Genomic DNA, 72,089 nt, shown 5'->3' on the forward strand with positions numbered 1-72,089 from the left:
TGGGCAAAAGAGCTAAGTAGGCATTTCTCTAAGGAAGATATCCAAATGGCCAACAGACATATGAAAAAATGCTCAACATCACTCAGCATCCGGGAAATGCAAATCAAAACCACATTGAGATACCATCTAACCCCAGTTAGGATGGCTAAAATCCAAAAGACTATGAACGATAAATGCTGGCGAGGCTGCGGAAAAAAAGGAACTCTCATACATTGTTGGTGGGACTGCAAAATGGTGCAGCCTCTATGGAAATTGGTATGGAGGTTCCTTAAACAATTGCAGATAGATCTACCATACGACCCAGCCATCCCACTGTTGGGAATATACCCAGAGGAATGGAAATCATCAAGTCGAAGGTATACCTGTTCCCCAATGTTCATCGCAGCACTCTTTACAATAGCCAAGAGTTGGAACCAGCCCAAATGCCCATCATCAGATGAGTGGATACGGAAAATGTGGTACATCTACACAATGGAATACTACTCAGCTATAAAAACGAATGAAATACTGCCATTTGCAACAACATGGATGGACCTTGAGAGAATTATATTAAGTGAAACAAGTCAGGCACAGAAAGAGAAATACCACATGTTCTCACTTATTGGTGGGAGCTAAAAATTAATATATAAATTCACACACACACATACACACATACACTCACAAACCGGGGGGGGGGAAGAAGATATAACAACCACAATTATTTGAAGTTGATACAACAAACAAACAGAAAGGACATGGTTGGGGGGGAGGGGGGGAGGGAGAAGGGAGGGAGGTTTTGGTGATGGGGAGCATTAATCAGCTACAATGTATATCGACAAAATAAAATTAAAAAAAAAAAAAAAAAAAAAAAAAAAAAAAAAAAAAAAAAAATAAATTGGGAAATTAGTACAATAAAAAGGACCAAATAGGTTTATATGATGCCATAATTTTGATGTTCCTTGCTGTTAAATCTTTATTAGGATTAGGTTGTCTTTTTTTTAAAAGTCTTTTGTCATTACTATAGATTTTATTTTCCCAGAGACTAAATCTCTCATGCATCAAAAATATTAGAGAAACATAAAAAATAAGTGAGTGTTGTTCTACACGGTGCAAATTCAATGTGTTTGATTGTTTGGATTCTGTTTGATACAGACTGAGTTCTTAAATAGCATCCTATGCTGTTCCTTAGTACTAGTTACACATTTGCTGGTTTTAGTTTTAAATATTATGGTGTTTCTAGGTTTTCCACCACTCAGAATAAGAAAAACAAAAACAAACAAACAAAAAAGACTGTCCATAGCGACCAAATGTCCTCATTAGAAAGAATATAATTATGATATAACCCTCACATGAAAGTGTCCACCAGAAGAATAATGTCCTTTAAATAACTCCATCATACTGCATCTCGGTCATGAGAGAACTTCGTGAGTTTATTATTTCCTTCCCATAGAAAGTTCCATCCACATCCTTTCATATAATGTCTCTGAGGTTGAAATTAATCAGGCTAGATGACTGCAACATGATTTGTGAGGAATCAAAGTTGAAATTTATTCTACAACAATTAATTCCTGAACTAATCATTCACCAAGATACTTTGAAGAAAAAAAAAGTCATATTTTGAAGATCCAGGTCTGCAAATGATCAAAATAGTTCCCAGTGATGAAACAGAGATGATACTAACTCAATGAATGCAGAAGGTTAGCATCTTGTTGACGAATGTTGAACTGATTATTGAGAATATATGCTTTTCATGACCAGAGAGAGGCCAGGATATTATTTTTACCATGTCTTCCAAAGTCCTCATCTCCACAGCCAAATGACATTGGTGATCTAAATGACTGAGGTCACAGTACTCATTCCAAAGCTCTGGTAGGAATCTAGATTTTCAATGACTACAGCTTACTCTCTATTAGAGGAGTAAATTCAATTGTATAGTAAAAGCTGTGTTACTTGACCTTAAATGTCACTATGTACAATGAATTTATAAGCCCTCAGAAGTGGAGCTCATTAAGCCTGTAGCCTTTACATCTCAAATAGCACCCTAGCCCCCTTGATTCCAGTAAGGAAGGGCCTCTTTCATATTAAAATGTTTTAATTTAGTATTCCTTTAATCAACTTTGTGCCTATTAGAGGTAATTTTTTCATCCTCAAAGCCTTGGCTTTTGCCTGACCCTGGTTAAGATTCCCATAAATTTACTCCATGACATGAGGTAATACCTCAACTGCATTTCAAAAGATTATTTTGCTTCACTAATTACACATGACTGCTTCTGAAATTCTCTGTAAGAAGATACTTTATGTAAACATCATGGTCCGTCCACCATTATTTAAAACCAACCTCTATTAAAGGGTTAACCACTTCAACTGAGTCCCTGGGACAAACACCTCTCAAGCCGGCAATGGCAATAGTAAAAATAGTAAATGTTTATTAATTCTTATTATGTGCCAGGAGCTTTAGATGTATGAATTCATTTAAAACAATCACCCTATGAGGTAGATACTATTAGTACCCTCATTTAATAGATGGCTCAAAGAGCTTAAGTAATGACATACTTAAAGTCATCAAGGCTATTAAGTCTACAAGTGGGATCTGAACTTAGGTAAGCAGACTGCAGAGCCTACGTTTTTCCATTTCACTGCACTGCTGATTTAGAGAGCCCTCCAGAAGAGGAATAAAATAGACACCTCAATGGCATTACCTCTAACACTCAGATCACCTAAAACCTTGGGGCACAATTTTTGTAGTGGTGGTCTATCTTTGTTGACTTCTTATCCATGTCATTTTGGTCTCCACCTTTCACCTCTGTCACATCTATCCTCAAGAAGTCAATCACCACATGCCATTTCCTGGGGACCAGGTTTCTCATGGTGCCACTCTGTGTAAGCTTGTCCTCATGACACTACATCTCTGGCTCCAGATATGTCCGTCTCCTTTCTCCTTCTCCTCTCTCCTTTCCTTCCCAACTTTTGTGCTCCTAGTCTTCCAGAGATAAAGGGAAATAATGAAGAGCACTGTTTTCTTTCCAAACCCTCAGGAAATGGATTTAGAGTTCTCACTATGACCATATGTCTTAACTTTAAATGCTAGGCAAAGATTTGATTCAGGGTATTTTATTCACTCCAGAAACCTTGAGAAATTGCTTAGGGGGTATAGTTGAGAAGTAGATCAGCTTTCAGTAGCACACTTATCACATAGCTAAGAGGACAATGTACTTCTACTGTGGGCTGAATCTGGTATAGAAGAAAACACGGACGTTCACTTTAAATTAGCTCTGTGGCACTGACATTTATGAATTTTTTGTGGGGCTACTCAGTTTCTAAACCTAGTTCCTGTTTTAAAAGGGGGAGTGAGTATCATGCCTCTCAGTGAAGACCCTGAAGAGGATGAGATAATTCCTTTCATTAATACCAGAGGTGAGGTCTTGGGCATATGACTTAGGTTTGGCTGATCAAGTGCCCCGCCTGGTCTTGAATTTTTGACAGTGACCCAAAACCAAAGGATAATTCAGAATTCATATAGAATAGTGGTATCCAGAAGCAGAAGAGATGGGACCAGCAGTGTCCAGCAGTAGTAGCCACCCACCCTGGTGGTGGCTAAAAGAAAAAATGGCAGTATTGACCGAAATAATATCCTAATAAGACTATTGCTATGTTACTGTCTTGGTTGCCATAGCAGCTGTCTTGACAACCCTGAGTCCTGTGCAGTTCATCAATCTAATCTCCCAGATTTACCATAGGTTCTTCAGATGATCCATATTCTCACTAAAGTTCTTTTTGGCTAGTGATATCCATCTCTTTCAATCAAGAATGCTGCCTAATACATCCTATTTCTCCTTACATTCATTACTTCTAGGACAAAAATGGACTAAGAAGACAGTTATGATGTCTTTGTAATCTTCCCTTTAGCTACTTTCATGCTTATTTAACAGTAGCCCATAAGAAAGAGCTTGGGTTTGGGCTTCTTCATACAGTACAAATGACTGTTGGAGTGAGGGTTCCAATAATTTATTGTGCTTGTATTTTGCATTTACTGTTTGCCTAGGAAGCAAGCCAGGTATTTCATATGAGCTGTTTAAATCTTTTTTACAAACTATTTCAGTTATCATTTTAACATGAAAATATAGCATAAAAGAAATACAACTTAAAATGGAAACATATCAAGTTGACCAACCATCTAGTATTACAACCATGAGTAAAATAAGAAAGTAAGAAAGACATATAACTATGAGAGTCTGTAATGAATTTCAATTTAGATGAATTAGAGTTCAGTAAATCTACACTTCAGTGAAGAAACTTAGAATGGGGCAGGAGAGAATGATGAGCAAACATCACATTACAAGACAAAAGTGGTGGTGTCAGAGTAGTTTTTAGGTGCTAAGCCTTGCAGGAGTAAGAGATGTTTCTATGGAACAAGATAGGAGAAATAAAAGAGGTACTATAAGGAAATAAAAGTATTGGGGTTTTAATAATAATTATTAAAGCTGATGTCTGTTGTTTACTCTGTGTCTGGCTGCTCTTTTTGTATTGCAAACATAAGATCATTTAATTCTCACCACACTACTGGGAAAACAATGGCATTACTTTCAACTTGCAGAAAACAAAAATGAGACTTAACAAGGTAAAATAAATTGCCCAACATCATTGAGCTAATCGAGCAGTCAAGATGATACTGGAATCTAAGCAGTTTGACTTAAACGTTGGGTTTCTAACCAATATGATGGATATGAAGGAGACTGGTGTCTTAAGATGGAAATGTGGTAAAAGTTGAGTTAGGAAACTATTAGAGAGCATTGTGATGAAGAGATGAGAAGACCTGAAACGGGGAAGGGGAACCAGTGATGGAAGATGGGAGCTCTTTGCAGAACATGTAAATAAAAGGTTTAAGCAGAATTAGCAGCCAATAAATAAGGAGAGAGAGATAAATGGAAAATTATTTTTCTTAAGTCTGAAATTTCAATTTTGGAGGTTGAAATGCTGGAAAGTAGGGCAGGGAAGCAAACAGGGTACACCTGTGAGAAGAATAATTTATTGGTTAGAACATGTCAAGGTTCAGTTATATATGCTGGTACATTTGGAAACATTCATTAAGCAGATAAACGGCAGGAGAAAGACCAGATTGAGAGAGATGCCATACTCTGCAAATAAAACTATAGGGTGCCCAGTTAAATTTGCATCTTACATAAACAACATTTTTTTTTTTTTTTTTTTTTTTTTAGTGTAAGCATGTTTCATGTAATATTGTGGGCATATTAATACTAAAATGTTTTTGTCATTATCTGAAATTCTAATTTCACAAGGTGTCCTTTATTGTGTCTGGCATCCCTATAGACTGGAAATTCAATTTGAACATCACCAATTTGCAGAAAGTAAACCATTGATGGCTGAGAGTGAATGAAATTGCCTTAAAAAAAATGGAGAAGTTAGAACAGTGGGGTCTGTGGTGGAACACAAAGCTTCACTTTTCCCCTCATCTACTCTCTCTGCCTTGTAACTGTGTAATGTTCCCTGCTCTGATTCCTGGCTCATATAACATGCTGTGACCAATGAAGAGGCAGACTCGATGATGTGCCAGTTCTGAGTATGCATGTCCTCGCAGGAATCTCTTCTGCTCTCATACCTCTGCCATCTTCATGAGAACATACCTGGTCTAGCCTAACTGGAGCATGAAAGTCATACGGAGCACAGGCAAGTCCCCCATTAACCTCAGCCGACAGTCAGCCAACCTCATTCATGAGAGGGAACCCAGCGAGATTATTGCACTTTCCCCAGCTGTTGGATGGGTGAACATGAATCTTCTCATTGTACAGCACCGAGGCTTATGGTTGTGTGTTTCACAGCAGTATGATGGCAATAGAAGATGGTCACAAAGCCTTGGTAAAATTGATAAAGAATTGGAAGCCCATATTGGGCTTACATTCTCTGGGGAAGACACATAATATGTGTCATACACAAGCAAGTGTATGACATCCACTGGTGATAAGTGCTGTGAAGAAAAAGTCATGAGGGACTAGTGGTCAATTAGGGTATCAGGGAAGGCCTCTATGAGAAAAGCATATTTGTACATATTACTGTGAGGTTACTGCTGGAATCAGGAAAAGCATCCAAATGAAGATAGTACTCAAGTGGATTTCGGAAGACAAATAGAAACTCATTATGAGAAGGGAAGAGCAGACTTCTGGGGTGAAGGACAAGCTAGTATAAAGGCAAATATTTGACAAAGATTATAGATCACTTAGATAAATACACATATTAGCTCAGTCAATGTTTATTAAATATATGACTGGTGGGCCAACTCTATGGCTCATGCACTTCTGTAATTTGCTTTTTAACTGAATCATCTTAGATTTCTTTCTATATCAGCACAATGAGAGCTGCATGTTTTTCATTATAAAAGCAGCATTATGTGTCCTCTCAGGAATAGACATAAAGAGCTGTTTTAAATAAAGAACTTTTAACAAAGAGTGGCAGGCTTTGAGTTCAGAAACCAGGTAGGAATAGATGAGAAGGATAACCATGGTCCAATGACAAATAATGACTATAGGCATTAGAAAAAAGGCTAAAATAAAATTATGTACATATATGTAAATGATTATATATATTTTTATATATATTGGGGTACTTCAAAAAGTTCATGGAAAGAATAGTATTATCTTTCAATTCTATTTTTCCACAAAATTTTTAAGGGAGGTGGCACAAAAGAGTTACCACTTGAATATGGAGATAAGAGAAGACAAATTCTGACCTGAGTGGCTGTATGGATCATGGTGCCATTACCAACAAATTGGACAACAGAATACACAGGGTCTCTATAGCCCATAGTAAGGTGCTTGAAAGAAACATAACTAAATATATAACAAGATTAAGCCTCAAAATATCCAAATTCATAGAAAGAATCATAGATGGACCTATAACTTCAACTTAGTCTTTGAAATTTCAGAGGTCAGTAATGATGTATGAAATGCCCTTTCATATTAATAGAACATTTTTCATCAAAGAGTTTTTATATTTAATTTTATTATTACATTGCCTGTGATCAATTTCAGATCAGCAGTAAGATGTGATGATTCTAATTATGTCTCTAAAACCCTTTCCAATAGAGGTAAGAAATTTTACTTTTTGAATCCATGTTTCAAGAAATTATTCGCCCTCAATTTTATTTTTTTATCATTAATCCTGGATCCTAAATTATGCAATCACTATTCACTAGCTTGCTGAGATACACATAACATTATTACACCTTCTTCAAAATTAGGGCCTCTATTTTTCATCAGCTGACAGTTTCTTTTGCTCTCTACCTGCATTCAGAAGAAATGTATGTTTTAATGTCTTACTGATATAATAGATATAAACAAAAGGTCATTTATTCCAACAGAAATACTTAGTGAATGCAATTTAGAAATGTTTCATGTTCCCAGCTTCCAATTCTTTAACAATCTCACCAAGAGCATAAACATAGCTTTTGCAATATGCTTTTAAAAGCCATGACACTCAGGAAAAACACTAGTTATGTTTGGGTACAAATCAAATTTAATAACATCCGGATAGTTCAGATTAGAAATCAAAAAGACCTTCAAATAAGGCCAGCACTTAAACCTAATGTGCCTGGTGTATAAAGTCATCCTTAGTGGGATGTGATGTCTGTCTGGAGAAAATTATGTTGAGCAGTCTCATATCATACATTCCAAATAATCATTCTCTAAAAGCACCAACATATGTTTATCAGGGCAAGCTTTATATATACTTACAGCACTTATAGAGAAAATATAAGTATGCATACTATTTCACATATTGTCAAATTTTAGAGTTGATAATAGAAAATGAAAAACTAAAGATATAAATTATATAGAATAGTAACTACAGTTATTATTAATCTACAGGGATCATTTTACTGTACTTTTTGTTTAAAACATAAAATAATTGAAAAATTCCTCTATTTTGTCCAAGACATTTAGAGCACACTAAGCTTTAGATTTAAAAATCTCACCAACAAAATTAAATAACTTGTAAAGGGGATCTGATGGAAAGTCTTTGCACTGATGCCGTCTAATTTAACAACACTTGGCCATGTATTATCTCTGGTTTTCATTTCATCCTCACAAAGAACAGGGAAGGTATTCTGTGTAAGAGACTGGGCTCTTCACATAAACTTTTCTTTCTTTCTTTTCCTTTCTTTTTCTCTTTCTCTCTTTCTCCCTTTCTCCCTTTCCTTCCCTTGTTTGCTTTTAAAAGGTAATAGTTTTTTTCATGAAAGGTTACTTATATACTAATGTTCCATCTTTAGGTTTTATAGAAGGATAAGAGGAATTTCTCAGAACTAAGTAGAGGGGGACCAATTTCAATATAAGTGGATTCAGACATGTCTGGTCATGTCAGATAAACTGGTGGAACAGGCTTCTCTGGCCACTTTAAAAGCTGGCTAACAACCCTAGTAGAGGAGAGTTCAACCTTTATTCACAGTTGATGTTCCAAGATGCATGGCCAGGAGTGATGAATTTGTGGAACAAGTCTGAAAGAAAGTTGCTGTGGAGGGAATGAGGAATTTTCTGGAAGAGAACAAATTGCTAGGGAAGAAAGAGCCAGATTTCTCGACCTTAACTGAGTAATGGAGCAGGAGTTGACAGCCAAGGAAGGAACTTAGTAAAGCATCTTGTGTGTTACTAACATTTGATTTTGTGTCATCATCCATTCATGAGAAAGTCTATAGACTATCAAGAACTCTCTAATATAAAATTAAAAAAAATAAATAACCAAAAAACAAACAGAGAAACCCCTTACTCCTCCCCCCAGTTTTTCATAGAATACTTACTGTACCAATGGGTTTTATCACATCACGGCAATGGCAGGTAAATCAGCTTTATAGGGATAATGGGCCTCGGCAGATACCAAATATAGAGTGTAGTTTCTGCCCAGGAAATCAATGAAACCTCCAAAGCTCCTCCTTCTTTCCTGGACAAAGTTTGGAAAAAAGTAAAGGCATGCCTGACCAGAACAATAGTACCAAGAAGATATTCAGGTAACAGACATGTTGCATAGCAGAATATGAGCATGACACTGTCTTTAGTAATTCCAAGAACACTTGAGAGACATTTGAGAGGACCTGATATTTTAAGTGAGTAGACAGGGGCAAGTTGTTTCATTTACTGTTAATATGATACCTTATATGTTCTCAAGCTTTTGTAGCATAGTGAATTAGAAACATTTCCATCATAATGTACTATGTAGCCACAGACCTCACTGCTTCCTAAGTACATTTTACATTAGTTGCAAAAAAAGATGATAAAATAATAAAAATAAAAACATTAAAAAGTTCCAAAATATTTATATTTTAAGTAATTGATTTGTTAGATATAAGCAAAATATAAGTGTTCTCTAGCATCTGGCTAGAAAGATAACATCATGGTAAGGGTGGATAGAAAAATAAACCAAAATTGGAGCTCAGACTAGGATATTTATACATGTTTAATATGTATTTAGATGATAGGTTCTGGAGGTAAAAAAGGACACCAAATATTCATAGAAGTAGCTTAATCACTGATAATTATCTATTAATTTGTGCTAGAGAACATAGAATAGTTGTTTCTGGAATGAAAACCCAGGACAGAACCAAACATATTGGGAGGGTTTCCCGCTGTTTCCAATTGCAGCAATTCATTCAGTAGAAGCTAGAGAATCTGTATCCTCCACAGCAAGATGGGCGGCAGCAGCCATATCCGTAGCTTCCATAGCCAGAGCCATATCCATAGCCACAGCCATACCCCAGTCTATGGGAGCTTCCACAGCTGCAGCCACAACCATAGCCCAGTCTATGGAAGCTGCCACATCCAGAGCCATAGCCATAGCCCAGGCCACCGAAGCCTCCACAGCCACAGCGCAGGCCTCTGTAGTAGCTGCCATAGTAGCTCATGGTGTCGGGGTGGTATGTTAGGTTTGCTGTTCAAGGCAAGACTCGAAGTATGAACGTCAGCATGCGTAGAGGGATGCTTATATACCGTGGTCGGAGAATGTGATGAAACATGTGCCCCCTCCTTGTGTGTCATTCTACGAATTACACTTGCCTGAGGCAACTCATTTTTTATTGTCCTCTGATAACACTCATTAAAATGTCTGAGCTTGTTTGGCTGCTTAGTTAGGCTGTCTCTGAGCTTGTTGCTTGAATTTTATAAAGAGGAATTGCTGTTTCTTCAAAATATATGCACGGAAAACCCGAAATAGATTCCTATATTACCAATCACTTGACATCATCCTCATTAAGTATTCTTGAATTTCTAATTAAATATATTCTTATCACAATCATTTGAGGGTGGTTGTTATTAATGATCCTACAAAATTTCAAGAAATAGCTAATGTTAACACTCATAAGTTTATCAGTTTTTTCAAAAGGCACATGTATTTTGTAGAATGGAAAGCAAGAAAGGTTTTGATTCACCTGCTGTATGTGCCACAAAAAACCAAAAAAGACACCTGATATCTAGAGATTTAGAACTTGACCATGCACAGATGTTATATTTATTTTTGGCTGGTATATTTATTTTGGCATTCAAAATATTCCTTTTGGCTTAACAACATAGCACAATTGGAGTCACAAGTGGAGAGATAATTACAGTGATCAAAAATTCATCTAATTAGAAGTCTTGCCAGAATTCTGGGTCCTTTATCCATAATAAGTTCTAGCCTCAGTGCTACCACAAATGAAGTTTGTGCCTGCCTCCATACACCATTTTACTCTTTCTGTCTGCCTATTGTCATTATACATGTACCTTGTATCTTTTTCAAATCTCACCTCAAAATCTCCCAACTTCCCTTCCTCCACTATTAATCATTCTATCCAGGTAAGAGTGAGAAGCGGGTAAAATGGTCTTGGCTACAACCAATTTACTCAGATCAACACTGTATCCCTTCTATTTAGATCTCCACACACAGTATAAGTATAATACATTTGCCCTTGTCTTCTCTTTGTCTATATTCTGTGTCCATTTTTTATTTTCAGGTAATTTTTAACTAGTTTTCTAAGACACCAACCAGAGCTTTCTCAGCTATTGATAATGGTTTTTCTTCTTTAAAACATATTTTAACTTTTAAAGTCATCTGAAATTTTGAAAGGACCTGTACAATTTAGAATAACTTTAAAAATCCTCTAAATGTAAGGCACAGTAGTGAAAAAGACAGCGGACAAGGGGAAGCTCTTTAGAGAAGAGTTGGCCTGGTATTCAGTCCCTCAGCTCAGCCCAGAGAGTTGGTAAGCAACATCTAAGGCTGACCTTGTAGCTGATTAAGCCTCACCTAGATGTGCCTGTACCTTGAAACTTCTTACTTCAAAAACATTTGTTTTATATGACTATAATAATACGCTCAGATTTTGTTGAGATTTATGAGTAATATTTTGATGACACTTTTTTTCCCCAATGGGTTTGTTCTCTAACCTGCCTAGTGTCAAAACAAAGCCTAGCATTTAGTTGGTACTCAAAAGTATTTTTTGAGTGAATTATATGACTTTAGGTGACTTTAAAGCAAAAGCCACACATAGCATATCATGAGCAACTCTGATTATTCTAGGGAATGTTTTAAGGCTGGACATGAGTTTCAACATGATTTCTGGTGTCAGAATAGCGTTTAATCCAATGCTAGTTTTCCTCTTTAATGTCTGCGCTCTTATAATCCAACTTTATTCCACTTTTATTCACTATTTCAGAAAAACCAGTCAATTGATAAAATGAATATTTTCATTTTAATGGATCATTCAGAATTATGAATAAATTACGTACCATGCAGGATTTCACACTCTTCTTTTGAAGCCCTGTCAGAGCATATGACTGTGACTAAAGGCTATTTTTTGTTTCTGAAGCCTAAGATTGTCTCTATATATAGAAATAATATGGAATACAAATGAGAAACTTCAATAAATACTAAATATATTTTCAAAAAAGAAAACGTGACTTTAATATGCATAACTTACTTGTTCATTAACTGTAAAAACATGAAAAATTAGTTTGAAGAATATAACAAATCTGTTTGTTTCTTTTTTTTTATGCACAAGTGGAAAAAGTCACATTGGAATTATTTTTGAGGGGTTATTATTTTTCTGTTCATTTATTGAATCAAAAGCAGATTTGGATCATTATTATTTAAGAGGTTCCAACTTACAACCTCATGTTCCAACTTCTACTCATGCTGAGGGAGGAAAGGATGAAAACTGTTCTCATATTTTCCCTGTAAGTAAAGAATGCTTTTGTCATATATTCAAAACATTTTTCTCTCACCTCATACATTGAAGATTCCAGTCTTAGAGAGAGAGAAATTATATAATAGTGATTATACTAAGACGGTCAATAGCAGTGATAATTATATTGATTAGTACTTTTAAGCCCATGGAAACTATCCCTGGAGATATTATCCAAATGAGAGGAAAATACTTTCAGTGAAATCCCATTCTGCTAGATCAGACTCCACAGCTTGGCCATCGATAAAATTACTTAGTTCTATTCCCCCTGCCTATTTTCCCTGCTTATCAAGCTATGGGTAAATACAATGCCCCAATAATGTTTACTGAAAGAAGTAGTAATGGTTCAAATTTTTTTATCTGAGTTAAATTTTAACATTGCTCATTGGTTAGAAACATTCAGAAGCATATAAACTAAAAATTTATTGGTTTAATTCTCTAATACTAGGACAGTAAAAATGTTAACATAGTTGTTAACCTAAAAGAGACCAATCTCTACAAAATCAGCTATGATAATTTAGCTCTCCTTATAACTGTGACTAGAACTTTCAGAGTGATTCTTTGACAATATTCAAGAAGAAAATAGGTTAAAAAAAAAGAGTCAGCATATTATAGTTGATTACCGGGAACTCAGGACAGCATGATTCTGAGCCTAGTCTTGTTAGTAACTGCCAGGAAAAGCCACATATTCTGAGTTTCCCTGCTTGCAAAATGCTGTCCTGTAGGGCAGCAATGCAGAGTTTTAATGTCCCTTTCTGGTCTTTAATTCTGTAATTCCACTTTTGTCCCCATTTTATTGCATTTGTCCAGCTTATAATAATCATCTTTAGGTTCATATCATTACCTGGACATATTATTTAGTTTTAGAAGAACAATTATTTTTGGTCATTTTTTGAAGGGATGGTGTTTTTCGGAAATTCATTTTTATATGTATATATACTAATTTACTGAATGGTAATTTTGGTCAGTTGAAGCCACGCAATATTTTGCCTCATGATGATATTTCTGTTTGTTTGTTTTCCCTATTGAATCACAAATCCTTCAGTGTAATAATCGTGATGATGAAGAACAGTGTTCCCATAAGAGAACATGTGAAATGAATTGAATGACTGAAGTTCAAAATTATTATCCAGTTTATCAAGGACTTTTCAGTCAGGCTTATTTTACATGCATCACAAACTAGATGAAAGCAGAAGATTATGAATAAAGGAAGAAGATTCATAGAAAAAGAGAGTTTATTTTCCCTAAAAGTTTTAGGGATATGGCATATAAGATTTATGAAAAGAAAGTCTGTGCTCTGATTAGTTTTAATGATGTACATTGTGTTGGTTAATTTTAAGTATCAACATAACTGGATTAAAGGATGTCAAGATAGTTTGTAAAGGGTGTTTTAGGAAGAGATTAGCATTTGAATCAGCAGACTGAATAGAGAAGATATCCCTCACCAATGTGGCATCATCCAATCTGTAGAGGGCCTAAATAGAATAAAAAGGGGAAGGAAGGGTTAATTTGCTGTCTTCTTGAACTGGGCCATTCATTTTCTCTTGCCCTCTGACATCAGTGCTCCTGGTTAAGGTCCTGGAAAACACACTGAGACTTAGACTATTTGATCCTCTGGTTCTCAGGCCCTCAGGTTTGGACTGAAACTACACCAGCAGCTTTCCTGGGCCTCCAGTTTGCAGACCCCAGACCATGGGACTTTTCAGTCTTTGTAATCTCATGAGCCAATCCCTTATAGTAAATGTCTTTCTTATCTATGAATATCAAGTTGGTTCTGTTTCTCTGGAGAACACTGACTAATACATATGTCTGGCATCCATAAATAGCCATATCTAACACCTCTTGGTTTTATTTTATTTTTTAAAAATACATTTTTGTGTATATTTCAGGTTTGCAACATGATGTTTTGAGGTACATACAGATATATAAACACATACTGATACATATATATAGTACAATAGTTACTATAGTGAGCAGATTGACATACCTATCACCTCACAGTTATTTTTGTGATGAGAGCAGCTAAAATCTATTTAACAAAATTTTCTAATGTAAAGCAATTTTATCAGTTTTAGTTGTCATGTTATACATTAGCTCTCTAGACTTATTCATTCTACATATCTTACATATCTGCTTGTTCATCCTACATATCTGCTATTTTGTACCCTTTGACTTAATCTCCCTATTTTCTCTCCCCCACCCCAGGCTAACCACTGTTTCATGCTCTGTTGCAGTACATTTGTAATATATATGGGTGATAGAGTTTGGATCTACTGTCCACCTAAAATTCATGTGGAAATCTGATCCCCAACGGGGCAGTGCTGGAATATGTTTGAGTCGTGAGGGCAGATCCCTCATGAATGGATTAATGCTCTCCCAGGGGCAGGAGGGGTAGTGAGTGAGATCTCACTCTATTAGTCCCCACAAGAGCTGGTTGTTTAAAAGACCCTGGCACCTCCTCTCTCTCTCTTGCTTCCTCTCACCATATGATCTGCTTGTACCTGCCAGCTGCCTGCCACTTTCCACCATGAGTAGAAGCTGCCTGAGGCCCGTGCCAGATGCAGCTATTCCAGAATCATAAGCCAAATAAACGTCTGTTCTTTATAAATTACCCAGTCTCAGGTATTTCTGATATATATACATACACACACACACACACACACACACACACACACACCCATTGCTTTAGTCCATTTTGTATATATCACATTTTTATTTATGCATTTGTCCATCGATGGGCATTGAGGTAGTTTACATATCTTGGCTATTGAGCAGAATATTGCAATGAATATGGGAGTGCAGATATCTTTAGGAAATTATGATTTCATCTCCTTTTGGTATATACCCAGAAGAGGGATTGCTAGGTCATATGTGATTGAAAAAAAAAAAAAAATTAGAAACCTTCATTCTGTTTTCTGTAATAGCTGTAACAATCTATATTCCAACTAATAGGGAATTAAGGGACCCTTTACTCTACACCATAGCCAACATTTGTTATCTCTTGTCTTTTTAATAATATCCATCCTCACAGATGTGAGATGATATGTCATAACGGTTTTAATTTGCATTTATTTTTCTTATACTTAGTGATGCCGAGTACCTTCTATTTACCTGTTCACAATTTTTATGTCTTCTTCTGAGAAATCTGTTCAGATCTTTTGCCAATTTTTTAATCAAATTTATTTGTTTTTCTGCTATTGAGTTGTAAGTGTTCTTTATACATTTTGGATATTAACCCTTTATCAGATATGCAGTTTGCATTTTTTCCCTGTCTGTACATTGCCTTTTTATTTTGTTGATTGTTTTCTTTTCTGTGCAGAGATTTTTTAGTTTGATGTATTCCAACTTATTTATTTTTGTTTTTGTAGCCTAGGCTTTTTGTGCAAGATTAAAAAATTCATTGCCAAGGCCAGTGTCGAGGCACTTTTTCCCTTATGTTCTTATCTAGTAATAATATGCTCTTAGATCTTACATTCAGATCCTTTATCTATATGATTCTATTTTTGTTTATGGTATAAGATAAGGGTCCAGTTTAATTTTTTTTCCATGTAGAAATCCAGATTGTCTATCACCATTTTTTTTTTTTTTTTTTTTTTTTTATAAAGATGACCGGTAAGGGGATCTTAACCCTTGACTTGGTGTGGTCAGCACCACGCTCACCCAGTGAGCGAACCAGCCATCTGTATATGGGATCCGAACCCGGGGCCTTGGTGTTATCAGCACCGCACTCTCCCGAGTGAGCCACGGGCCGGCCCGTCTATCACCATTTTTTGAAGAGACTATAACTTCCCTATTTTGTCCTCTTGATACACATGTCAAATGTTAGTTGTCTTTTTTTTTTTTTTTTTCGTGACCGGTACTCAGCCAGTGAGTGTACCAGCCATTCCTATATAGGATCCGAACCTGCGGCGGGAGCGTCGCTGTGCTCCCAGCGTCGCACTCTCCTGAGTGCACCACGGGCTCGGCCCAAATGTTAGTTGTCTTTACATGTTTGAACTTATTTCTGGGCTGTCTATTCTGTTCCACTGGTCCAATAAATAAATAAATAAAAGGAGACAATCAAAATTTTTGAAGGAGTTGGCGGATCAATTTACAGTTTTGAACTCCATTGAGATATTGAGTTAATTAACATATGAAAAATATAAAAATAATATGTTTCTTCAAATGTGTATAGATTTCAAACTTTGTAGTCAATATTTTGCTGTAAAATTCAATTCCTAAACTTATCTACCTAAAAGATAATATTCTATTGCTTTCAATGACCAGTTCTCAAGCTAGAGCTATTTTCTATATGCCACATCTGTACACACATATTTACATGCATGTGTGTGTAAACTTCTACTTAACAATTAGTAAAACCTACATGTAAGTATGTACACAGAATTGAGTTAAATAAACCAAACAAAAGCCATTTGTATATTTCAAATTAATTCATTTATTGAGAATTGAACACATACCAGCTATTAGTCCTCAAGCTGAGGATGCAAGAAGACATGATGTAGACACACTTATAAATAAAAAACTGTCTGAAATTCTTAGATTTCACTTATTCAACAAGCCTAGGGTAATCTCAGTCCATTGACTAATTTTAGCCTGTTTTACCAAATCTGCTCACAGTAATAGATGGTGGGCTACTAGACTAGTAATTCAGTAGAAGCCATAAGATGAGTATCTTCCACAGCAGCCATACCTGTAGCCTCCATAGCCAGAGCCATAGCCCAGTCTACGGAAGCTGCCACATCCACAGCCATAGCCATAGCCCAGGCCACCGAAGCCTCCATAGCCATAGCCCAGGCCTCCATAGTAGCTGCTGTAGTAGGTCATGGTGTCAGGGGTGGTGAGTTTAGTTTGCTGTTTGAGACGAGATTCAGAATATGAATACCATTCTTTGTAGGGGGTCTCTTATATACCCTGAATAGAACATGTGATAAAACCTGTGACCATTCTTTTATGTCATTCTAAGTCATTCATTTACTTAAGACAACTCATTAATCTGTTTGCTAACAGAAGGAGAGACACATACTCATTAAAATTTTTCAGCTTGTGTAGTTGCCCTTGGACTCATTACCTTTTATTTAATGAGAAAAAAATCTGAATCTGTCTTCAAAGTTATACAATAAAAATTTTTCTATATAGCTCCATTTAAATACAAATGATGCAATATGCTTGGTAATGTTATATATGCTTGGTAGTGTTTTCTCATTAAGTATACTCTAATTTCTCATTTTTATGTCATTCTTTCAATTGTTAAATCTTACCTCCATCTGGATTCAAATACATTGATCAAATTTAAAACTCTTAAATCTAGCAAATTCTTTAATGTCAAATTTATATCTCAGGTTGAAAAATCAAGAATATGCCCTCCTTTAAAAGAATAAGTGCCATTATGAAACAATAAATTTTCTGATTATCTGTGTTACATACAAAGTAATGGAAAACATGTATATTTATAGGCACAACAGACACCTATTTTGATTTTATCTAGCAATGTGCAAAGCATTCTTTTGGCTTATCAACATGGTAAAATGTATTTCAGAAACTGAGAAACTATCCAAGAGAACAAACTCACTTTTTGTTTGTTTGTTTTGATATTTTAATTAAGATTTTTTTATTTCAATTTCTCAGCATACATTGTAGTTGATTTTCCTGACCCTTCACCCATTCCTCTTCCCCCCTCCCTTTCTCCTCTTCCCCTCCTACATCGTATCTGTTCACTTGTCTTAACAAGTTCAAGGAATTGTTGTGATTGTTGTGTCTTCTCCCCCCCCCACATCCTTTATTTGTCTGTCTGTTTATTTATTTATTTATTTAAACAAGTGAGAACATGGGGTATTTATCTTTCTGTGCCTGACTTGCTTCACTTAACATAATTCTGTCTAAGTCCATCCATGTTGTTGCAAATGGTAGTATTTCATTCCTTTTTATAGCAGAGTAGTATTTCGTTGTGTAGATATAACAAAGTTTCCTTACCCACTTATCTGATGATGGACATTTTGGGCTGCTTCCAACTCTCGGCTATTGTAAATATTGCTGAAATAAACACTGGAGTACAGGTATCCCTTCGGCATGATGGTTTCCATTCTTCTGGGTATATTCCCAGTCATGGAATAGCTGGGTCATATGGTAGATCTATCTGTCATTGTTTAAAGAACCTCTATGCCATTTTCCATAAAGTCTGCACCATTTTGTAGTCCCACCAACAGTGTATGAGAGTTCCCTTTTCTCTGCAACCTCTCCAGCACTTATCATTCTCAGTCTTTTAGATATTAGCCATCCTGACTGGAATGAGGTGGTATCTCAAAGTGGTTTTGATTTGTGTTTCCCAGATGCTGAGTGATGTTGAGCATTTTTTCTTGTGTCTGTCATTCGTATATTTTCCTTTGAGAAATGCCTACTCAGCTCCTTTCCCCATTTTTTATTTGGGTTATTTGGGTTTTTTTTCTGTAAAGTTGTTTGAGTTTCCTTGTATATTCTGGATATTAATCCTTTGTCAGATGTATATTTTGCAAATATTTTCTCCTGCTCTGTTGGTTGTATTTTCACTCTGTTGATTGTTTCTTTTGCTGTGCAGAAGCTTTTTAGTTTGATATATTCCCATTTATTTATTTTTCCTTTGGTTGCCTGTGCTTTTAGGCTTATATTCATGACGTCTGTACCCACTCCTTCTTCCTGGAGTGTTTCCTCTATGTTTTCTTTAAGGAGTTTTATTGTTTCAGGAAGTATATTTAATTCTTTAATCCATTTTGAGTTGATTTTGGTATATGGTGAGAGATATGGGTCTAGTTTCATTCTCCTACATATGTATATCCAGTTTCCCCAGCACTATTTGCTGAAGAGGCAGTCTCTTCCCCAGTGTGTAGACTTGGTGCCTTTTTTAAAGATCAGATGGCTGTAGGTGTGTGGGTTGATTTCTGGGTTCTCTATTCTATTCCATTGATCCATGTGTCTGTTTTTATGCCAGTACCATGCTGTTTTGGTTATTATAGCTTTGTAAAATAGTTTAAAGTCAGGTAGTGTTATACCTCCAGCTTTATTTTTCTTTTGCTCAGGATTTCTTTGGCAAACTCACTTTTATAACAGCCTGAACAGCTGTTCAAAAATATTATCTTTATGCCATTATCCACTTTTCAAGAATGCACTTTATTTACCTAGGGTATTTTCTAAAATGCAGATGATAATGGCTTCATGCTTTACCGACACCACCATTCTTCCTTTCCCAGTTCTTCATAATCCATACATCCATTCCATTTATTAAACCTTGCTTTAAATCTTATTCCAAATCCACTCCCAATATTTACTAGCACCAGCTAGGTATTTTGTTTTCATCCATTTTTTTTTCCAATCAGTATTTCATCCTTCTACTCATACACCTAATTTTATCACAATATATTTGCCCTTATATATTTTTCTTTCTAATTCTGTGTGCCTCACCCCCTTACTTTCTCTTGGACCATCTGCAAACATTTTTTAATAAAATGTCACTTACTCATTAAGGTTTTATAGCTTTAAACAACATTTCTGTACACTTAGAGTCATATAATATTTTTAACAGGATCTCTTTGAGTCCTGGTGAGTTGAAAATCTCCAGATATAAAAGTGCAGTGATGAATGACTAGAACAGGAAACAAGGATGGAAAGGAAGCTGGCCGGTCTTTGAAGATTTTCTTACTTCACTCTGTGAATACAGTAAATCAAGGCCAAGTTTTAGACATAACAAAATGTTACCATATGTTGGGCTTGGGTCCATAAAAATTATTTTGCTTTACATGACTTTAAACTTGATGCTGAGGGTATTTTTATTGTTTTATTTTTTGTTTTGTTTTGAGGTCTATAGGTAACATTTTTGATTGAATTCATTTCCTCAATTGGATTTGTTTAGTGTTCTTGCAAACAAAAAATATCTGTTAGGTGAGTGGAAAAAATGAAATCTGTCTGCCACAACTTGTAAGTCAGTCTCTAAGGTGGAATATGAATTTAAAACTACTTTCAGGTTTTTAAAGTAATGTTTAAACACTATTTGCCTTGGTCGTTAAGTCCCTTTTTCTCCTTTATCAAAATTTATTTCATCTTTACTTTTCATTCTGAAAAACATAACTTCTGGCAAGGTTTTTCATTCTCAGTGAGTCATTTTGAAACCAAGCACTAACAAACAAATCGAGCAAGTTAAGAATCTCATGAATGCTTAGGCAAATCTGCTAAACTGTGTGACCATGACTAAGGGCCAATTTATGTTGTTGTTTCTGTTGCATAGAGCTATGCCCATGTGAAATAAAAACCAACAGAGTTTACAAATTTTAAAAAAAACATAAACAAAAACCAAAAAAAAGTAATTAAATATGCCCTGATTTATCTGTGTATTTTTAAAGAAAATGATAGTGAGATACACACACACACACACACACACACAGCTATATATATATATATATAAACACACACACATAGCTCACTGTTTTATACATATAAACACACACACACACACATATACATACACACACACGTACACAAATATGTTTGTATATGTATGGTCAAAAACAGGTTGTGAAATAGTTCAATGAAACATATGAACCAAAATAACCAAATGTTTATTATTGATATTTTTCAAGGTTGGGAAAAATAGAACATTGACAATGTCCTTTGGATATTGATTATCTTTGGAAACTAAGAAATGCATACTTCTTTAGAGATATTTTTTGTTAATCTTTTAATTGAGTTGACTTAAAGATTTACTTGGAATATTATTTCTTTTTTATTTTCTTTTTGGGATATTTCTACCAGAACACGATGCGTTGATTGTGAAGTTCAGATCCTGTGTTGATATGTGAAATGATAAAAATATAGTCTTCTGTTGGACAAATGATAGCATTTACTTTGAAGTTAAAGAAATGTTTCCCATAAATTCAAAATATTTTTTCTTTACTCAAATAAAATTAACTGAATCACAAAATAAAATGTAATAAAATATGATGTATTTTACTAGGAGTGTCATACACAATGCTTCTCAATATAATGATATTATTGTTTTGTTTTGTTTTTATTTTTAGCACTGTGGGGCATGTCCATGAACTTTAGAACTGTTATCCTGAGTGGTTAAGTGTGAAATTATGAAACCACACAACTATATCTCACTTCTTTGTACATTGTGACCCTATAACACCCAAATTGGATTGACTGGATTGATAGATGACACCTGAAGCCTGAGCAAATTTAAGTCTGTGCCTTTAAAGTGAAGATTGTAATCTTTTGATATACGTATACATACGCAGATAAATATAGGTATACCTGTACGTGTGTGTGTGTGTATATATATGTATATATACACACATATCCAGTCTATTTTTATCAAAGGAGCGGTTTAACTGAAATTCATCTTTATAAGAAAGATCTTTGAATTGAACTGTGCTTTTTCTCAGCCTAAACTAAAAAAAAAAAAAAAAAAAAACCTCAATAAAATCTTCTTCCTTTCTCTTATTGTAGTGCAAAATCTTCAATATGGTGATGGTGGTGAAGAAGAATGACATATCATGCCATGAAGATCAAGAAAGATAATAGGAAACCTCATACGAAAAAATTTTACCCCAATTCATTACTGACTCAGGTGCTCAATAAAAATGTCAAATGAAATAATGTGCAGAAGCATATGAGAATATGATAGTGTGAAATTACGCAAAGTACAAAAATTATTGGAAAGGTGGTTTACTTTCATGGTTAGCCTGGTGATATGCTCTGATCTGTTACCATTTGCCTGCTCTTCCAATAAAAAAAGCCAAACGAACAAACATTGAATGTATGGAAATATTCATTATGAATTTGAAACGAATTGAGAAATGTGAATTAAATAAAATATGCATGTTTGATATATAAATATATAGATAGGTTAATTTGATATTGCTTTTAGTAGTTGACTTAAATATAAATATTATCTAAATAAAAGCAAAAAATTAAAAAATATCAAATTACTAAGCATTTTGAAACTTTCTTTTTCATATTAGTCAAGAATTATTATTCTTTGGAGCTATATATTTATCTGCATGCATATTTGTGAAGTATATGGAAAAATAGATTCTTTGACAATGAGATAGCTTCCTTCTCGACAACTGAGTAGATTGTAACCATAGTCACTTATACATAATTGAATTTTATGAAAAAAACAGAAATCATATTTTGTTTTCAAATTGGAATGTTTTATTGGAAGATGAATAGATAATCCAATTAGTTATAGAAGCAAAAGTAGAGAATACTAGAGTCATGATAGAGATATGGGTATAAACTGAAAAATTGCCTTAAAATTCTAAATTTTATGCTAAATATTTTTGTACAAATAACCCTAGCATAATCTTGGCTGTTCAATGACTGAAGTCAGCTTTGGAAATTCCCCTAATTAATTCAAACATTGGGTTCTCAGGGGCAGGATTTTAGTAGCAGCCATAACAGGAGTATTTTCCGTAGCAAGATGGGCAGTAGAAGTATCTGTAGCCTCCACAGCCACGACCATAGCCCAGTCTACACAAGCTGCCACATCCACAACCATAGCCGAAGCCCAGGCCACTGAAGCCTCCATAGCCATAGCGCAGGCCTCCATAGTAGCTGCCATAGTAGCTCATGGTGTCAGGAGTAGTGATTCTGGATTACAGTTCAAGGCAAGATTCTAAGAGTGAATGTCCACTTCTGTACAGGCAGTCTTATATACCCTGAAAGGTCATGTGATAAAACACTTGCCACCCGTTTTTGTGTCATTGTATGTGTTACACTTAACTGCATGCAATCCTGACATATGATGAGGCCTTCAAACTCATTAAAGTGCTTGAGCTTGCATTTTTGTCTTGTCGTGGTGTCCCTTAAGCATATTGCATCACTTTCATGAAAAAAAATTGCTGTATCTTCAAACCCTGGATATACTAGACCCTAAACAAAATTCTTCATAGGCGTATTACATAGCACAGCTGATAGTGTTATGTTTTTGAAATTAAGGACCATTTTGTCTCTGGTTTTCTTTGAATGATTATGCTTTACTTATGATTAAATGAAAACATTTGGGTAAATTAAAGTCTCAACAATTTATCATATCTTTTCTAAGACATCTTATATCTCATAGTGACATATCTTTTCAAAGGGAAGGAAAAATTTGAAAGTCTGGAGGCATCAGATCACCTGCTGTGTATATCAGTAAAAACTTTAGGAAATTTTTATTATTTAAATAGAGCCACTCTTCTTCTTTTGTTTTTAGAACATTTGCCATCATAACCAATATTTTCTTTTTTGGCTTTACAAGTTTGAAAAATAAAACCATTTTGATTTAACAAAATGGAAAAATATTGTTAAAACATAAAAGTTGGATCACAACAATCAAAAATCTAATTCATAAGCAGCCATACAAACTGTTCAAAATTTCCCTTTTCACGTCCATTTTGGCATGTCACCTATCCAAAGTGCTACCAAAAATACAAATTATATCTGCCCCTCTGTAATTATACACATCTTTCCCTCTCTTTTTCAGATCCATACATTTGCCCTCTTATCAACATATCCTCCCAGTTTCCATTAGAGTCTGAGACTAGGTGAAACAGTGAAATACATACACTTCTCTTTGGCTTCTATCCATTTCCATCCAATCCTTACGTAAATTCTTTCATAGACATCGTCATTTTTACTATAGTATTTTTTGCCTTTTATTCCCTTAGCTAACCTGTCTCTGCCAAGATATTAAATATTTATTAAGGCCTTAGTTGTTGACAATATACGCCATCTCCAAAGACATTGTAATATTCTGTAAGAGACCGTTAACACTTAAATGTCTTCAAAATCTCCAAAAAATATGAGCATATGAAAAGACAGAATGTAGAAAGTAATAAATGTATACAAAATGTCCCTCAGCTGACTCTAAGTCACTACATCCAAGTCTGATCCAAAATATGGTTAAGCACCACCCAGATATGCCCTTAACATGAAACTTAAACACGTAAGTTCTTGATAGCTTTATGTGACTTCAAATGTACTGTTCAGCTTTCAGTGAATTTATAATCAATTTTCAAGTGATGCATTTTTCCAACTGGACCTGTTAACTTTTGTTCAATGATTAGCATGCAGTAGAAGCTCAATAAGTAAGTGTTGAATGGATGAATGCATTCTAAGGTCTTTACGGGTAAGAATCATGTCTCTCATAGACATGGACAGCTCTATGAATGCATCTGCACAATACAAAATTAAAAGATAAATTAGCTCAATTACCTTTTTTGCTTTATGACCCATAATTTTATTTCCTTTTTTTTTTTTTGCTTTAGTTGTTCTTTAAGGCATATTTTAAAATACACAGATCTTAATTGTACTCATTGATGATATTTTGCTTGTATTCACTGATGGCCTAGATCAAGCATACTCTAATTCCCAAAATCTCTTTGTTGGCTTTACTAGTCAGTATTACTGCCTAGAAATAAACATTTTTCTAACTATTAACATCCTAGATTAAGTTTGCTTGGCCTGGGCTTTACATAAATGGACTCACAGAATGCTGACACATCTGCAACCCCCATGCTCACCCCCTAAATTATTCTGTGCACCACTGTCTGTGAGATAGATCTTTGTTACTGCACGTAGCATTAGACTTGTTGTTTAAATTGCTGTGAAGTAGTATGTTAAATGAATATAGCCAAATTTATTTATGATTTTGCTTTGATAAATCTATATTTGAGCAGTTTTATTTTGTTTTGTTTTGCTATCATGGATAAAGCTTCTATATGCCTTTTTATAGAGATCTTTTTTTTGAAAATCTAAGCATTCCTTTACCTTGTGTTTACATAGGACAGGAATTGCTAACATATATATATTTATATTATATATTATATATTATATATGACTATATATTAAAAAAATATGTATTTAGCTTCCATAGACCCTGCTAATCTCAGGATACTGCTGTCATATGAGTTTTTATAGTAGTTAAATTTGCAGTACCACCAGTAGTGTATGAGAGTTCCAGTTGCTCCACGTCCTCATCCACATTGAGTATTTTCAAGCTCTTTGATTTGACCATTCTTGTAGGTAGGTAGTGATATCTGAGTATTGTTTTAATTCGGTTTTGCTAAAACAGCTGACCGGTTAGCTCACTTGAGAGAGTGCGCTGCTGGTTACAGCTAAGTCACTGGCTTTGGATCTCTGTACCAGCCAGCCACCAAAAAAAAAAAAAAAAAATGAGAAAGAAAGAAAGAAAGAGAAAGAAAGAAAGAAACAAAGAAACAAAGAAAGAAACAAAGAAAGAAACAAAGAAAGAAAGAAAGAAAATGATATACAGCACCTTTACATATGATTATAGATCACTTAGGTATTCATTATTTTCAAGTGCCCATTCAAGTATTTTGTTCATTTTTAATTGGGGTTGGAATATTTTATTACTGATTAGCAGTGGCTCTTTACATATTTCAGTATGGGTGTTTTTATCAGATTTCAGATTTGAAAATATTTCTATCCTGTAAGTACCTAGTTTTTTCACTTTAAAATGATATCCATATATGAATGGAATATCATAATATAATGAATTCTAATTTATTAATCCTTTTGTTTTATATTTAATTCTTTTTGGTCATAATTAAGTCATTTTTGACTACCTCTCACATTGGTATTTAATATTTCTGCTTTTCTCAGAACTTGTTTCATTTTAATTATTCTAAAAGAAGAAAGTTGATGACTTGAATATTTCATTCTCATTAACTCAAACTGAAGCCATAAAACACAAATAGATCAAGCAGGTTTCAGGTTGTCACATTCTGCCTGTTTAACTCTGCCAAATATTTATTAGTTTGGGGGCTAATAATCCTGTTGTGATGTTTTATCCATAAGGTAAGCAAAGTTTTCCCCCGAAACTAAAGATATTATGGAGTATTTCCCTTAAAATCCTGTAAAGATCCATGAAAGCAATAAATTAATTTCTAATAATATAATAACGTTGTACTACATTGTGCCAAAAGTGTCAAAAACTTTCTCCAAGAGTTATATTGATGATTATTCTTATTCATAGCTATAGAGAGCCTTTACTCATGACGTGAAGAACTATTAACTATCAAGAAAACAGAATAGCTATTGCTATGTTCTGTCAAACTAAGAAGTGTAGTCCTCCAGTGAAATCACTGAGCTATTGCCACTCTGGTCTAGTCAATGTAACACTAACGTACTGTCACTAGATGAATTAAAAGGGTAGGACTTTCCAGTTGGCTGAATTAATCTATTCTTATGTTTAGTAAACAAAACTGAGTCTTTCTAATCCATCTTCATATATTTAGTACCATTTGAATTTACCATTGTTTACCAGTAATTTTTATTAAGATCCAGATAAACTAAAAATAATAGGTTCAAGGTTCATGAGAACCAAAGGTCTTAAATAAAAACAAGTGTTTAATTTAGGAAGTGGACTATTGCTCACAAATTCAGCTGTAATAATTGCACGAACATATGAACAGAATTTCAAGACTATTTATTTGCAGGCTCTCAAGAAGAGAAATACGCAATGAAAAGGAGAGTCACCATTTCAACGAATGAATGAATGAATGAATGAATGAATAAATGCCATGTATGCCATTTCAAATCCGGATAATTTATTACAAAGGGAATTGAGAAATTCCACAGTTACAAAAGTACACATAGGGAACTTCAGGAGACATGAAGCAGATAATTATTATAAGGCGATAAACATTCTTTAAAAATTAGATTCTAAATGCTCTTGATCTTGTCTCAGTCCATAGTAACCTTGCCCGATTCAATATTTGGTTAATGTGGGTAATCTTCTAATGGCCTCTGATGTTGGGTTCTCAGGGCAGGATTTCAGTAGAAGCCATAGGATGAGTATCCTCCATAGCAAGATGGGCGACAGCAGCCATATCTAAAGCCTCCGTAGCCAGAGCCGTATCCATAGCCTCCACAGCCACAACCGTAGCCCAGTCTACGGAAGCTGCCACATCCACAGCCATAGCCGTAGCCCAGGCCACCGAAGCCTCCATAGCCATAGCCCAGGCCTCCATAGTAGCTGCTGTAGTAGGTCATGCTGTCAGTGGGGTGAGTTAGGTTTGCTGTTCAAGGCAAGATCCTGTGTGTGAATGTCAGCATGTGCAGAGGGATGCTTATATACCGTGGTCAGAGCTGTGATAAATCATGTGTATACCCTTCTTTTGCATCACTTGTTTCATTACAGTTACGTAACATGATTCATCAATTCATTGTCTGCTGACACAGGGAGAGGGGGTTACATTCATTAAATTGTTGGAGCTTGCTTTGTTGCCTAGTTAGGGTGGCCCTAAAAGTTATTGCATGACGTAATGAGAAGAAATTGCTGTATATTCAAATTCTGGACATACCAGACCCCAAATAGAATTCTTCCTAGCTAGGCATATTGCATCAATCATGTTTAATAGTGCCGTGGTTCCTCAATTAAGTATTACTTCATCCTCAGTATTGCTTGGATTGATAGGCTTCACTTACAAACTAAATTTAAAAATGGGTCCAATTTAAACCTCTACGATCGCACATATTCTTTTAAAGACATTTATTTCTCAGTCTAAAAAGTGAATTACCTATTTCCTTTGAATATGACAAAATAAAAATCTGGAAGCCAGGAGGTATCAACTCAACTGTTATGAAGACCAGTAAAGAACTCTAGAAAACAAAAAAAGGACTATTCTTTAATTTTAGAGCGTTGACTATCATAACTACTATTTTGTTTTGCATACTACTTTGAAATTTTTTTAAGAAAATCATTTTTTATAATTGATTCAATATTGATACATAATTATGAATTAACATGCATAGTTTACATTAGAGTTCGCTCTTTGTGTTGTACAGTTCTATGGGATTAGACAAATTTATAAAGTCATATAATAACTATCACAGTATCATACGGAAAACGTATACTGCCGTAAAAATCCCCTGTACTCCATCTACTCCTTCCCCATTTTTCCCAAACTCCTGGAAAATACTAATCTTTTTTTTTTTTTTTTGTCTACATATAGTTTTCCTCCTCCGGAATGTCACATACTCAGAATCACACAGTATTGTGGACTTTCAACACTGAATTCTTTCATCTAGCAATATGCTTTTAAAGATTCCTTTCTTCATAGCTCATTTCTTTTTATCACTGTATACTGTCTTATTGTGTAGATGTACCACAGTTTGTTTATCCATTTACCTATTGAAGGACATATTGGTTACTTCCAAGTTTTGGCAATTATGAATAAAACTATAAACCTTTGTGTTTAGGTTTTCGTGTGGACATTATTTCATCTCATTTGGATAAATACTGAGGAGTGCAATTGCTGAATTGTATGGCTTGGTAAGAAACTGCCAGATTGTCTTCCAAGGTTACTATACCATTTTGCATTCCCATCAGCAATGAGTGAGAGTCCTTTTGCTCCACCAGCATTAGTCGTTGTCAGTATTTTAAATTTAGGCCATTCTAATAGCTATTTTAAAATCTTTTTAAAATTCTACCCAGCCTCTGCGCTCCCATTAGCCATAAGGCTACGGTGGGCTAGATGGCATTGTGAAATTTGTAAAAGGTATTTTTGCATGTTTCATTCAATTTAAAGTTTCGTTCAATCTGAACTTAATTGCTTCCTGTTCATTCCTCTTATAGGTTCGATTTCACCACGACAGTTTGCCTTTGCGTTCTCTTCGCCGATTCTATGATTGTGTTGTTTTTTGTTTTGTTTTGTTTTGTTTTGTTTTTTTCTTCTTCTTCTCAGGAAATATCATTCTAGTCTACAAAGCTGTTACATGTTTAGGAAGGTATTAGATGTTAAACGTTAATTCAAATCCATGGGCTTTATGAAATTTAGTAAGATATCTTTAATATTCGAAATATCTTCAGAATCTCCAAAATGTAGGTATAATATTAAAAGACAAGGGGTGTAAAAACGATGCCCGAGGGCAAAATTTCCTCAGCTGACCCTAAGAAGTTAGTCACAGCCAGAGCTGTAGTTAAATTTCTTCGATTATACCCTTAACTTTAACCTTGAGCCTTTAAGTTCTTATTAACTTGACATGACCTCAAATACAGTGGTCATTTGTTGTTGTTGTTGTTGCTTAGGCTTATAAGTAATTTTTGAACGGTGCATTTTTACAGATGGATTTGTTTATCTATCTGCAATAACTACCTTGTAGTAGTAACACAGTAAATAACTGCTGAATGGATGAATGAATTCTGAAGTACTTAAAGGTAAGCATCATGCCTCTCACAGGCACGAGTAATTCTCTGACTGCATCTGAACAAAAAAAGGATTTAAAGGAGGAATGAGTTCCTTAAATGGCTCCTGAATTTAGAGCTTGAATGGCTTCTAAATTTAGAAGAACATATAATCTTCATTTCATTGCATTTTCACTAGTTCCTTTCTTTGAAGTGTAATGTATACTGTAATGAATAATACCATAATATAAATTTAAATATAAGATGGGTGAATTTTTATATCTATGTGTACACTGCCTACTCTGAGCATACCCTAGTCCCCAAAATGTTTCTATTGCCCCTTTTTGGTCAGATAACTCCCTAGAGATAACTATTCTTCTAGCTTTTAATAATGGCTTCATTAGATCTTGTCAATAGTTTTCCAAACAGTTTTTAAATTTACAGTCCCACCAGCAATGTTGCAGTTGTTCCACATATTTGACCAAGCTTCTCATTTTCAGACTATTTAATGTTTATCCTGTGGGAATGTGGAAGTGTCTGAGTAGTGTTTAATTTGTTTTTTACCTGATGAGTAATGATATTGGGAAGAATTTTATATGCTTATTGACCATTTCCATATCCCTTTTTTTCTTTTTCTTTTGAAGTGACTGCTCAAGTATTTTGACCATTTTTAAGTGGGTTCGTAATATTTATCATTGACGTGTAGAAGTTCTTTACATACAAGGGGTCTTCAAAAAGTTCATGGAAAGATTTGTATTATCTTTCCATTCTATTTTTCCATGAACTTTTTGAAGTACTCTTGTACTCGAGGTGTTTTGAAAATATTTTCTTCCAGTTTGTGTTTTTTTCTCACTTAAAAATGGTGTCTATATGTGAACAGAATTTCTACATATAATGAGATCCAATTTATTAATATTTTTCTTATATGTTTAATGCTTTTTTCCCCCCCTAATTAATAAACTTTTGACTAACTCACATCTTAATCTTGATGTCTGGTCTCTGCAGAACTTTTTTGTTTTTTGTTTGTTTGTTTGTTTTCTATAGTGCATCTTATACTAAAAAGCAGTTATTTATGTGAATATTTAAATCTCATTAAGTCAACTGGAAGCCATAAAATCACAAATAGATCAAACAGGTTTCAGGTTGTCACATTCTGCCTGTTTAACTCTGCCAAATATTTATTAGTTTGGGGGCTAATAATCCTGTTGTGATGTTTTATCCATAAGGTAAGCAAAGTTTTCCCCCGAAACTAAAGTTATTATGGAGTATTTCCCTTAAAATCCTGTAAAGATCCATGAAAGCAATAAATTAATTTCTAATAATATAATAACGTTGTTCTACATTGTGCTAAAAGTGTCAAACATTTTCTCCAAGAGTTATATTGATGATTATTCTTATTCATAGCTATAGAGAGCCTTTACTCATGACGTGAAGAACTATTAACTATCAAGAAAACAGAATAGCTATTGCTATGTTCTGTCAAACTAAGAAGTGTAGTCCTCCAGTGAAATCACTGAGCTATTGCCACTCTGGTCTAGTCAATGTAACACTAACGTACTGTCACTAGATGAATTAAAAGGGTAGGACTTTCCAGTTGGCTGAATTAATCTATTCTTATGTTTAGTAAACAAAACTGAGTCTTTCTAATCCATCTTCATATATTTAGTACCATTTGAATTTACCATTGTTTACCAGTAATTTTTATTAAGATCCAGATAAACTAAAAATAATAGGTTCAAGGTTCATGAGAACCAAAGGTCTTAAATAAAAACAAGTGTTTAATTTAGGAAGTGGACTATTGCTCACAAATTCAGCTGTAATAATTGCACGAACATATGAACAGAATTTCAAGACTATTTATTTGCAGGCTCTCAAGAAGAGAAATACGCAATGAAAAGGAGAGTCACCATTTCAACGAATGAATGAATGAATGAATGAATGAATAAATGCCATGTATGCCATTTCAAATCCGGATAATTTATTACAAAGGGAATTGAGAAATTCCACAGTTACAAAAGTACACATAGGGAACTTCAGGAGACATGAAGCAGATAATTATTATAAGGCGATAAACATTCTTTAAAAATTAGATTCTAAATGCTCTTGATCTTGTCTCAGTCCATAGTAACCTTGCCCGATTCAATATTTGGTTAATGTGGGTAATCTTCTAATGGCCTCTGATGTTGGGTTCTCAGGGCAGGATTTCAGTAGAAGCCATAGGATGAGTATCCTCCATAGCAAGATGGGCGACAGCAGCCATATCTAAAGCCTCCGTAGCCAGAGCCGTATCCATAGCCTCCACAGCCACAACCGTAGCCCAGTCTACGGAAGCTGCCACATCCACAGCCATAGCCGTAGCCCAGGCCACCGAAGCCTCCATAGCCATAGCCCAGGCCTCCATAGTAGCTGCTGTAGTAGGTCATGCTGTCAGTGGGGTGAGTTAGGTTTGCTGTTCAAGGCAAGATCCTGTGTGTGAATGTCAGCATGTGCAGAGGGATGCTTATATACCGTGGTCAGAGCTGTGATAAATCATGTGTATACCCTTCTTTTGCATCACTTGTTTCATTACAGTTACGTAACATGATTCATCAATTCATTGTCTGCTGACACAGGGAGAGGGGGTTACATTCATTAAATTGTTGGAGCTTGCTTTGTTGCCTAGTTAGGGTGGCCCTAAAAGTTATTGCATGACGTAATGAGAAGAAATTGCTGTATATTCAAATTCTGGACATACCAGACCCCAAATAGAATTCTTCCTAGCTAGGCATATTGCATCAATCATGTTTAATAGTGCCGTGGTTCCTCAATTAAGTATTACTTCATCCTCAGTATTGCTTGGATTGATAGGCTTCACTTACAAACTAAATTTAAAAATGGGTCCAATTTAAACCTCTACGATCGCACATATTCTTTTAAAGACATTTATTTCTCAGTCTAAAAAGTGAATTACCTATTTCCTTTAAATATGACAAAATAAAAATCTGGAAGCCAGGAGGTATCAACTCAACTGTTATGAAGACCAGTAAAGAACTCTAGAAAACAAAAAAAGGACTATTCTTTAATTTTAGAGCGTTGACTATCATAACTACTATTTTGTTTTGCATACTACTTTGAAATTTTTTTAAGAAAATCATTTTTTATAATTGATGAGTCAATATTGATACATAATTATGAATTAACATGCATAGTTTACATTAGAGTTCGCTCTTTGTGTTGTACAGTTCTATGGGATTAGACAAATTTATAAAGTCATATAATCACTTTCACAGTATCATACAGAAAACGTATACTGCCGTAAAAATCCCCTGTGTTCCATCTACTCTTTCCCCATTTTTCCCAAACTCCTGGAAAATACTAATCTTTTTTTTTTTTTTTTTGTCTACATATAGTTTTCCTCCTCCGGAATGTCACATACTCAGAATCACACAGTATTGTGGACTTTCAACACTGAATTCTTTCATCTAGCAATATGCTTTTAAAGATTCCTTTCTTCATAGCTCATTTCTTTTTATCACTGTATACTGTCTTATTGTGTAGATGTACCACAGTTTGTTTATCCATTTACCTATTGAAGGACATATTGGTTACTTCCAAGTTTTGGCAATTATGAATAAAACTATAAACCTTTGTGTTTAGGTTTTCGTGTGGACATTATTTCATCTCATTTGGATAAATACTGAGGAGTGCAATTGCTGAATTGTATGGCTTGGTAAGAAACTGCCAGATTGTCTTCCAAGGTTACTATACCATTTTGCATTCCCATCAGCAATGAGTGAGAGTCCTTTTGCTCCACCAGCATTAGTCGTCGTCAGTATTTTAAATTTAGGCCATTCTAATAGCTATTTTAAAATCTTTTTAAAATTCTACCCAGCCTCTGCGCTCCCATTAGCCATAAGGCTACGGTGGGCTAGATGGCATTGTGAAATTTGTAAAAGGTATTTTTGCATGTTTCATTCAATTTAAAGTTTCGTTCAATCTGAACTTAATTGCTTCCTGTTCATTCCTCTTATAGGTTCGATTTCACCACGACAGTTTGCCTTTGCGTTCTCTTCGCCGATTCTATGATTGTGTTGTTTTTTGTTTTGTTTTGTTTTGTTTTTTTCTTCTTCTTCTCAGGAAATATCATTCTAGTCTACAAAGCTGTTACATGTTTAGGAAGGTATTAGATGTTAAACGTTAATTCAAATCCATGGGCTTTATGAAATTTAGTAAGATATCTTTAATATTCGAAATATCTTCAGAATCTCCAAAATGTAGGTATAATATTAAAAGACAAGGGGTGTAAAAACGATGCCCGAGGGCAAAATTTCCTCAGCTGACCCTAAGAAGTTAGTCACAGCCAGAGCTGTAGTTAAATTTCTTCGATTATACCCTTAACTTTAACCTTGAGCCTTTAAGTTCTTATTAACTTGACATGACCTCAAATACAGTGGTCATTTGTTGTTGTTGTTGTTTAGGCTTATAAGTAATTTTTGAACGGTGCATTTTTACAGATGGATTTGTTTATCTATCTGCAATAACTACCTTGTAGTAGTAACACAGTAAATAACTGCTGAATGGATGAATGAATTCTGAAGTACTTAAAGGTAAGCATCATGCCTCTCACAGGCACGAGTAATTCTCTGACTGCATCTGAACAAAAAAAGGATTTAAAGGAGGAATGAGTTCCTTAAATGGCTCCTGAATTTAGAGCTTGAATGGCTTCTAAATTTAGAAGAACATATAATCTTCATTTCATTGCATTTTCACTAGTTCCTTTCTTTGAAGTGTAATGTATACTGTAATGAATAATACCATAATATAAATTTAAATATAAGATGGGTGAATTTTTATATCTATGTGTACACTGCCTACTCTGAGCATACCCTAGTCCCCAAAATGTTTCTATTGCCCCTTTTTGGTCAGATAACTCCCTAGAGATAACTATTCTTCTAGCTTTTAATAATGGCTTCATTAGATCTTGTCAATAGTTTTCCAAACAGTTTTTAAATTTACAGTCCCACCAGCAATGTTGCAGTTGTTCCACATATTTGACCAAGCTTCTCATTTTCAGACTATTTAATGTTTATCCTGTGGGAATGTGGAAGTGTCTGAGTAGTGTTTAATTTGTTTTTTACCTGATGAGTAATGATATTGGGAAGAATTTTATATGCTTATTGACCATTTCCATATCCCTTTTTTTCTTTTTCTTTTGAAGTGACTGCTCAAGTATTTTGACCATTTTTAAGTGGGTTCGTAATATTTATCATTGACGTGTAGAAGTTCTTTACATACAAGGGGTCTTCAAAAAGTTCATGGAAAGATTTGTATTACCTTTCCATTCTATTTTTCCATGAACTTTTTGAAGTACTCTTGTACTCGAGGTGTTTTGAAAATATTTTCTTCCAGTTTGTGTTTTTTTCTCACTTAAAAATGGTGTCTATATGTGAACAGAATTTCTACATATAATGAGATCCAATTTATTAATATTTTTCTTATATGTTTAATGCTTTTTTTCCCCCCTAATTAATAAACTTTTGACTAACTCACATCTTAATCTTGATGTCTGGTCTCTGCAGAACTTTTTTGTTTTTTGTTTGTTTGTTTGTTTTCTATAGTGCATCTTATACTAAAAAGCAGTTATTTATGTGAATATTTAAATCTCATTAAGTCAACTGGAAGCCATAAAATCACAAATAGATCAAACAGGTTTCAGGTTGTCACATTCTGCCTGTTTAACTCTGCCAAATATTTATTAGTTTGGGGGCTAATAATCCTGTTGTGATGTTTTATCCATAAGGTAAGCAAAGTTTTCCCCCGAAACTAAAGTTATTATGGAGTATTTCCCTTAAAATCCTGTAAAGATCCATGAAAGCAATAAATTAATTTCTAATAATATAATAACGTTGTTCTACATTGTGCTAAAAGTGTCAAACATTTTCTCCAAGAGTTATATTGATGATTATTCTTATTCATAGCTATAGAGAGCCTTTACTCATGACGTGAAGAACTATTAACTATCAAGAAAACAGAATAGCTATTGCTATGTTCTGTCAAACTAAGAAGTGTAGTCCTCCAGTGAAATCACTGAGCTATTGCCACTCTGGTCTAGTCAATGTAACACTAACGTACTGTCACTAGATGAATTAAAAGGGTAGGACTTTCCAGTTGGCTGAATTAATCTATTCTTATGTTTAGTAAACAAAACTGAGTCTTTCTAATCCATCTTCATATATTTAGTACCATTTGAATTTACCATTGTTTACCAGTAATTTTTATTAAGATCCAGATAAACTAAAAATAATAGGTTCAAGGTTCATGAGAACCAAAGGTCTTAAATAAAAACAAGTGTTTAATTTAGGAAGTGGACTATTGCTCACAAATTCAGCTGTAATAATTGCACGAACATATGAACAGAATTTCAAGACTATTTATTTGCAGGCTCTCAAGAAGAGAAATACGCAATGAAAAGGAGAGTCACCATTTCAACGAATGAATGAATGAATGAATGAATAAATAAATGCCATGTATGCCATTTCAAATCCGGATAATTTATTACAAAGGGAATTGAGAAATTCCACAGTTACAAAAGTACACATAGGGAACTTCAGGAGACATGAAGCAGATAATTATTATAAGGCGATAAACATTCTTTAAAAATTGGATTCTAAATGCTCTTGATCTTGTCTCAGTCCATAGTAACCTTGCCCGATTCAATATTTGGTTAATGTGGGTAATCTTCTAATGGCCTCTGATGTTGGGTTCTCAGGGCAGGATTTCAGTAGAAGCCATAGGATGAGTATCCTCCATAGCAAGATGGGCGACAGCAGCCATATCTAAAGCCTCCGTAGCCAGAGCCGTATCCATAGCCTCCACAGCCACAACCGTAGCCCAGTCTACGGAAGCTGCCACATCCACAGCCATAGCCGTAGCCCAGGCCACCGAAGCCTCCATAGCCATAGCCCAGGCCTCCATAGTAGCTGCTGTAGTAGGTCATGCTGTCAGTGGGGTGAGTTAGGTTTGCTGTTCAAGGCAAGATCCTGTGTGTGAATGTCAGCATGTGCAGAGGGATGCTTATATACCGTGGTCAGAGCTGTGATAAATCATGTGTATACCCTTCTTTTGCATCACTTGTTTCATTACAGTTACGTAACATGATTCATCAATTCATTGTCTGCTGACACAGGGAGAGGGGGTTACATTCATTAAATTGTTGGAGCTTGCTTTGTTGCCTAGTTAGGGTGGCCCTAAAAGTTATTGCATGACGTAATGAGAAGAAATTGCTGTATATTCAAATTCTGGACATACCAGACCCCAAATAGAATTCTTCCTAGCTAGGCATATTGCATCAATCATGTTTAATAGTGCCGTGGTTCCTCAATTAAGTATTACTTCATCCTCAGTATTGCTTGGATTGATAGGCTTCACTTACAAACTAAATTTAAAAATGGGTCCAATTTAAACCTCTACGATCGCACATATTCTTTTAAAGACATTTATTTCTCAGTCTAAAAAGTGAATTACCTATTTCCTTTAAATATGACAAAATAAAAATCTGGAAGCCAGGAGGTATCAACTCAACTGTTATGAAGACCAGTAAAGAACTCTAGAAAACAAAAAAAGGACTATTCTTTAATTTTAGAGCGTTGACTATCATAACTACTATTTTGTTTTGCATACTACTTTGAAATTTTTTTAAGAAAATCATTTTTTATAATTGATGAGTCAATATTGATACATAATTATGAATTAACATGCATAGTTTACATTAGAGTTCGCTCTTTGTGTTGTACAGTTCTATGGGATTAGACAAATTTATAAAGTCATATAATCACTTTCACAGTATCATACAGAAAACGTATACTGCCGTAAAAATCCCCTGTGTTCCATCTACTCTTTCCCCATTTTTCCCAAACTCCTGGAAAATACTAATCTTTTTTTTTTTTTTTTTGTCTACATATAGTTTTCCTCCTCCGGAATGTCACATACTCAGAATCACACAGTATTGTGGACTTTCAACACTGAATTCTTTCATCTAGCAATATGCTTTTAAAGATTCCTTTCTTCATAGCTCATTTCTTTTTATCACTGTATACTGTCTTATTGTGTAGATGTACCACAGTTTGTTTATCCATTTACCTATTGAAGGACATATTGGTTACTTCCAAGTTTTGGCAATTATGAATAAAACTATAAACCTTTGTGTTTAGGTTTTCGTGTGGACATTATTTCATCTCATTTGGATAAATACTGAGGAGTGCAATTGCTGAATTGTATGGCTTGGTAAGAAACTGCCAGATTGTCTTCCAAGGTTACTATACCATTTTGCATTCCCATCAGCAATGAGTGAGAGTCCTTTTGCTCCACCAGCATTAGTCGTCGTCAGTATTTTAAATTTAGGCCATTCTAATAGCTATTTTAAAATCTTTTTAAAATTCTACCCAGCCTCTGCGCTCCCATTAGCCATAAGGCTACGGTGGGCTAGATGGCATTGTGAAATTTGTAAAAGGTATTTTTGCATGTTTCATTCAATTTAAAGTTTCGTTCAATCTGAACTTAATTGCTTCCTGTTCATTCCTCTTATAGGTTCGATTTCACCACGACAGTTTGCCTTTGCGTTCTCTTCGCCGATTCTATGATTGTGTTGTTTTTTGTTTTGTTTTGTTTTGTTTTTTTCTTCTTCTTCTCAGGAAATATCATTCTAGTCTACAAAGCTGTTACATGTTTAGGAAGGTATTAGATGTTAAACGTTAATTCAAATCCATGGGCTTTATGAAATTTAGTAAGATATCTTTAATATTCGAAATATCTTCAGAATCTCCAAAATGTAGGTATAATATTAAAAGACAAGGGGTGTAAAAACGATGCCCGAGGGCAAAATTTCCTCAGCTGACCCTAAGAAGTTAGTCACAGCCAGAGCTGTAGTTAAATTTCTTCGATTATACCCTTAACTTTAACCTTGAGCCTTTAAGTTCTTATTAACTTGACATGACCTCAAATACAGTGGTCATTTGTTGTTGTTGTTGTTTAGGCTTATAAGTAATTTTTGAACGGTGCATTTTTACAGATGGATTTGTTTATCTATCTGCAATAACTACCTTGTAGTAGTAACACAGTAAATAACTGCTGAATGGATGAATGAATTCTGAAGTACTTAAAGGTAAGCATCATGCCTCTCACAGGCACGAGTAATTCTCTGACTGCATCTGAACAAAAAAAGGATTTAAAGGAGGAATGAGTTCCTTAAATGGCTCCTGAATTTAGAGCTTGAATGGCTTCTAAATTTAGAAGAACATATAATCTTCATTTCATTGCATTTTCACTAGTTCCTTTCTTTGAAGTGTAATGTATACTGTAATGAATAATACCATAATATAAATTTAAATATAAGATGGGTGAATTTTTATATCTATGTGTACACTGCCTACTCTGAGCATACCCTAGTCCCCAAAATGTTTCTATTGCCCCTTTTTGGTCAGATAACTCCCTAGAGATAACTATTCTTCTAGCTTTTAATAATGGCTTCATTAGATCTTGTCAATAGTTTTCCAAACAGTTTTTAAATTTACAGTCCCACCAGCAATGTTGCAGTTGTTCCACATATTTGACCAAGCTTCTCATTTTCAGACTATTTAATGTTTATCCTGTGGGAATGTGGAAGTGTCTGAGTAGTGTTTAATTTGTTTTTTACCTGATGAGTAATGATATTGGGAAGAATTTTATATGCTTATTGACCATTTCCATATCCCTTTTTTTCTTTTTCTTTTGAAGTGACTGCTCAAGTATTTTGACCATTTTTAAGTGGGTTCGTAATATTTATCATTGACGTGTAGAAGTTCTTTACATACAAGGGGTCTTCAAAAAGTTCATGGAAAGATTTGTATTACCTTTCCATTCTATTTTTCCATGAACTTTTTGAAGTACTCTTGTACTCGAGGTGTTTTGAAAATATTTTCTTCCAGTTTGTGTTTTTTTCTCACTTAAAAATGGTGTCTATATGTGAACAGAATTTCTACATATAATGAGATCCAATTTATTAATATTTTTCTTATATGTTTAATGCTTTTTTTCCCCCCTAATTAATAAACTTTTGACTAACTCACATCTTAATCTTGATGTCTGGTCTCTGCAGAACTTTTTTGTTTTTTGTTTGTTTGTTTGTTTGTTTGTTTGTTTTCTATAGTGCATCTTATACTAAAAAGCAGTTATTTATGTGAATATTTAAATCTCATTAAGTCAACTGGAAGCCATAAAATCACAAATAGATCAAACAGGTTTCAGGTTGTCACATTCTGCCTGTTTAACTCTGCCAAATATTTATTAGTTTGGGGGCTAATAATCCTGTTGTGATGTTTTATCCATAAGGTAAGCAAAGTTTTCCCCCGAAACTAAAGTTATTATGGAGTATTTCCCTTAAAATCCTGTAAAGATCCATGAAAGCAATAAATTAATTTCTAATAATATAATAACGTTGTTCTACATTGTGCTAAAAGTGTCAAACATTTTCTCCAAGAGTTATATTGATGATTATTCTTATTCATAGCTATAGAGAGCCTTTACTCATGACGTGAAGAACTATTAACTATCAAGAAAACAGAATAGCTATTGCTATGTTCTGTCAAACTAAGAAGTGTAGTCCTCCAGTGAAATCACTGAGCTATTGCCACTCTGGTCTAGTCAATGTAACACTAACGTACTGTCACTAGATGAATTAAAAGGGTAGGACTTTCCAGTTGGCTGAATTAATCTATTCTTATGTTTAGTAAACAAAACTGAGTCTTTCTAATCCATCTTCATATATTTAGTACCATTTGAATTTACCATTGTTTACCAGTAATTTTTATTAAGATCCAGATAAACTAAAAATAATAGGTTCAAGGTTCATGAGAACCAAAGGTCTTAAATAAAAACAAGTGTTTAATTTAGGAAGTGGACTATTGCTCACAAATTCAGCTGTAATAATTGCACGAACATATGAACAGAATTTCAAGACTATTTATTTGCAGGCTCTCAAGAAGAGAAATACGCAATGAAAAGGAGAGTCACCATTTCAACGAATGAATGAATGAATGAATGAATAAATAAATGCCATGTATGCCATTTCAAATCCGGATAATTTATTACAAAGGGAATTGAGAAATTCCACAGTTACAAAAGTACACATAGGGAACTTCAGGAGACATGAAGCAGATAATTATTATAAGGCGATAAACATTCTTTAAAAATTGGATTCTAAATGCTCTTGATCTTGTCTCAGTCCATAGTAACCTTGCCCGATTCAATATTTGGTTAATGTGGGTAATCTTCTAATGGCCTCTGATGTTGGGTTCTCAGGGCAGGATTTCAGTAGAAGCCATAGGATGAGTATCCTCCATAGCAAGATGGGCGACAGCAGCCATATCTAAAGCCTCCGTAGCCAGAGCCGTATCCATAGCCTCCACAGCCACAACCGTAGCCCAGTCTACGGAAGCTGCCACATCCACAGCCATAGCCGTAGCCCAGGCCACCGAAGCCTCCATAGCCATAGCCCAGGCCTCCATAGTAGCTGCTGTAGTAGGTCATGCTGTCAGTGGGGTGAGTTAGGTTTGCTGTTCAAGGCAAGATCCTGTGTGTGAATGTCAGCATGTGCAGAGGGATGCTTATATACCGTGGTCAGAGCTGTGATAAATCATGTGTATACCCTTCTTTTGCATCACTTGTTTCATTACAGTTACGTAACATGATTCATCAATTCATTGTCTGCTGACACAGGGAGAGGGGGTTACATTCATTAAATTGTTGGAGCTTGCTTTGTTGCCTAGTTAGGGTGGCCCTAAAAGGTATTGCATGACGTAATGAGAAGAAATTGCTGTATATTCAAATTCTGGACATACCAGACCCCAAATAGAATTCTTCCTAGCTAGGCATATTGCATCAATCATGTTTAATAGTGCCGTGGTTCCTCAATTAAGTATTACTTCATCCTCAGTATTGCTTGGATTGATAGGCTTCACTTACAAACTAAATTTAAAAATGGGTCCAATTTAAACCTCTACGATCGCACATATTCTTTTAAAGACATTTATTTCTCAGTCTAAAAAGTGAATTACCTATTTCCTTTGAATATGACAAAATAAAAATCTGGAAGCCAGGAGGTATCAACTCAACTGTTATGAAGACCAGTAAAGAACTCTAGAAAACAAAAAAAGGACTATTCTTTAATTTTAGAGCGTTGACTATCATAACTACTATTTTGTTTTGCATACTACTTTGAAATTTTTTTAAGAAAATCATTTTTTATAATTGATGAGTCAATATTGATACATAATTATGAATTAACATGCATAGTTTACATTAGAGTTCGCTCTTTGTGTTGTACAGTTCTATGGGATTAGACAAATTTATAAAGTCATATAATCACTTTCACAGTATCATACGGAAAACGTATACTGCCGTAAAAATCCCCTGTGTTCCATCTACTCTTTCCCCATTTTTCCCAAACTCCTGGAAAATACTAATCTTTTTTTTTTTTTTTTTTTTGTCTACATATAGTTTTCCTCCTCCGGAATGTCACATACTCAGAATCACACAGTATTGTGGACTTTCAACACTGAATTCTTTCATCTAGCAATATGCTTTTAAAGATTCCTTTCTTCATAGCTCATTTCTTTTTATCACTGTATACTGTCTTATTGTGTAGATGTACCACAGTTTGTTTATCCATTTACCTATTGAAGGACATATTGGTTACTTCCAAGTTTTGGCAATTATGAATAAAACTATAAACCTTTGTGTTTAGGTTTTCGTGTGGACATTATTTCATCTCATTTGGATAAATACTGAGGAGTGCAATTGCTGAATTGTATGGCTTGGTAAGAAACTGCCAGATTGTCTTCCAAGGTTACTATACCATTTTGCATTCCCATCAGCAATGAGTGAGAGTCCTTTTGCTCCACCAGCATTAGTCGTCGTCAGTATTTTAAATTTAGGCCATTCTAATAGCTATTTTAAAATCTTTTTAAAATTCTACCCAGCCTCTGCGCTCCCATTAGCCATAAGGCTACGGTGGGCTAGATGGCATTGTGAAATTTGTAAAAGGTATTTTTGCATGTTTCATTCAATTTAAAGTTTCGTTCAATCTGAACTTAATTGCTTCCTGTTCATTCCTCTTATAGGTTCGATTTCACCACGACAGTTTGCCTTTGCGTTCTCTTCGCCGATTCTATGATTGTGTTGTTTTTTGTTTTGTTTTGTTTTGTTTTTTTCTTCTTCTTCTCAGGAAATATCATTCTAGTCTACAAAGCTGTTACATGTTTAGGAAGGTATTAGATGTTAAACGTTAATTCAAATCCATGGGCTTTATGAAATTTAGTAAGATATCTTTAATATTCGAAATATCTTCAGAATCTCCAAAATGTAGGTATAATATTAAAAGACAAGGGGTGTAAAAACGATGCCCGAGGGCAAAATTTCCTCAGCTGACCCTAAGAAGTTAGTCACAGCCAGAGCTGTAGTTAAATTTCTTCGATTATACCCTTAACTTTAACCTTGAGCCTTTAAGTTCTTATTAACTTGACATGACCTCAAATACAGTGGTCATTTGTTGTTGTTGTTGTTTAGGCTTATAAGTAATTTTTGAACGGTGCATTTTTACAGATGGATTTGTTTATCTATCTGCAATAACTACCTTGTAGTAGTAACACAGTAAATAACTGCTGAATGGATGAATGAATTCTGAAGTACTTAAAGGTAAGCATCATGCCTCTCACAGGCACGAGTAATTCTCTGACTGCATCTGAACAAAAAAAGGATTTAAAGGAGGAATGAGTTCCTTAAATGGCTCCTGAATTTAGAGCTTGAATGGCTTCTAAATTTAGAAGAACATATAATCTTCATTTCATTGCATTTTCACTAGTTCCTTTCTTTGAAGTGTAATGTATACTGTAATGAATAATACCATAATATAAATTTAAATATAAGATGGGTGAATTTTTATATCTATGTGTACACTGCCTACTCTGAGCATACCCTAGTCCCCAAAATGTTTCTATTGCCCCTTTTTGGTCAGATAACTCCCTAGAGATAACTATTCTTCTAGCTTTTAATAATGGCTTCATTAGATCTTGTCAATAGTTTTCCAAACAGTTTTTAAATTTACAGTCCCACCAGCAATGTTGCAGTTGTTCCACATATTTGACCAAGCTTCTCATTTTCAGACTATTTAATGTTTATCCTGTGGGAATGTGGAAGTGTCTGAGTAGTGTTTAATTTGTTTTTTACCTGATGAGTAATGATATTGGGAAGAATTTTATATGCTTATTGACCATTTCCATATCCCTTTTTTTCTTTTTCTTTTGAAGTGACTGCTCAAGTATTTTGACCATTTTTAAGTGGGTTCGTAATATTTATCATTGACGTGTAGAAGTTCTTTACATACAAGGGGTCTTCAAAAAGTTCATGGAAAGATTTGTATTACCTTTCCATTCTATTTTTCCATGAACTTTTTGAAGTACTCTTGTACTCGAGGTGTTTTGAAAATATTTTCTTCCAGTTTGTGTTTTTTTCTCACTTAAAAATGGTGTCTATATGTGAACAGAATTTCTACATATAATGAGATCCAATTTATTAATATTTTTCTTATATGTTTAATGCTTTTTTTCCCCCCTAATTAATAAACTTTTGACTAACTCACATCTTAATCTTGATGTCTGGTCTCTGCAGAACTTTTTTGTTTTTTGTTTGTTTGTTTGTTTGTTTGTTTGTTTTCTATAGTGCATCTTATACTAAAAAGCAGTTATTTATGTGAATATTTAAATCTCATTAAGTCAACTGGAAGCCATAAAATCACAAATAGATCAAACAGGTTTCAGGTTGTCACATTCTGCCTGTTTAACTCTGCCAAATATTTATTAGTTTGGGGGCTAATAATCCTGTTGTGATGTTTTATCCATAAGGTAAGCAAAGTTTTCCCCCGAAACTAAAGTTATTATGGAGTATTTCCCTTAAAATCCTGTAAAGATCCATGAAAGCAATAAATTAATTTCTAATAATATAATAACGTTGTTCTACATTGTGCTAAAAGTGTCAAACATTTTCTCCAAGAGTTATATTGATGATTATTCTTATTCATAGCTATAGAGAGCCTTTACTCATGACGTGAAGAACTATTAACTATCAAGAAAACAGAATAGCTATTGCTATGTTCTGTCAAACTAAGAAGTGTAGTCCTCCAGTGAAATCACTGAGCTATTGCCACTCTGGTCTAGTCAATGTAACACTAACGTACTGTCACTAGATGAATTAAAAGGGTAGGACTTTCCAGTTGGCTGAATTAATCTATTCTTATGTTTAGTAAACAAAACTGAGTCTTTCTAATCCATCTTCATATATTTAGTACCATTTGAATTTACCATTGTTTACCAGTAATTTTTATTAAGATCCAGATAAACTAAAAATAATAGGTTCAAGGTTCATGAGAACCAAAGGTCTTAAATAAAAACAAGTGTTTAATTTAGGAAGTGGACTATTGCTCACAAATTCAGCTGTAATAATTGCACGAACATATGAACAGAATTTCAAGACTATTTATTTGCAGGCTCTCAAGAAGAGAAATACGCAATGAAAAGGAGAGTCACCATTTCAACGAATGAATGAATGAATGAATGAATAAATAAATGCCATGTATGCCATTTCAAATCCGGATAATTTATTACAAAGGGAATTGAGAAATTCCACAGTTACAAAAGTACACATAGGGAACTTCAGGAGACATGAAGCAGATAATTATTATAAGGCGATAAACATTCTTTAAAAATTGGATTCTAAATGCTCTTGATCTTGTCTCAGTCCATAGTAACCTTGCCCGATTCAATATTTGGTTAATGTGGGTAATCTTCTAATGGCCTCTGATGTTGGGTTCTCAGGGCAGGATTTCAGTAGAAGCCATAGGATGAGTATCCTCCATAGCAAGATGGGCGACAGCAGCCATATCTAAAGCCTCCGTAGCCAGAGCCGTATCCATAGCCTCCACAGCCACAACCGTAGCCCAGTCTACGGAAGCTGCCACATCCACAGCCATAGCCGTAGCCCAGGCCACCGAAGCCTCCATAGCCATAGCCCAGGCCTCCATAGTAGCTGCTGTAGTAGGTCATGCTGTCAGTGGGGTGAGTTAGGTTTGCTGTTCAAGGCAAGATCCTGTGTGTGAATGTCAGCATGTGCAGAGGGATGCTTATATACCGTGGTCAGAGCTGTGATAAATCATGTGTATACCCTTCTTTTGCATCACTTGTTTCATTACAGTTACGTAACATGATTCATCAATTCATTGTCTGCTGACACAGGGAGAGGGGGTTACATTCATTAAATTGTTGGAGCTTGCTTTGTTGCCTAGTTAGGGTGGCCCTAAAAGGTATTGCATGACGTAATGAGAAGAAATTGCTGTATATTCAAATTCTGGACATACCAGACCCCAAATAGAATTCTTCCTAGCTAGGCATATTGCATCAATCATGTTTAATAGTGCCGTGGTTCCTCAATTAAGTATTACTTCATCCTCAGTATTGCTTGGATTGATAGGCTTCACTTACAAACTAAATTTAAAAATGGGTCCAATTTAAACCTCTACGATCGCACATATTCTTTTAAAGACATTTATTTCTCAGTCTAAAAAGTGAATTACCTATTTCCTTTGAATATGACAAAATAAAAATCTGGAAGCCAGGAGGTATCAACTCAACTGTTATGAAGACCAGTAAAGAACTCTAGAAAACAAAAAAAGGACTATTCTTTAATTTTAGAGCGTTGACTATCATAACTACTATTTTGTTTTGCATACTACTTTGAAATTTTTTTAAGAAAATCATTTTTTATAATTGATGAGTCAATATTGATACATAATTATGAATTAACATGCATAGTTTACATTAGAGTTCGCTCTTTGTGTTGTACAGTTCTATGGGATTAGACAAATTTATAAAGTCATATAATCACTTTCACAGTATCATACGGAAAACGTATACTGCCGTAAAAATCCCCTGTGTTCCATCTACTCTTTCCCCATTTTTCCCAAACTCCTGGAAAATACTAATCTTTTTTTTTTTTTTTTTTTGTCTACATATAGTTTTCCTCCTCCGGAATGTCACATACTCAGAATCACACAGTATTGTGGACTTTCAACACTGAATTCTTTCATCTAGCAATATGCTTTTAAAGATTCCTTTCTTCATAGCTCATTTCTTTTTATCACTGTATACTGTCTTATTGTGTAGATGTACCACAGTTTGTTTATCCATTTACCTATTGAAGGACATATTGGTTACTTCCAAGTTTTGGCAATTATGAATAAAACTATAAACCTTTGTGTTTAGGTTTTCGTGTGGACATTATTTCATCTCATTTGGATAAATACTGAGGAGTGCAATTGCTGAATTGTATGGCTTGGTAAGAAACTGCCAGATTGTCTTCCAAGGTTACTATACCATTTTGCATTCCCATCAGCAATGAGTGAGAGTCCTTTTGCTCCACCAGCATTAGTCGTCGTCAGTATTTTAAATTTAGGCCATTCTAATAGCTATTTTAAAATCTTTTTAAAATTCTACCCAGCCTCTGCGCTCCCATTAGCCATAAGGCTACGGTGGGCTAGATGGCATTGTGAAATTTGTAAAAGGTATTTTTGCATGTTTCATTCAATTTAAAGTTTCGTTCAATCTGAACTTAATTGCTTCCTGTTCATTCCTCTTATAGGTTCGATTTCACCACGACAGTTTGCCTTTGCGTTCTCTTCGCCGATTCTATGATTGTGTTGTTTTTTGTTTTGTTTTGTTTTGTTTTTTTCTTCTTCTTCTCAGGAAATATCATTCTAGTCTACAAAGCTGTTACATGTTTAGGAAGGTATTAGATGTTAAACGTTAATTCAAATCCATGGGCTTTATGAAATTTAGTAAGATATCTTTAATATTCGAAATATCTTCAGAATCTCCAAAATGTAGGTATAATATTAAAAGACAAGGGGTGTAAAAACGATGCCCGAGGGCAAAATTTCCTCAGCTGACCCTAAGAAGTTAGTCACAGCCAGAGCTGTAGTTAAATTTCTTCGATTATACCCTTAACTTTAACCTTGAGCCTTTAAGTTCTTATTAACTTGACATGACCTCAAATACAGTGGTCATTTGTTGTTGTTGTTGTTTAGGCTTATAAGTAATTTTTGAACGGTGCATTTTTACAGATGGATTTGTTTATCTATCTGCAATAACTACCTTGTAGTAGTAACACAGTAAATAACTGCTGAATGGATGAATGAATTCTGAAGTACTTAAAGGTAAGCATCATGCCTCTCACAGGCACGAGTAATTCTCTGACTGCATCTGAACAAAAAAAGGATTTAAAGGAGGAATGAGTTCCTTAAATGGCTCCTGAATTTAGAGCTTGAATGGCTTCTAAATTTAGAAGAACATATAATCTTCATTTCATTGCATTTTCACTAGTTCCTTTCTTTGAAGTGTAATGTATACTGTAATGAATAATACCATAATATAAATTTAAATATAAGATGGGTGAATTTTTATATCTATGTGTACACTGCCTACTCTGAGCATACCCTAGTCCCCAAAATGTTTCTATTGCCCCTTTTTGGTCAGATAACTCCCTAGAGATAACTATTCTTCTAGCTTTTAATAATGGCTTCATTAGATCTTGTCAATAGTTTTCCAAACAGTTTTTAAATTTACAGTCCCACCAGCAATGTTGCAGTTGTTCCACATATTTGACCAAGCTTCTCATTTTCAGACTATTTAATGTTTATCCTGTGGGAATGTGGAAGTGTCTGAGTAGTGTTTAATTTGTTTTTTACCTGATGAGTAATGATATTGGGAAGAATTTTATATGCTTATTGACCATTTCCATATCCCTTTTTTTCTTTTTCTTTTGAAGTGACTGCTCAAGTATTTTGACCATTTTTAAGTGGGTTCGTAATATTTATCATTGACGTGTAGAAGTTCTTTACATACAAGGGGTCTTCAAAAAGTTCATGGAAAGATTTGTATTACCTTTCCATTCTATTTTTCCATGAACTTTTTGAAGTACTCTTGTACTCGAGGTGTTTTGAAAATATTTTCTTCCAGTTTGTGTTTTTTTCTCACTTAAAAATGGTGTCTATATGTGAACAGAATTTCTACATATAATGAGATCCAATTTATTAATATTTTTCTTATATGTTTAATGCTTTTTTTCCCCCCTAATTAATAAACTTTTGACTAACTCACATCTTAATCTTGATGTCTGGTCTCTGCAGAACTTTTTTGTTTTTTGTTTGTTTGTTTGTTTGTTTGTTTGTTTTCTATAGTGCATCTTATACTAAAAAGCAGTTATTTATGTGAATATTTAAATCTCATTAAGTCAACTGGAAGCCATAAAATCACAAATAGATCAAACAGGTTTCAGGTTGTCACATTCTGCCTGTTTAACTCTGCCAAATATTTATTAGTTTGGGGGCTAATAATCCTGTTGTGATGTTTTATCCATAAGGTAAGCAAAGTTTTCCCCCGAAACTAAAGTTATTATGGAGTATTTCCCTTAAAATCCTGTAAAGATCCATGAAAGCAATAAATTAATTTCTAATAATATAATAACGTTGTTCTACATTGTGCTAAAAGTGTCAAACATTTTCTCCAAGAGTTATATTGATGATTATTCTTATTCATAGCTATAGAGAGCCTTTACTCATGACGTGAAGAACTATTAACTATCAAGAAAACAGAATAGCTATTGCTATGTTCTGTCAAACTAAGAAGTGTAGTCCTCCAGTGAAATCACTGAGCTATTGCCACTCTGGTCTAGTCAATGTAACACTAACGTACTGTCACTAGATGAATTAAAAGGGTAGGACTTTCCAGTTGGCTGAATTAATCTATTCTTATGTTTAGTAAACAAAACTGAGTCTTTCTAATCCATCTTCATATATTTAGTACCATTTGAATTTACCATTGTTTACCAGTAATTTTTATTAAGATCCAGATAAACTAAAAATAATAGGTTCAAGGTTCATGAGAACCAAAGGTCTTAAATAAAAACAAGTGTTTAATTTAGGAAGTGGACTATTGCTCACAAATTCAGCTGTAATAATTGCACGAACATATGAACAGAATTTCAAGACTATTTATTTGCAGGCTCTCAAGAAGAGAAATACGCAATGAAAAGGAGAGTCACCATTTCAACGAATGAATGAATGAATGAATGAATAAATAAATGCCATGTATGCCATTTCAAATCCGGATAATTTATTACAAAGGGAATTGAGAAATTCCACAGTTACAAAAGTACACATAGGGAACTTCAGGAGACATGAAGCAGATAATTATTATAAGGCGATAAACATTCTTTAAAAATTAGATTCTAAATGCTCTTGATCTTGTCTCAGTCCATAGTAACCTTGCCCGATTCAATATTTGGTTAATGTGGGTAATCTTCTAATGGCCTCTGATGTTGGGTTCTCAGGGCAGGATTTCAGTAGAAGCCATAGGATGAGTATCCTCCATAGCAAGATGGGCGACAGCAGCCATATCTAAAGCCTCCGTAGCCAGAGCCGTATCCATAGCCTCCACAGCCACAACCGTAGCCCAGTCTACGGAAGCTGCCACATCCACAGCCATAGCCGTAGCCCAGGCCACCGAAGCCTCCATAGCCATAGCCCAGGCCTCCATAGTAGCTGCTGTAGTAGGTCATGCTGTCAGTGGGGTGAGTTAGGTTTGCTGTTCAAGGCAAGATCCTGTGTGTGAATGTCAGCATGTGCAGAGGGATGCTTATATACCGTGGTCAGAGCTGTGATAAATCATGTGTATACCCTTCTTTTGCATCACTTGTTTCATTACAGTTACGTAACATGATTCATCAATTCATTGTCTGCTGACACAGGGAGAGGGGGTTACATTCATTAAATTGTTGGAGCTTGCTTTGTTGCCTAGTTAGGGTGGCCCTAAAAGGTATTGCATGACGTAATGAGAAGAAATTGCTGTATATTCAAATTCTGGACATACCAGACCCCAAATAGAATTCTTCCTAGCTAGGCATATTGCATCAATCATGTTTAATAGTGCCGTGGTTCCTCAATTAAGTATTACTTCATCCTCAGTATTGCTTGGATTGATAGGCTTCACTTACAAACTAAATTTAAAAATGGGTCCAATTTAAACCTCTACGATCGCACATATTCTTTTAAAGACATTTATTTCTCAGTCTAAAAAGTGAATTACCTATTTCCTTTGAATATGACAAAATAAAAATCTGGAAGCCAGGAGGTATCAACTCAACTGTTATGAAGACCAGTAAAGAACTCTAGAAAACAAAAAAAGGACTATTCTTTAATTTTAGAGCGTTGACTATCATAACTACTATTTTGTTTTGCATACTACTTTGAAATTTTTTTAAGAAAATCATTTTTTATAATTGATGAGTCAATATTGATACATAATTATGAATTAACATGCATAGTTTACATTAGAGTTCGCTCTTTGTGTTGTACAGTTCTATGGGATTAGACAAATTTATAAAGTCATATAATCACTTTCACAGTATCATACGGAAAACGTATACTGCCGTAAAAATCCCCTGTGTTCCATCTACTCTTTCCCCATTTTTCCCAAACTCCTGGAAAATACTAATCTTTTTTTTTTTTTTTTTTGTCTACATATAGTTTTCCTCCTCCGGAATGTCACATACTCAGAATCACACAGTATTGTGGACTTTCAACACTGAATTCTTTCATCTAGCAATATGCTTTTAAAGATTCCTTTCTTCATAGCTCATTTCTTTTTATCACTGTATACTGTCTTATTGTGTAGATGTACCACAGTTTGTTTATCCATTTACCTATTGAAGGACATATTGGTTACTTCCAAGTTTTGGCAATTATGAATAAAACTATAAACCTTTGTGTTTAGGTTTTCGTGTGGACATTATTTCATCTCATTTGGATAAATACTGAGGAGTGCAATTGCTGAATTGTATGGCTTGGTAAGAAACTGCCAGATTGTCTTCCAAGGTTACTATACCATTTTGCATTCCCATCAGCAATGAGTGAGAGTCCTTTTGCTCCACCAGCATTAGTCGTCGTCAGTATTTTAAATTTAGGCCATTCTAATAGCTATTTTAAAATCTTTTTAAAATTCTACCCAGCCTCTGCGCTCCCATTAGCCATAAGGCTACGGTGGGCTAGATGGCATTGTGAAATTTGTAAAAGGTATTTTTGCATGTTTCATTCAATTTAAAGTTTCGTTCAATCTGAACTTAATTGCTTCCTGTTCATTCCTCTTATAGGTTCGATTTCACCACGACAGTTTGCCTTTGCGTTCTCTTCGCCGATTCTATGATTGTGTTGTTTTTTGTTTTGTTTTGTTTTGTTTTTTTCTTCTTCTTCTCAGGAAATATCATTCTAGTCTACAAAGCTGTTACATGTTTAGGAAGGTATTAGATGTTAAACGTTAATTCAAATCCATGGGCTTTATGAAATTTAGTAAGATATCTTTAATATTCGAAATATCTTCAGAATCTCCAAAATGTAGGTATAATATTAAAAGACAAGGGGTGTAAAAACGATGCCCGAGGGCAAAATTTCCTCAGCTGACCCTAAGAAGTTAGTCACAGCCAGAGCTGTAGTTAAATTTCTTCGATTATACCCTTAACTTTAACCTTGAGCCTTTAAGTTCTTATTAACTTGACATGACCTCAAATACAGTGGTCATTTGTTGTTGTTGTTGTTTAGGCTTATAAGTAATTTTTGAACGGTGCATTTTTACAGATGGATTTGTTTATCTATCTGCAATAACTACCTTGTAGTAGTAACACAGTAAATAACTGCTGAATGGATGAATGAATTCTGAAGTACTTAAAGGTAAGCATCATGCCTCTCACAGGCACGAGTAATTCTCTGACTGCATCTGAACAAAAAAAGGATTTAAAGGAGGAATGAGTTCCTTAAATGGCTCCTGAATTTAGAGCTTGAATGGCTTCTAAATTTAGAAGAACATATAATCTTCATTTCATTGCATTTTCACTAGTTCCTTTCTTTGAAGTGTAATGTATACTGTAATGAATAATACCATAATATAAATTTAAATATAAGATGGGTGAATTTTTATATCTATGTGTACACTGCCTACTCTGAGCATACCCTAGTCCCCAAAATGTTTCTATTGCCCCTTTTTGGTCAGATAACTCCCTAGAGATAACTATTCTTCTAGCTTTTAATAATGGCTTCATTAGATCTTGTCAATAGTTTTCCAAACAGTTTTTAAATTTACAGTCCCACCAGCAATGTTGCAGTTGTTCCACATATTTGACCAAGCTTCTCATTTTCAGACTATTTAATGTTTATCCTGTGGGAATGTGGAAGTGTCTGAGTAGTGTTTAATTTGTTTTTTACCTGATGAGTAATGATATTGGGAAGAATTTTATATGCTTATTGACCATTTCCATATCCCTTTTTTTCTTTTTCTTTTGAAGTGACTGCTCAAGTATTTTGACCATTTTTAAGTGGGTTCGTAATATTTATCATTGACGTGTAGAAGTTCTTTACATACAAGGGGTCTTCAAAAAGTTCATGGAAAGATTTGTATTACCTTTCCATTCTATTTTTCCATGAACTTTTTGAAGTACTCTTGTACTCGAGGTGTTTTGAAAATATTTTCTTCCAGTTTGTGTTTTTTTCTCACTTAAAAATGGTGTCTATGTGTGAACAGAATTTCTACATATAATGAGATCCAACTTATTAATATTTTTCTTATTTGTTTAATGCTTATTTTTCCTAATTTATAAGCTTTTGACTAACTCACATCTTAATCTTTATGTCTGGTCTCTGCAAAACTTTTTGTTTGTTTGTTTGTTTTTTATAGTGCATCTTATACTAAAAAGCAGTTATTTATGTGAATATTTAAATCTCATTAAGTCAACTGGAAGCTATAAAATCACAAATAGATCAAACAGGTTTAATGAGATTACACTGCTTATTTTATCCTGCCAGATATTCCTCATTTGTAGGTCTGATGATTCTTTGATGCATTTTTTGTAGATTGGGTGACAGGTTTTCCTTGAAAGGAAATGTATGCTGGAGCTGTTCTTTTAATTCTGACACAGATCAACACAATCTAACAATTAAGGTATAATAAAATGATAAGTTTGCATTAGATTAGTAGTATTAAATACTTTCTCCAAATAGTTATATTAGTTGCATTGTTTTTCTTTACACATAGAATGTCTGAAGTCATTAACCAGTTAGGGAGCAAAATATGAAATTATATGAAATTTTGTTTTACTCAGCCCAGCTAAATAGTATTGTCTTCCAATGGTAACATGGGCCTTTATCTACCCTGATGTATTCATTTGAAACTACAACACCTCACTTGCACTGAATGAAAGAATTGGTCATAGTACCTGACTGAGCAAACCCATCCATGTGTTCAGTTAACAAGTCAGAGGTTTTAAAATGCATAATGATAACTTTTTAAAATACAGCTTGGATTTGGCACTGTTTTAGTCATCTTTACACAGATAGAGCTAATTAGAAATTGATAAGTTAAAGATTCTATGACAGAATATTTAAAAATCAAAATAAATAGAGGTGGACAATTAACCAGGATAATTAAACCCTTCAGAGACACATGAACAGAACTTTCAAGATGCTTCATTTGACAGCATGCAAGAAGGGAAGGACAGAGCCTCAATATAAATTACTGCACAAGTGGTAACAGTGATTTTTACATTTTCATGATGAATTACAGAATATTTCACTATATTGATAATATGGAAAAACAGTACCATGTAACACCACAGTGAACCAGAAAGAAACTTAATAGGGAGTCACAAAAGGTTCATTTTCAGCGTATATTTAGCAATATGTTTTGTTTTATCACTAAGTATCTTTTCATAAAAGGGGCCAGACACAAATTTTGAACAAAAGGTAGAAGTACATATTATTAATGTTGGCTTCAATTTAGATATGAGCGTTTATAAAGTTGATATTTCAGTGCTGAATTTAAATACCAATGTTATCTAACTAAAAGCATTAAAATGAAAAAGATATGGGCTAGTGTTAGGAAGGAAGAAGCTTCCTTTCAATTGATTGTAATGGTTTACATACATATATAGCTGTATGAGTGGGTACATCTTATTTTGTTATATATAGTGTACACTATAATGGTAGTTTGTTTTCATCACTGTCAATTGGGTACAATTACAAATAATCATTTTGATAGTCTGAGTTTAAAAAAAAAAAGCCACACATGCCATTTTAAGGTAGGATAATTTATTTCAAAAGGAACAGAAATCACACAGTTATGAAAGCACAAATAAGGGACATCAGGAGACATGAAGCGGACAGTTATGGAATGATAAGTAATCTTAAAATCGTAGATGCTAAATGCTGTTGATCTTGGCTTGGTTCAGGGTGATCTTGTCTGTCAAGTTATTGCAGTCAGGTTTGGGTAATCTTTTTTTGACCTCAGTTGAGTTCTCAGGGTAGGATTTCAGTAGAATCCATAATGTGAGTATCTTCCATAGCAAGACGGTTGGCAGCAGCTGTATCTGCAGCTTCCATAGCTGGAGCCATAGCCCAGTCTACAGAAGCTGCCACATCCACAGCCATAGCCATAGCCATAGCCTAGGCCCCTGAAGCCTCCATAGCCATAGCCCAGACCTCCACAGTAGCTGCCGTAGTAGCTCATAGTGTCAGGGATGATGAGTTTGGTTTGCTGTCCAAGGCAAGATTCAGAGTGTGAATGTCAGCATGTGTAGATGGAAGCTAATATACCCTTGTCAGAGATGTAATAAATCACATGCATACCCTTCTTTTGTGTCATTCTATGTATTACTTTGAGTAGTACAACTCGTTGATCTGCTATCTCCTGACACAGATAGAGACTCTCATTCTCATTAAAATATTTCAGATTGCTTAAAGTCATATTTAGGCTGTTCTTGAAGGTATTGCTTTGCTTTTATGAGAAGAAAGGGCTGATTCTTCCAAATACGTGCATTCCAAACCCCAAATAGAATTGCTCATTACCAGGTATATTATTACATCATGTGCATTTGATGGTATTCCTTTTGTAATTAAACATTTTATTTTTTCTATTATGTTCTGAATTGATAACTCCATCTCTAACTAAATTCACAGCTATTTTCTCTATTTACAGTTGTTAAATCTGTACTTTTCAAAAAGCAAACTTATTTATCTAAGTGAGAACTTAATAAAGTACCTATGTTCACAATATATGAAAACATTTGAAGTCATAGAGGCTTTAATGGTCTGTGTTGTACAATAGTCAATAGATCCAAATAGGGAAGTTACATACTGATTTTTAGCATTTTATTTATAATAAACTATATGATATTCTTGGTTTTACACCCCCAGCTTCAGAACCTTTTGGTGGTAATATATGTAACAACTAATTTTAGAAACTTATGGCACAAAATCCATCCAATAAGCAGGTTTATCAGAGTAATAGTTCAGTTTTCATTTCAAATCCTACAATTCTGCTCCATAATTGGCTTTATTCAAAGTCCTACTAAAATTGTAGACTGCATCTGCCTTTATGTGTTTGCATGCTCCAGCCAATTTCTTCCCTTCCTTGCCCTTCCTCAGTAATGCATGTATGATCTCTAATTTCATTTTCACTTCAACCTTCATTCTTCTTCCCATCCTTGCAATACCTACTAGAAACATCCTGGTAAAAGTTTAAAGCTGACAATATTTATTCCCTTCTGGCTTCTATTTACGTAACTCAATCAATGCTCCTTTGTTTCTACCTTCCTATATTCACCATAATATCTTTCTCTCTGTTTTTCTATGTCCATTCTGTACCCATTTATTCTCAAGCAATTTCTAATTACTCCCTACTTATGTGATAATAGTTCATTAAGGTACCTTCTTTTTTTTTTTTTTACTATGGATATTTTATTTATTTATTTTTGAAACATATTGATTATACGTATTTGTGGAGTACAGAGATGAATTTCCATACAAGTATATAATGTGTAATGATCGTCAAGATAATTAGCATATTCATTATTATCGAACTTAATCATCTCTTTTTGATGAGAACATGCTATCTCTTGTCTTCTAGACATTTGATAACATGCAGTAAATTATTGTTAATTATAGAGGTTAGCTCAAAGTTATCATTCTTATTTATTTTGTTTTTTATGATAATACCTTGCAATATGTATACAGCATTTACAATTTTCAAAATGTGTTACATGATCTCATGAGATTCTAACAACAATCTTTTGAAGTTTTCAGAAATAGGAAGAACTACATTTTCCATTTGAGGAAGATGAGTCTCAGAGAGGTTAAGACATTTGTCTTAGGTCACACAGTCATTAAGAAGAAGGTGTGAGACTAGAATTTAGATCTCTTGATCACAGTTCTATATTCCCACTATTGTGCAACATATTAGTACATGTTTGATGTTTTTATTTCCAAGTCTGAGTATTGCTTGTAATTTCAGAAATATTCTTTTAGAACATAAATAATTTAAAATTTTCAATATTTTTCTTTCTGGTTTCTTTGAACACATTTGATGTTCGAATGTCTTCCTGTATATCTGATGAGTTCTTTTTTAAAAATATTTTTAATTGATAAGTAAAAATTGTATATATTTATGGCATCCAACATGATGTTTTAATATATGCACATATTGTAGAATGGCTAAGTCAAATATTTGACATATGTACTACCTGACATATTTATCATTTTTTTCTGTTAAGAACACCTAAAATCTACTCTCTTAGCAATTTTTAAGTATACAATGTATTGTTATTAACTGTAGTCACCATGATGCTCAATAGACCTTTTGAACTGTTCCTTCCATCTAACTGAAATTTTGTGTGAAGGTATCACTTTTAAAAACATACACCAGATCCTAGGACTTTCCGAAAAGCTAAAAGTGAATCTTAAAATTGAGGTTGGACTTGCAGGGGTAGAGAGCATACCTTGGGATACAAAGCAGAGTGGGGGGGAGGGGGAGAGGGGAGGTAGGGGGTAATAGGGTGGGGGACAAGGGGTACAAATACAATTTGTATGTATCTGTCCTTCACATCTTGGGCACGAGAGGTGACAATCAGCTTTGTAGCTCATGAAAATTCATAACCAATAAAAAATATATATTTTAATGATGGAAAAGCTCAAAAAAAATTAAGGTTGTCTTCACAGTTTTCAAAATGAAGGCACAATTGTGAAATGACACAGAGTTGAGAAATAAATGTGTGGAGATTTGGCTTGGGCTTCATGGAGTTCCTCAGCTTACTTCATTGAGTTAGTCAGCCAGATCCAAGGTTGACATTATATTTGATTAATCTTTATGTGGCACCTGTGTCTTGACTTGGACCACTAACAACTTAGTTAATTTGCAGGACTTTAAATATGCTTCTGGATTTTTGTGACATTTACAAATATTTCATTAAAGATAAACTCTCTAAAATGAATGCTTGTTTTTCTAAACAACAGACTAGGGGATTAAAAATTGTTTATTAAACTTATAAATGAATTCTAAGTAAATTGATAGTTAACTATCATAGCTACCACAATCTGTCCAGTACTTTGACTACACCTTAGCAAGCTACCTTTTTAAGACAGAAAAATTACTCAATATGCCTTTCAATTTATGGAGGAGAACTTAAACCAACATTTGCCATATCTCTTTTATCCAAATATTGTTTCGTTCTTATTTCTCATCTGAACTTGAAACAGCTAATAAGATGTATTTATTATTATTATTATTTAATTGATACAAGTTATGGATTGAATGTTTGTCCTCTCCAAAGTTCATGTTGAAGCTTAATACCCAATATGGTATTTGATATGTAGAGTCTACAAGAGATGATTGAACAATGAGGGCTTTGACCTCATGCATGAATTCATCTATTCATGGATTAATGGGTTTATTGAATTGATGTTTTATCATGGGAGGAGATTAGTGGCTTTATAAGGAAAGGAGGAAACATGCTAGTGTGCACTTGCTCAGCCATTACCATGTGATACCGTGTATGGACATCAGATTCTGTACAGTCCCCACTAAGAAGGAGGCCTTCACCAGATGTGCCCACTGAATCTTGGATTCCCCAGCCTCCAAAACTGTAAGAAATAAATTCCATTTCTTTATAAATTACTCAGTTTCAGGTTTTCAGTTATAAGCAACAGAAAATGAATTAATACAACACATACTAATTTTACATTTTTATTGGGTATTGAGTGATATTTTGATACATGTATACAATGTGCAATGATCAAATCAGGGTAAGTAGCATATCCATAACCACAAACATTTATCATTTCTTTATGTTGAGAACATTTGAACTCCTTTCTTTTAACGTTTGGAAAATAAACAATAAATTTGTAGTAGTTATAGACTCCTTGCACTACTATGAAACACTAGAATTTATTCTTCTCAGCTAGCTGTACTATAAATTTGTATCTGTTAACTAACCTATTTCTTCATCTCCCCTTCCTTTCCCAGCCTCTAGTAACTGCAGTTCTGCTCTCTACTTTTAGGAGCTCAACTATTTTAGCTCCTACATACAAGGACGAACATGTTGTATTTATCTTTCTTTGCCTGACTTATTTCAGTAGACATGATGTCTTCCACAATTTCATTTTTTTAATGGCTGAGTAGTGTTTCATTGTGTGTATATATCATGTTTTCTTTAACTATTCATCTGTTGTTGGACACTTAGGTTGATTCCACATACTGGCTATTGTGAATTGTGATGAAATAAGGGGATGCAGATATCTCTTTGACATACTGATTTCCTTTCCTATGGATATATACTCAGGATTGCTGAATTATATGCCAGAATTTCTTTGTAGAGGTAGAGGCACTGGTTTTATCCTCAGTTGTTATACCCAAAGTAGATTGAACAATGATCTTTTTTATTTTCTCCTTTATTCCACTTTAAGAAAGTTTACTTAGGAGTAAGTGTTGAACAACTCTATGCTATGGATTAAATGTGTCCCCCACCCCAAAGTTTCAGGTAAAAAAAACTCGACCTCCATTGTAATAGTGTTAAGAAGGTGGGAAATCCTATTATAATAATTGAAATGTGGGACCTTTGAGAGGTGATTAGATTGTGAGGAATGTGCCCTTGTGAATGGATTGAGCCATTCATGGAGTAACAGGCATGATTCTGATGACTTTGAAAGAAGAGAAAGTGAGGAGGTTAGCTCTCTCATGCTCAGCCCAAAAGCCATGTGATTCCCCATGTCTGTATAGTCACCACCCACAAGAAAGCCATCATCAGATGTGTTCCTCGGACTTTAGACTTCCCAGCCTCTGAAACAGTAAGAAATAAATTTTATTTCCTATAAATTTATCTATACCCATTTTCAGATAATCTAAGCAACAGAACTGGACCAATTCACTCTATGATGATGGATAGGAATGAAGAAAATGTGTTCACACTTGAAATGATAATAGCCTTTACCTACACATAAAGAAAACTTTTGTTATAAATTCCAAAGGATTTCCTTAACTCAGACACAAATTAATAACATTGGAAAATGTAGGTTATAAAAATATGTTAATACTGTAACATACCAGCACTGTTACATGTTATTTTTTTTCTTGATTTAATCATATTGATTATTCTTTGTCTATAAACCTTTGTAATACCTTCCTCGGGCTGTGAAGATATTACTCTGTAAAAGAACAGAATATTTTCAAATAAAATTCAGTTATATGGACAAAGTTCCTTTAATGGAGTTATTGAACTTTATCTACCTTGCCCCCCACCAACCCGTAAATATCTGAATGGAGAAATGACGTGAGCTAGATTAATTTTTACCCCATTTTTATGTTGTATGAACAAACTCAAGTCTTTCTAATAAGATGACATGTTCTTGAGAATTGAGTTTTAACATTATTTATTCTTAATTTGCCTTCAAGTAGAACTGAGTTAGCAATTGAGAAATAGGAAACTATTTACGATAAAATAAAAATAAAATGTGAAAGAGAAAAATAACAAGCGGTAGAATCTAAGAGACGGAACTAATCCCCATAAACTCTGCTATAAAATTAAAGCCGTTTATGGGACTTTCCAGATGCCATTCAAATTTGGAAGTATGTAGTGAAAGAGAATCGATGGTGGAGCAGAGCACTAGGATTCAATTGAATGGCTCTGTTCTTCGTCCTGATAACAGTGATGTTCGGCTCTAGGCAATTTATTTAACTGTTCGAGCTTCCTCACCTGTACTGTAGGGGGCAGCACTGTACAATCTTTAATGTTGGGTCTAGCTCTGCCTTCAGTAATTGTCTTTATATTACTGAATTTCGTCAAATCAAGCAAACAAACAAAAAACTACACTTTATTACTTGAATATGCCATTCAATTTTGGAAAAGCAATACATGTTTAGAAGTTTCATATATTTTATCATGTGAAATGGCAACAACAGAATGTTTGCTTTTTGGTAATTGACTGCAAATCCATTAAAAAACAAAACAAACAAACAAAACTCTTGGATGAATGATAATTCCCCTTAGTAGAGCTGCAGTGGAATCTATTTCTTTATTATATCTGGGTGTTTATTTTCCTTCTACAGTTGTAGAAGACTCTAATGTCAAGAGGAGGATGATGATAGTAAAAGAGAAGTGTATTATTGCATGGCACAGGGGAATTGTAATATAATAAACTAACAAAACCAACCAAATATTTTTCATACTACATATATTTTAATTACCTAATATGGAATCCTTTTAGTAACTTTTCAGCACAACTATATACATGAGAATGCCAAGCAAAATGACAAGCAATAGAGAATAGATCAAGAAAAATTATATATAACCAAGAAACTTATAAAAAATATGCTTTTCTTTCCTAGAAGTGTGGAGAAACATTTTGGTCTACCACTGTTATTTTCTTACTACAAAATGGCTTAATAAGCACAACTTTTGAAAGAAGGGACAAAGTATTTATGTATTATGGACTGCAATAATAAATAAAATTGTATGAAATTAATAACATATAAATCCCTTTTATTTATTTGCATACATACATACTTCAAAAATGTTGGAGTTTATTGTTGTTGAGTTTAAATCTAAAGATTATCTAATTAAGAGAAGGAAATAAAATGATCAGATATAGTTGAGAGTTTATTATTCAGTTTAATCTAAATTTATTGTCTTTTTTATACATCTGTATTTATCTATCTATGAAATAAATATTTACTACACAATAAAGTATGTTGATTTTCATATTGGAAGTTGGGTAGGGTTTATACTTACTAACATATGAGACTGCTTCAAAAAGTTAATGGAAAAATTTGCACTATCTTTGAATTCTACTTTTCCATGATCTTTTTGAAGTAACCTTGCATATAATTGAGCTAAATTAATTAAGTAAAAGCTGTATTTGCTGTGTCAAATTAAGATAACTTATAGAAACCCAGGGGATATAATAGAGACAAACTTGTAAAATTATAAATAGACTAAAAGTCTCACATGCTATCTTTTATAACAAACTGATCCGGCGTAATCTTGGTTGGCTCAATGATTAAAATCAGGTTAAACACGTTCCCTTATGGAACCACATATCAGATTCATAAGGAGAAATTTTAACAGAAACTAGAGAATCTAGATTTTCCATGACATGATGGGTGACAGCTGCCATATCCATAGCCTCCATAGCCAGAACCACAGCCACAGTCTACAGAAGCTGACACATCCACAGCCTTGCCACAGCCTAGGCCACCGAAGTCTTCACAGGGGTAGTCCAGGCCTCCGTAGTGGCTGCCATGTAACTCATTGGGTGAGAAGTGAAAGGTTTGGTTTGCTATTGAAGGTGTCTTTCCTGAGTATGGATCTCAACATCTGTGCAGACATTTTACACTCCAAGTTATGGGTATGGTAAATCATTCAGACTTACCTCATTTTCATTCTTCAGACAAGATTGCACGAAACAAATATTATTGGCTCTTTTGTTTACCCTCCGTCTCAGTAAAACCTTTAAATTAACTTTGTTTCTCAATTAATATTCTTCTGATTAAATTGTGTCTATAATGAGAAATATTATTTGCAACTTCAAAGACTATTCTTACGTTAGGACTCACATAAACTCCACCCCATTTAGGCTTCACAGCATCTCTAGTCTAGTCAAGCAGCTGTGTGACAACACCATCAAAATGACACTTCTTTGCCCTGTATGCTTTCTGTATTTTTCCATGTTCATGACTACACCTTATCACTTGAGGCAAGCAGCACCCTAATTTTACTCTTAAATCCATGCTTCATTTAAAACTGTAATCACTTACATGTCAAATATTTAGAAATATTGAGATATCAACCGTCTTTACTTGACTTCTGTGCATTTTAAGGCCAGCATGGAGCTGATCTTGTTAGGAGTTATGTTCTGTATAGCTCAGATTTTTTCCTTAACTTTTTATCAAAGACAATACTTAAAAGCTTGATACCTTTTTTAAAAAGTCATTTCCAAGTTCTAGGGAGGAGAGAGAGAGAGAGAGACAGAGAAAGAGACACAGAGAGAGACAGAGAAACAGAGACAGAGACAGAGAGACAGAGAGAGAAGGAGGAGGAGGAGAGGGGAAGTAAGACAGGAAGAGAAGGAGGAGAAGAACTAGAACAAGAAAAATAAGAACAACAAGAAGAAACAAAACAAATAACTGTTCCTTGTGCCCTATATTTGAACCTAGTCAAAATAGAAGGGGATTAAATAAATGTTGATATTCCTTTACAACGATAACCCAAAAAAGGTCCAGAGTGCATCCTAGCTATTTAGTGCTGCTTTTGGCATCCAGAATTATGACACCAGGCCAGAAAGGACTAAATTGACCTCTTGTGCACTCTTCTTGTGCAGGTGTTGGGGAGAAGAATAAAAGGGTAAATAATGTAAGTTATGGTGATTTTCTTCAGAGAATAGCCTATTTTTAATACCTATCTATCTATATTTAATTTATACACATTTTTAAAACTCATTACCACCAAAAGATGAGCATATTAAAGAAATATCTGTGAAGAGTTTACACAATATCAATATGGTGTTTGATATCCCAGAGCCTATATCTGCATGTTTTATTTTTGAGAATGGCTAGGGACATATCTGAAGTTCTTCTGGGAAGAGATCACCACATAGTTTAGAGATAATTAAGATGATTATAAAACATAAAACATTTCATGCCACTGCTTTATTCTATAATATCAAGTTTGTATTCTATCAAGCTATATCAATATTCTAGTTATATGCATATTGCCTGATTAACCAAAATGTTAGTGCTGGTCCCACCCCAGACAGGACCAATTCAACCGAAAATGAACTTGCCTGATTTTTCCAAAGACTTTCTTAATGCCAAATGAGATAGAAATAAAAGGTTCTATATCAGTTTCTATAATGAAATATACTCTATACTTATACTGCATGGAAGAAGATAAAAATTCCTCAAAATAAAAAGTTTACAAAACTGACAAAGAAGAATGAAAAATCTTAAAGTACCATATCTCTTGAGGAAATTAAATTTGTATTAAAAAAAAAAGCAGACTTCTATAAAAGAAAACTACAGGTCTACATTGCTTTCATGGTGAATTCTAGCAACTATACAAAAAAGAAATAATACTAATTTCGTACAAATTCTTTCTGAAAATAAACTCAATCTACAAATCCAGGAGGCAGTTGTATATAAAAAACTGGAAAATAAAATGCAAAAATATCATTAACAATAGTATCAGAAAATACAAAATACAGATAAATTTAACAAAGGACATAAAAAACCTGTTTTTTGATAATTGCAAGTAATACCAGAAGAAATGAATAAAGACCATTAAAATGAAGGTATATCATGTTTATGTATTTACAACAGACTAAATCGCTGCCAAATTATGTATTAAATAAAAATCAAAATGCCTGTATGATGTAGATATTTACAAAATGTTTGAAAATGTGTAAGAAAATCCAAAGGACCTATAATATCGAATGCAACCTTTAAAAAGCTAACAAAGCTGGAGAACTTATATTAACTGACTTCAAGACTTATTATATTACAATAATCAAGAGAGTGCAGTATTGATGTAAGAATACACAAATAGGTCAATGGAAAAAATTAGAAAGTTTAGAATTAGCCTTTTTTTCTACAAAGACTCCAAAGCAAACAAAAGACTTCATCAAATGTTTGTAAAACAATGGACTATTCATATAGAACAAAAATAAAATGAATCTTAATAATTTATTCATACTATAAACAAAAATTAATTCAAAATGGATTATAAATCTGAGCATAATTGCTGAAATATAAGGCTTTTAGAATTTTTTTAGAGCACTGAGAGCATTTACTGTAAGATAAAACATTGCAAAACAGACTTAAACAATAGCAAATTATGGACAGAGAAAAAATATGGGAATAGTGATACATATAGATGTAGACACAGCTATAGATGTAGATACAGCAATAGATATAGATATAATATGTAAAGATATCCTACAACTCAAATGTTGAAAAACATCCCAAAGACTTGGCCATATTGAAAGCAAGATATACAAATGTGAAAGAAGCAAATGAAAAGTGTTCAACATCATTATTTATCAAAGTTATCAGGGAAATACAAAATCACAATTAGATAAGACTACTTACCCACTACAAGTACTAAAAGTCATATTTTTTCTTACTCAGTAGGCTATTATTTAAATTGCGATTTATATAAAATTTCCCATCAGGTTAATTTTAAAATGCTTCTAACATATATTAGTGTGATTTCAATTCAATTTCTAATATAATGCCTATGTTGGAATTATGGCCTTATGTTAGTTTCTGAACATAGTAAATCTAAGATTTTGGTACATAGTGTAATACTTCAATACATTCCATGAACATCCTTAATTTAAAGTAATCATACAAAAAGATGAAAATAACATTGTGGGAAAGAAAAACAGTACCCAAAACTCTGGCTAGAGATCAGATTACATCATCTTCACCCTACAAATAACTCATGAGGCAGCTAGTCAAAAGAAAACAAGCAGCAGGGACTGTGTGATAGATTAGTAGATTCTTTGGTTCAGTGGTTCAATATGAAGCCTCGCATGGTTCCTTGATATATATTTTCCCTGAATGATTTAGAATAGTATAAATGTAACTAGATTCCAAGTGGCCAAATAAGTTAAAGTGACGATGAAGACTACTTAAAACCAGAATCCAGGGATTTTAGCATCTAAAATCATCACTGTACATTGGAGCTCACCCAATATAAATTTTGATTAAGAACTTAAAAAATCTATTCATATTTACTGTCTAACAAGCACCTTCAGTGATGACTGATAAGTCTTCTTGGGACTGGAAATCTGAATTCTGTGCCACAGATAAAGAAAAGGGATGAAAAATTGCCACTAAGAAAGACCAGCTATCTCTCTTCCTCAAACTTAATCTAGGATATTTGTTTTTCATTGATTTAATAATAGCAATAAATGGTATCCTCAGGAAGAAAAACAGTTGCCTTCATTTCAAATATCATAAAGTAGGAGAAATTTATTAAGATAAATGACAAAAGTTAAGACCATATTGCAATATCATATTAAACACATTTATTAACATATGATTACAGAGGTATTTCCAAATATAAAATATGTTACAAAAAATTCAGATGAAAAATTAATGTCTTGAGAGTAAAAGGAGAACTAACTGTTGTGGTAAAATATTGGATATTTATAGAATAAGTCCAAATTGCGATTGAACAGCTACACACACATAGACAGCTCTTAAATCTTATGGCAACAACCTTTGTAAAGCTTACAATTCGTCTTCCCTTCCTGCTATGCACTGGGATATATTTGACAGAAAGAAACACTTGAAAAGTTGGATTTTGTTATTGAATCTTTTTCCTACAAATCTTAGGTCCCAAACCTTAGTAGAAACTAGAGGTCCAGTATCTTTTATAACAAATTGGGTGGCAGCATTTTTATTCATAACCCCCACAACCAGAGTTATATCTATACCCTATTCTGCAGAAGTTGCCACATCCACAGACACAGCCATAGTGCTGGCCACCAAAGTCACTGAAGCCAGAGTTCAGACCTCCAAAGTAGATGAGAGAATAGCTCATAGGGTCAAGTTGAGGTTTGATGTTGAAAGACATTTAAACATCTTCAGTGATACATGTGACAAGTCTTAAGCACTCTCCTTAATGCCGCATAAACTTTATGCCAAATAATATGCATAAAAAAATTTCAGTAATTTGTTTTCTCTTTATGTAAGGAGGATCCTCACATGTATTACAACTGCGTTTGTTTGGTGGATCAATAAATATTTCCCAATTAATGATCTTGGTTTTAGTTCTGTTTATAACATGTTCATCTTGAATACAGTTCTTCATATTTATCACGTATTTGAGGGCTTCATGATACCATGCTTTTAAATAATTTTAATTTCTGATGGAATACCTTAAAAAGTCTCAAAAAGCATATGGCAAGAATACCAAGCTGCTGGTAATCCTGAATTTACATATTCGGAAGATTTTGTGCTCACCGCATGAAGGATATTATCATTTTTCTTTTATAAAACAAATTTCCTGTTTTATTTTAATACTCATTTCAAAATCATGTGTCTCTAACTTTCGTCTATCATTGATTATTTTATGTTTTGTTGTAGGCTTTTGAGGACAACTCAGCCTCTACTCCTTATCTATAAGTGCCAGATATGTAAAGCTGGAAGAGACTGTATTGGATTTATCTTTTATCCATAGAATCCATGTAAAGTATGTATTTAATAAGACTTGATGAGTGAATGAATGCACATTCATTTGATTTGATTATATACACAAATCTACATAATCTTAGCAGTGTATTTGGCACTCTTAGAGGCAATGGGGTTCTGCTTTTCACATAGAAATTCACTAAGGTCTCCCTTTGGAAAAGCCAAACTTCCTTTCTCTGGCATCAAACTCAAGAGCTGCTTTCTCTTATGTACTTTTTAAGGTTTTAACTTAACAGGGAAGAATGTTTCCTTTATTTTTTAATTTATTTTTTTTACTAAATCTAATAAGAAGCACACCAAAATGGATTTTTTTTTAGTGCCGGAATTTTCTCAGATTCCCTATTTCACACTGGGTTTAAAAAAAAAAAGTGTCACCTAAAACCTTAAGTACATTTGTAAGAAAGAGTTAATGTCAGTATTACTTCTATCCCAAAGATGTAAAATGCTTAGCACTCTTAGTTTGTAGTTCTTTTAAAAAATTAAGAATAGTCGTTCCTCAGTATCCATGCAGGATTGGTTCCAGGACCAATGTGAATACCAACATCCATGGATGTCCAAGTTTCTTACATAAAATGTCACAGTATTTGCATATAGTCTGCACACGTCCTGCTGTATACTTTAAATCATCTCTAGATTACTTAAAATGCCTAGCATAATGTAAATGCTATGCAAATAGCTGTTGCTCTATTTTATTATTTGTATTTCTTATTATTCTATAGGTTATTTTTGTTGTTGTTGTTTTTGCAAATATTGTCCATCTGCAGTTGGTTGGATCTGCAGTTGTTCAACCCACTAATACGGAGGCCAACTGTACTATCAAAAAAGTAAAGTTAAAATATTCCTTAGAATATCTTGCCTCAGTCATTTGAAAGAGTGATAGCCAAGGACATAATTCTGTGGGGATTAAAGCCCATCCCAAATGGGAAATGTATTTTCCCAAATGGACATGATTTTATTTTTAATCAGTAGGAAGAGAGGATAATTGGTGACATCACAAAAATCCTTATTGAAAAATCATTACAGAAATGAAAATATTAGCTACATATTAGTAATTTAATGGTTCAGCAATAACTCCCAGTTTCAACTATAGAATCCACAATCTCGCTGTTCATTCATGCCACTCCAGCTGTTGACACTTAGTTCTTGTGGAATTTCTTACCAGGGTTATGAAGACTTTCTATAGAATCCAAGAAGAACTTATTAAAAAACTCTTTTGGAGTAATGAATCTAGAAGAAGTTTTTGTTTCTAAAGCCCAGAAGATAAACAGATTTTTTAGTAGAAATCAAATTTACATCTCCCAAAGCTGGACCCACAGCCAAGACCTCCATATCTACAGCCAAAGCCATAGCCAAAGCCTGGGATGCTTCCACAACCATAGCCAGAATCAGAGTCCAGATCACTCTAGTCAAAGCCCAGGATTTCATAGTAGCTCACACTGTCAGGATTTGGTTGAAGGTCCTCTTATTTCCTCTCCATGTGAACTAATACCTGCAGAGAGGCTTTATATTCCCTCAGTGGTAATTTGGCAAACCATGCTGATTTATTTCAAGTTTATTCAAACCCAAGACTGTTCTACTATACAAATCCAATTAAACTATTTTTTTGTCTTAATTAGGAGAAAACCAATTAAGGAGCCTTAAATTTTTCATTTGATTTTCTTGTTGAGCTTTCTTTCTGCACAACCTATTGTGGCCATAATGAGAAGCATTGATGGACTCTGCAAAGCTAACCATGCCTTAATCCTTCAAGTCAACTCTATGCCAGGTTTTGAGGCATCTGGTAACCTCCGATTACATCACCTGAGATATGTCTTGCAATTTCGTATATTTTCTTGCCCATTTATTTTTCATCAAATCAAATAATCAAATTCTATTTCTTTAATGTTCAAGACACTTCTTAGATCCATTAGTAATTAAAGTTGGAATACTATATAAAATTGCAATTCATTTAACCCAAGAGGACAATTGTTTAGTAACAAATATGTTTCTTAAAAAGTTTTACATTATCCAAATTTTGTGAAATATCTCAATTTACATTTTAACATTACTTCCTGGATCATATCTTAATATTTTGGTATAAGTATTTTAGAGGTTGGAATTTCAAGCTTCAAATTCTAGTAGGCAATCAACAGAAACAGTATTTTATGTTTATTATGTATTCAGGTAAGAAAAAAATAGCATGAAATAGCACATTTTCATATTCTCTGTCAACACTATTTCATTTTCTTATATCAAAAAGCAATACAAAATAAAAAATAATAAAAAGTAAATACAGTGTTTCTACCTACATCTTTGTTTACATTTATAGGGCCAAAACAATTTTATAATTTTATTATATCTTATTTGGTTATTAAAGTGAAAATTGGAATTTCATTATTTTATTTATAGCTCATTTATGAAAATATATCCCTTCTTTCCTTCCTTTTTCCTTCTTCCTACCATTTCTCTCAACCTCATTTTAATGCCATATACAATTAAAGGTGAATAATACCTAGTGCTTACTATTATAGAGCTTACTATTATAAAAAATAAATAGAAAACAAAGTATGTTATTACTCACTATTGTCGTAGTTGTGGTAGAGTTTAAAATCTTAAATTTTAGAAAATTATATCTAAGTATTTAAGAAATCTAAAGGTGGAAACAGCTAGGATGTCCAGCTCTCCTGGTATTCCTAGGACTGTGCCAGTTTGATCTCTGAATATATCAAGTGTTGGGAAAACACTCGGTTCTGAGTAAGCTGGTCACCCTACAAGTAACTAATGTCTGAGAAGATCGAACCAAGGAATTTCCTGTATACATGATTACACATGCATTAGATCTTTCAGGATGAGTAAATAAGAATTTAACAAATTTAAAAAAAAAGAAAATTTTTCATACTAAAGGAAGTTTAAGTGGTATGCTAAGGAGCCACAGTAGCATGTGGAATAGAGTTAAATGATGCAGGAATAAAAAGTATGCGGGGAATTGGTATGAAGCAAAAAAAAAAAGAAAAAGAAAAAGAATCTACATTTCTAAAAACCTTATAAAATCATCCTTCAGTATCTTCGGGAGATTGGTTCTAGGACTCTCCCCACCCTCTCCCACCCCCCGACCCCCCGCAACACACACACCCTCCTCTGCTAAAATCCATGGATATTCAAGTGCCTTATATAAAAAAGAGTAATATTTTGCATATGCCCTAAGCAGATCTTCCATATACTTTAAATCATTTCTAGATTACATATAATACCTAATGCAATGTAAATGTTAAGTAAGTAGTTGTTATTCTGTATTCGTTTTATTTGTATGATTTCTTATTGTTATGTTTTCATTTTTATTTATTTATTTATTTATTTTTCCAATATCTCACATCCATCTATGGTTGGTTGAAACCACAGACACAGAATCTGCCGATAAGAAGGGCTTATTGTATACCCATTAAATATTTATTCTATTTTATTTATTTTAGTTTATTTTAGTTTATTTTTTAATTTTATTTATTTTATTTTATTTTATTTTATTTTAATATTCTAGGCCTATATCAAACTATAGCCAGTGAGCCAAATCCTGCCAGACTGCGTAATTGTAAATAAGATCTTACTGAAACACAAGCATATTCTTCATGTGCATATTGTCTATGATGACTGCTTTCCTACTACAAGAACAGAGTTGAGTAATTGTGTTAGAGAATATTTGCCCAGAAAGCTTAAAATACTTACTGTCTGTATCTTTATAGAAAAAAGGTTGACAACAAACTCCTGTTCTAGGTGATAAGAAATCCCACAGAGGTATCCAAGAAGAGAAGTGACTTGGTTGATCTTATCCAGTCTTTTTATTTGAGTAAGAGACTTCTGATATCACAGGGAGTCTATTCAGGGGATAAGCAGAGTATATGTTACTTGGCTTTTTAATTCCTTGAGTGAGAATCATCCTGGCTATAATTTACCTCCTCAAAACTACTTTTCCATTTTCTAACTTATTCCATGCCCTTGTGAAATGCATGAAAGTGATATCAGATTTGTTGAGTAATGGAAGAAATAAGTCTCCTTGAGATACTAGAATAGATTGAACAATGTTTATTTACTTGTTTAGGCCTAGGAGAAATGGAGGTATTTAACAATATACCCAAGTCTATAATTTAGAACCAACGTAAATAGGGAGAATTCATTTGAAACAAAGACAATTTGGGGAGCAAAGTAACTGAAAGCTTTTATCAGTGTTAATTGCTGTGGGGAAAAAAAAAAAAAAGTATGTGAGTATCTAAACGCAGTGTGGCATTCGTTTCATCCCCTAAAGGGAGGACAGCTGAGTCAACCTGTACACAGTAACTCAATATGAATTTCTACACTCCTTCAAGAGTGACTTGAGAAAATACTGATTTTGCAGACATAGAATTTGGAAACAAATAATCAGCAAACAGGAAAGATAATAGGATTTATCGCACATCAGAAATATTTTCACTTGATGTTAAATAGGGCAATCTCCCTATTTTAACTCAAACTGAACACATATATGAGAATAATCATAAAATATTCCCTTTAAAATGGACAGCTTTGAATCAGTTAAGAATGGGAACTAAATTAGAGACCATTTAATTCTATAATCATTTCTAGTATAAATATAGTAATCATATGAATTGAATCTTTTAGGACAGCACAAAGAACAAAATTAATTATAATATGTGTACTGCATTTGTGATTTGATTGTAGTTAAAAATATGGTCACATAAATAATTTTATTAGGAAAATCCTATAGATAACACAGGGTGAAAAAGCAAAAGTCCCTTTCTTTCGTTTATTATGACTTAATAAGTAGGGGATAGGAATAAAACCAAGTCCAATGGAAGAGAACTATAATAAGTCTTCTTGAAAAAGGCCAGAATACTTCAGTGTATCCAAATAGAAGAAAATAACTATTTCAATCAATGTAGATAGGAAGACTCATAAAAGTGTTTATTGAGGGTAATAGAAATATACAATATACAAAAGTCAATTGCTTTTCTATATACACATGTATATAAGAAATGCAAATATTTACAATATTCATATTTAATATTTGTATATTTTACTT

General features: G+C 33.9%; 1 protein-coding gene and 6 pseudogenes across 1 annotated transcript; all 7 read right to left on the reverse strand.

The window, feature by feature from the left end:
- Positions 1 to 9,631: 9,631 nt before the first annotated feature.
- On the reverse strand, positions 9,632 to 17,020 carry LOC134370540 (keratin-associated protein 19-5-like). Its single transcript, XM_063087616.1, has 2 exons — positions 16,887 to 17,020; positions 9,632 to 9,695 (listed from the first exon to the last, which is right to left on the reverse strand). The coding sequence occupies exons 1-2, from the start codon at positions 17,018 to 17,020 to the stop codon at positions 9,632 to 9,634; spliced, it is 198 nt and encodes a 65-aa protein (XP_062943686.1).
- Positions 17,021 to 26,939: 9,919 nt separating this feature from the next.
- LOC134372624 (keratin-associated protein 19-5-like) lies at positions 26,940 to 27,223 on the reverse strand (annotated as a pseudogene).
- A 4,273-nt stretch (positions 27,224 to 31,496) lies between these two features.
- Positions 31,497 to 31,780, reverse strand: LOC134372665 (keratin-associated protein 19-5-like; annotated as a pseudogene).
- Positions 31,781 to 36,049: 4,269 nt separating this feature from the next.
- LOC134372635 (keratin-associated protein 19-5-like) lies at positions 36,050 to 36,333 on the reverse strand (annotated as a pseudogene).
- A 4,281-nt stretch (positions 36,334 to 40,614) lies between these two features.
- LOC134372655 (keratin-associated protein 19-5-like) lies at positions 40,615 to 40,898 on the reverse strand (annotated as a pseudogene).
- A 4,284-nt stretch (positions 40,899 to 45,182) lies between these two features.
- LOC134372676 (keratin-associated protein 19-5-like) lies at positions 45,183 to 45,466 on the reverse strand (annotated as a pseudogene).
- A 4,283-nt stretch (positions 45,467 to 49,749) lies between these two features.
- Positions 49,750 to 50,033, reverse strand: LOC134372645 (keratin-associated protein 19-5-like; annotated as a pseudogene).
- Positions 50,034 to 72,089: the final 22,056 nt, after the last annotated feature.

This window comes from Cynocephalus volans, chromosome 1 (assembly GCF_027409185.1).
Source record: "Cynocephalus volans isolate mCynVol1 chromosome 1, mCynVol1.pri, whole genome shotgun sequence".
Classification (NCBI taxonomy): Eukaryota; Metazoa; Chordata; class Mammalia; order Dermoptera; family Cynocephalidae; genus Cynocephalus; species Cynocephalus volans.

Bases quoted from the DNA above. Each gene is read 5' to 3' on its own strand.
- LOC134370540 (XM_063087616.1), bottom strand. From the start codon at position 17,020: ATGACCTACTACAGCAGCTACTATGGAGGCCTGGGCTATGGCTATGGA. The intron at 9,696-16,886 runs GTATGGCTGCTG...TGGCTATGGAAG, and splicing joins TCTGGCTATGGAGGCTACAG to CTACGGATATGGCTGCTGCC.